Source organism: Pseudophryne corroboree, chromosome 1, assembly GCF_028390025.1.
Source record: "Pseudophryne corroboree isolate aPseCor3 chromosome 1, aPseCor3.hap2, whole genome shotgun sequence".
NCBI classification, from domain to species: Eukaryota; Metazoa; Chordata; class Amphibia; order Anura; family Myobatrachidae; genus Pseudophryne; species Pseudophryne corroboree.
The window spans coordinates 446,024,463-446,096,551 of record NC_086444.1 but is presented as its reverse complement, the minus strand read 5'-3'; the positions used below and the strand labels follow the sequence as shown (position 1 = coordinate 446,096,551).

Sequence of the window (72,089 nt, the reverse complement as noted above, 5' to 3'; positions counted from 1 at the left end):
ACAAACCCTCTACTAGTTAGCAAATCTCGTTCTCAGTGAATTTTTCTTTACAGAGTTTATTGCAGCATCAAACATTTTACAAACACACAGTCCCCACATTTCCCATCACAAAAGAATCACAAGTGCACATGTGGGTGAAGATAGGTTTCGGGAGAGGAAGAACATGGAACACAAGCAGGAAATGACAGAAGGAACGGTGGGAGACATCTAGTATTTCATTTATGAAGAAAAGTGATACTTTTTTCTTCTTATGTGTCAAATCTGTTTATCAGAAGACATTTCTATACTGTAGGATATAAAGGAGAAGGAATGGAACAACTTGCGGTGAAAGGAAAGAGGGGGATGGTGTGAGGGATGTTTTAATAACAAGACAGGGTGGTGTCAGACACGGTGACAGACAGATTGACCACTGTTGGTTTACCAGAGTTTTTGTCAATGGTTCTTGTGGTGAAATGCAATGGGATGGCTTCATGGCCCACGACACAGCCGAAGACGTTTCCCTTGTCCCAGGAGTCGGCATTTATGGTTAACATACTGACTGTGAAATAACTCTGCCCTTCAACATCAGCCTTGGGGTCGCTGTTAATATAACGATCTTTGGAGACTTCTACTTCATTTTCTGTCCAAGCAATATGGATGTCGCTCGGGTAGTGCTTATTGGCAGCACAAACCAGGGTGTACAGCTCTTTCCTGGCAATCTCCTCAGCAGTCGGGGGGAAGAGTGCAACATCAGGTACTGAAACCCTTGTGTCTGTGGGTACAAAATATATATTAAAGTTGGAACAAGTGTTGTTATGCCTGGGGAGACAGTATAGCTCAGTATAGCTCATAGGTCTGCAAACTCTGTCCTCATTACCCCCCACACAGTCCATGTTTTGCAGGTAACCAAGCAGGTGCACAGGTGTATTAATTACTCACTGACACATTTTAAAAGGTCCGCAGGTGAAGTTAATTATTTCACTTGCAATTCTGAGAGGAGACCTGCAAAACGTGCACTGTGTGGGGTAATGAGGACCGAGTTTGCAGACCTATGGTATAGCTGATGCAGAATAACATGCAGGTTTGTTTTGAAGATTTATTTAGCACATGATCTGGAGCTGAGCACATGCAAACACGGGTGATCCAGCTTTGTACACAATTAGAAAAAAATAAATACAATTTCTTTGAACAATACAATGCACTACCACTTAGGAAAATATTTTATTAAAATGCTACTCTCTCTAGCTCCCTATATTTTTCTCAGAGCCCTGGAGGGGATTTGAACAGGAGGACCAATCACAATTTGTAATCACTAGATTGTAGTTTTTGATTGGACCTCCAGCTCATACCCTGTCCTCTTCAGCTCGGGTGCCGCAACATTTTTAGGTTGGGGGGCCAAGATATCATTTCATTTTGGCGTCCAAAAATAACTGAATGTCGCCACAGGAGGGGCCGGTCTGCAGTAACTAGGCACACACTGTAGGGGCTGGAGCTGGGTTCAGGGTGGAGGAGGGCTCTGGAGGCAGGTGGAGAAGGGCTGTGGGGAGGGAGGAGGTGGAGCAGCTGGAAAGGGGATTATCTTCGCCCTGACATTGCACATGACAAGTCTAGATAATGGATCTCTAGATAACCGCCCCCTACTTCCCCCCAATTCCGACACATATGCTCTTCAGCTATTCAGTGATTGTGAGCTTTACTGAATTGCCAGTTCTGTATAACAGTTCTGGCACAGCCTCAAAACAAATGTCTGCAGGTACTAAAATATTCTCATCCTGCACTAGGTGGTAATACAACTTTAACAATGAGAGCTGGTTTGTTCAGCTAGAACAGTGTCGCTCTGTGCAGTTCTGGTACAGTCTCTTACCTTGTCTCCTTGTTATTCTAGTAATGATTGGAGCAGATAGCTGTGTGTGACTGAATACGCAGGTGAACTCTGTGTATTGCATCCAGGCATCAATGGATACAGTGAGTACACTGTGCACACTGTATGTGCCATTTCTTTCCAGCAGAGGGTCTTCAGTTTGAACATCCAGCACATTAGGAGATCCGGGATAGCTCCACTTAAATGTACTGCCACTTGTGTCCTTAAGGTTGGATGCCACACATGTTATACGGGCAGTGTTATGGATATAGAGGTCCTCAATAGAGGGTGGCATCGTGAACACATTGATTCCCAAACAGTTGAAGTTTTCTGTCGGATATAACAATAAAGATTTTCACAAATCGTGTCAGCTTGCGAGATATGTGGCCCAATACAATTTGCAGAGGGATACCAGTGTATACGTGTGTAGGTGGCAGAAAGAGAATTTCATTTATTGAATACAAGAAGAAATTGGCCTGAACATGTTTAGTCTCATTTGGTAAAGTCATTCTTTATTATTGCTGGTACTGCATATGGAGAGTTTGGATACATTCTATGCCACAATAAGTATCAGTACCAGGTGGCTTTTGCCACAATTTGGATCACTGTACCAGAACTCAACATATTGGCCATTCACAAATCAGTTATTTTTGGATTGTGTGAGGACACCAGAGTACCCATATTAAATCAATGCATGCACGCACGCGGAAAATATACAAACTCCACACAGGGCCTTGGTCAGAATGGAACCCATGACCTCAGTGTGAGGGAGTAATACTAGCCATTACACCATCCGGAACTAAGCTTGTGGAACTAAGTGGATGTGTTTTTGGAATGTACAGTGCAATTTATGTACTTTTATTGTGCTGCAGTTCACTGCTCCTGCTCTCTGTTATTTCACATCTCAGATACCCTGTACAGCAATAGAATCTACAGTCTGGAATGCTTGGGCTGGCATTCCTCTTCCCTGGACAGCATAAATAGAAATATTGAACAGCTCCTGTTGATTTGAGATTTCCTGTGTACAGGCCTCCTATGCTTGCTCCACACCAGGTGTTTCTTTACATCAGTTGTGTCATCCTTCTTTGTGTCTTAATAAAGTTGCAATGATTTCTCAAAACAATAGTTGTATTTTGGACAAATATGTTATTTGAAAAATAGGGATATCTTTAAATATAGACATGTTGTGTGCAGCAGTATTAACACTTGTTTTATGATCTGTCTCAGGGCCGAAAAATTAAATAAATTAATTGATTAATAATGGTTATTTTGAAGCAGCTGTATAATTAATAATATCTACAATGTAGAGAAGTCACAATGCATAAAAATGGCAATTACAGTACACATAAGTCATATAAATGTTATTGTGAACGTGCATATGGGATGAGAAAGGCACCATTTCTGTTTCTGAGGCAGACAGCAGAAAGGTGAGACCTGACCAAAGTGTCTGGTTCCATACCTGAGCATTTCCTGATAGTGCCCTCAGCTGATTTGCCTGTTCCTTTGTCTGTCACATTACATTTGACACGAGCACCATTGTTCCACTGAGCCTGACCGATGCTCACTGTGCTTTGCAAGCCAAAAAGCTGATATGGGGATTTTCCCAGTTCAAGTAAGTCTTGTTGGAGATTTTGTTGCTGATCGTTGATATACCACTTCACCATGGCATCTTGGGAGGTTAAATTATATGCCTGGCAAGTCAGTTCTATTTGGCCATTGGTGCTGTCAGGACAGGTGCCTTGCTGGAGGCGTACAGTAGGGAATGTTGAAGGAGTGGTACAGCCTGAGGGATAGATTAGCACATGATATGTTAATTGACAAACACACTATGATAAATAATATTCCCTCATTCTTCATATATGTAAGTGTGTGAGTATACTCTTTCCTAGACTAGTCTACTACCCACAATGACCATGTAGAGCCTCTTAGACAGCAGTAGTAGACCTCTATTGTAATTAATGTCTTCCTTACATCTTATAGAAAATGTAATATCATGCATGTCTTTTGGCCTGCTTTACGTCTACCTCCAACATGCAAATCATACAGGGCCCGATTTAGGGAGTTCATATCTGAGGACAAGGCATTGGATCATCTGCATGAACATTGGCCATCTGCGTGACCCTTAGGTTACTCAGAATTATCCAGAAATTCATGTTGCCAATGAAGACCATTTTCTGCAATGCTGCCAGTCAGTTATGCTGCGGCAATTGGAGCACTTTGAGTGCAGACCCAGCTCTGCATGTGTCTCCTGTGCATGCGCAGATCCCAAACCCAGAGCCGGCCCTAACTAATATGATGCCCTAAGCAAGATTTTGGCTGGTGCCCCCTAGCACCACCGCTAGTTCTGCAGGAGATGCCTGGCATGAGTCAGCAGGCAGCTCTGCTAACATTGGGCGCCTTTTGTTTATGAAAATGCATCATATTATTTGCATTACTATGTGGCTAGGATGCACAAGCAGCTTCTGTTGATTAAAATGATATGCAGCATGCCTATATACTGTGTGCGACTACGGCTGTATCTGCATACGAAATGCTACATTACAGTGATTTCCAGGAATACACTGCAACGTAGCATTTTGTATGCAGATACAGCCGCAGTCGCACACAGAATATAGGCATGCCGCATATCATTTTAATCAGCAGGAGCTGCTGGTGCCCCTAAGCATACCAAATGCCATAGGCATTTGCCTAGTTTGCCTATGCCTAAGGCCGGCTCTGCCCAAACCATTGAAGATGTATGCAAACATTGGGTTTATATACATCTCCAAATCAGGCCTTCAGGTCACAGGGAACTATAACACAATCATGAGTCTGTTTGTAGTATTACACTGACTTTGCGTTTTCCTTTTTTATCTTATACAGTGCTATTGTAGATCATGGCTCTCCTGTGTCCTCTGTTGAGCTCCATAACGAGTTTGTGAAGCTGTGAACATGCTGACTTCTTTGTGTGCAGTGCTGCTTATATATATATATATATATAGTTCGTGTCTTGACATTTCATTGGAACTGCAGTCAGAGATTACAGTTCACAACCAGACAGTAAGATTGTATCTACTCTATCTATGCACTGCACATCCGGAAACTTATTGCGCACCCCTCATATGTAACATTCACTTAACATTATTAACATGGCAAGTAAAAGAAACACTTTCCAGTAAGGGACAGGAAATTCACTGTGTAATAAAGGGAACATAAATTGATTTTTTTTAAAAATCTTAATAGACCCTTAGGAGTGATCATTTTTTGCTAATTGTATTTGACAGAGTTGAGGATTAGGTACATACTGTATATTATTACTAGAGTTTAACTTTTATTTGTTACTCACCTTTGGGAATTTTCTTCTGGATAAAGCTGGAAAAGTGCTTGACGTTGCACTGGAAAGTCTTAGTATTCCAGTCAGTGTTACTGACAGTGACTTGACTGACTAGGCCGTAACTGCCAGTATTTACCAAATCGTCACTTGGAAAATTTTTAACATTTGTTGGTATCTCCCCAGTAGTTGTGTTCCATGCCAGTTCCAGAGGTTTAGGGAAATATTTACGTACAAAGCAGCCAAAAGAAACCATACTGTTATCAGTACGTCCAGATGAGACAATGGGAAAGACTTGTGGGGGAATGTTCGCCTCTGTAAGAGAGAAAAACATAGATTGGTGTCACACAGCAGTACTGAAACATAATGGGTTAATTATCCAATTATTTACAATTATTCTTAAATGTTTAAATGTGAGAAGAAACCAATCAAACAATACAGTACATCTGTATTAATCACATGACTGCAAACTATGAAATGCATACGTGTTACGTTTGCTCTGCCCCATGGATGGTTAATTTCCAGATCTCCTTGTAGAATCACATACATTGGTCAAGCTCTAATTTGTATAAATAGCAGACACTGAGGGTTATTCAGGTCGCATCGCTAATTGAGGCGACTGCAATAACTCCGGCGGCACTGTGCATGTGCAGGTCACATTAACTGTGAACGCCTCTGCCTGACTGACAAGAAGAGGCGTTCAAGGACCATTGCAGGGGCAGCGCGTTGAAAACGGGGGCGTGCCGGCCGCATTTTCAGGGCAGCTGCGTGTAATCACGTACAGCTGCTCCAATTGAAAAAATGATGGCGGGACTCCTGCCATGGCAGCCAGGCTGAGCCGGCAGGAGGCATCCACAGTTTCTGCGATCAAGCTCTAATTGTGGCGCGATTAGAGTGTGGTCGCAGTGGGTGGGTGGTGGGTAGAACGCTGGGCGGCCTTCCCCTGTGATGGCTCGGCACTCAGCATGCAAAAAAAAGGATCGCAGATTCTGCTAAAAAGCAGATTCTACAATCCTTACTGAATAGGATCCACTGTCAGTATTTTGGCTTAGTATAATACTTTAAAAATTGGATTTTTTGGGCTTGTTCAGGAGTCTCAAGCACAAAGTCCTGCATGGTTTTAAGATTTACTTTTTATTTTATTTTTTTAAATCTGTTTATTTTGTGCAACTACAGATAAAACAGCAAGATACAGAGAGTGATCCAAATACCTAGATGACAGGCAGAAATAGTTGTGGTCATATGAAAAAAATGAAAAACCTCCATAAGTAAGGGCAGTGGTGTCAAGAGAGGGAAGGAGAGGGTACAAATTACCTGGGCCCAGGTCTGATAGAGGGGCCCAGTAGGGGCCACTCTGGGAGAGTAGTTAAGTATGGTGCAATAAACAGACTTTTCAAACTTTGGTAGTATCACCTGTAACAGAACTTTATATCACATGTATGCATGGTAGATATTAATATTAATGTCATGAGTTTGGTTGGGAGACAGGAACTTGTGTTCGAGAATCACATTATTTGCTGTTTGGTGAGACATAACCAGCACTTTAAAATGGTATTTTATTGTATGTTTCAGTGTTGTATGCTGGACATACTTGCCTACTTTGATTTTTCCTGTCACCTGGAGAGGAGATGCAGGTGGGTGGTGACGGGGCCGGAGCATGTCCGGATGCAACATTAAGCCCCACCCCCTCACATAAAAATGTATGTGATTGGTTTCTATTTGCATAGGGGTGGGCCCAAAATGATGCGGTTTGATAGAAACATGTGACTAGGCCCCATCCCCTCCACAAGGATCCTGGGATTCCCTACATTAATCTCCCCATTCTACCCACGTCACTAGGAAGTGGGCGGGATGCGGGAGGGTGCCCACTCTTCCGGAGCTGCAGGTGACTACCCCAAAAATCGTGTGTCTTCTGCAGTCTTGCAGAATCCCGGAAAGTAGGCAAGTATGATGCAGGGGGCAAATCCACTTGAACATTCAGTAAAGTCACTATACATAAATAAGATCGCTGTTTACAGTGTATTACAGAGACACAACAGTTTCCTGGACTCACTGGCTGTATTAGTAAAAAAAAACCTCTACCTGTATACAAGACAAATTAATTAGAAGACATCAGATTGTTATTGGAAAAGTGAACAATGGGTCACAAAACTTATTCATAGATGTAATTTGGGACCTGGAAAAAAAAAAGTTCCGAATCCATACTCAAGGGGAGATTTATCAAATTGTGGAGAGAAATAAAGGGGTCTATTTACTAAGCCTTGGAGAGTACTTACCAACCAGCTCCTAACTGTCATTTATTAAGCACGACTTGTAACATGGCAGTTAGCAGCTGATTGGCTGATACTTCATCTCTCTCAAAGGCTTAGTAAACAGACCCCCAAGTATCAACTAATCAGTTTGTCATTTTTCTAGCACAGCCTGTAAAGTGAAGTGACAGTTGGTACTTTATCTCTCTCCACAATGTGATAAACCTCCCCCTAGAGTGAGTTATCCATAGCATGTATGGTCCTCTAATTACACCTTTATTCACGCTTTCTGGTTAATATGGCTCATGGATTATGTTCATCAACCATTTACTCTGGCTGGGATCGTCTACTGTACGTTATGTCTCTTTATGTTGCTTTTTTTAGCACCCCATTTCTCATGCCAACCAGCTTCACTTCCTCTCCAGGCATTTTATTTACAGTGTTCCAATATTAAATACAGTAACGTATCACCTATTTATTCATTACCAAAATAGCATTAACTGTTCCAGAAGAGTTCTATATCCATGATAATACCCTCTCCGCTCATTGCACCTTCATTATATTGATCTACAAAGGTTACTGGAATTTAATAACTTTGCCCATAACTATCACAAAGATCCTTAAATTAATTGCAATTAAGCCTGTTCTATTCTGCATAATAGAACCATCCAATTCTCTTATCAGCCTCAGTTGATCACTGGAAAACTTCTCAGCTCAGCTCTGATTTACACATTAATGGAGCCATATTATTATATTTCAACAACAGCATATAATAGTTAAATAAGTTCACTAGATCTCCCCTATACCGTGCGGTACTGAGCACCATTTAAATGTTACCAAGTTTGCCATGAATTAAACTTTCATGTGTATTGTAGCCAAATTATTTACCATTAGTGAAGTTTATTTGTTCATTAGTCAGTATTAGTGATTATTACTTCAGTAATATAGAAAAGCTAGAAATCACAAAACCTACAGTAAAGCTTTAGATCCAGGGGGGCATTAAGAGAGGAGGGGGCCCATGTGCAGTCTCTGTCCAGCCTCCTCTTCTCTAGCCGGTGGTGAGTAGACTCTGGCGCTGTGCCTACTGCACATGCACTGGTCTCTGGGAAAGTGACACGGTGGCCATTTTCCCCTATTATTTTTCTACTGCGCATGGACAACTCGAAAGGAAAATGCCATTGTGCCATTTTCTCAGTGACTCATGCAGAGGTAAGTACTGAATATCATGGGTGTGGTATGTGCACCACACACTCTGCACCCACTATGGATGCATCGCTGTTAAGATCCCCACGCAGTAAAACTTTTCAGGGGATCAAAATACTGACAGCCGGAATCCTAATCGTAGTTTCAGCAGGTTGCTGGGGGGAAGGGGGGTAGGTTTAGGCATTACTAGGGGGGTTAGGTTGCAGGACGAGAAGGTTAGGGTTAGGTACTGGGGAGGGAGGGTTAGGTTTAGGCACTTAGAAGGGGAGGTTAGGGTTTGGCACTAAGCGGGGAGGGATAGGTTTAGGTAGCAGGGAAGGGAGGGTAAAGGGCCCTACTCACTGGCCGACCCGCCGCCGAGCTACCCGACGGCGGATACGGCCGACGAGCGACCCGGCGGCGGGGGGGCAGTGACGGGGGAGTGAAGTTTCTTCACTTCCCCCGTCACGCGGCTGCATTGAAGTGCAGGCAAATATGGACGAGATCGTCCATATTGGCCTGCATGCACAGCCGACGGGAGACCAGCGATGAACGAGCGCGGGGCCGCGCATCGTTCATCGCAGGAGTCTCCACACTGAAAGATATGAACGAGATCGTTCATATCTTTTAAAAAATCGGCCAGTGTGTAGGGCCCTTTAGGGTTAGGCACCATCTGGAAAGGTTATGGTTAGGCCCCACCGGGGAGGGTTAGGGTTAGGCACCCACAAGTGAGGGTTAGGGTAAGGGTAAGGGGCCTATGGCCTATAATTTAAAAACAAATAAAATTGTCAGAAGATCACTTGAATCTCTCCCAAGTAATGCCAACTTGAGTATGAGCAAGCCAGAGGTCTGCTGTGTCTGATCCCAGAAGTAAAGTGGCCATGTAAGCAACCACATTACTTTTTAGATTATGCAGGGACAGGATCCTTTTAGAGCCTATGTCCCTGCATGAAAATGTGAAAACATACCACTGTAAATAATCTCTTAATGTTGCGATATGTTGAGACATGAAATTAACTGTAACAGGGAAAAAAGATGACCCCCCCCCCAAAAAAAAAGCTGTACAGATTTATATTGCTTACTAAAGCTTTGCAGCTACATAGTTATTAAAATAGGTTACTGGATCAATATACCCCTCTGGATTTTAGTACCAGCGGTTAAAGTGAGCCGGAACTGGGCAGAACTGCGTTCCGTCAGTTCCACTTGGAGACGGAACGCAGTTCCGCCTCCTCCGGCTCACCTCACCCCATGTGTCCCCACCGCCGCACAGGTAGATGACGGGCGCCCGCTGAGATTGTGTTACCAGCGGGCGCCCGTCTCCCTGCACAGCGGCAGCCGGAGGCAGGAGCTGAGTACTGAGCTCCGGCTTCCGGCTCTGTCAGTGCGCGCTATGGGAGAGACATCATGACGTCTCTCCCATAGTGTCGAGGAGCAGACACACAGAAGACTGCAGCGGCCGGATACGGAGCGAGGCTTGGTAAGTATGGTGTGTTGTGTTTGTTTTGTTTTTTTATTTGTGTAGCGGCGCATCTACTGGGAGGCAAACTACAGAGGGGCATCTACTGGGGGCAAACTACTGGAGGCATTACTACTGGGGTAAAACTACTGGGGGACATTACTACTGGGTGCAAACTACTGGGGGGCAAACTACTGGGGGGCAAACTACTGGGGGGCAAGCTACTGGGGGCAAACTACAAGGGGGCTAACTACTGGGGGCATACTACAGGAGGGCATAACTACTGGGGGCATAACTACAGGGGCTAAACTACTAGGGGCATTACTACTTGGAGGCATTACTACTGGGGGCTAAACTACAAGGTGGCATAACTACAGGCAACATTACTACTAGGGGCAATATTACACAGGAGCATTACCATTAAGGGCATTACTACTGGGGGCACTACTAATGAGGGCATTGTAAAGGGGGCACTTCATAAGGGGCATCACTCCTGGGGACATAAGGGGCACTGCTATTGCGGGCATTGGATAAGGGGCACCACTACTATGTGCTCTATATAAGGATCACTACCACTGTGGGCATTGTGTAAGAGGCGCTACTGCTGTGTGCGTTATGTGTATTATGGGGTGCTACTACTGTGGGCTTTATTACTATTGTGTAACACGCCCCTTTTTTGAGACCACGTCCTTTTTTTGCGGCGCGCGTAATACCTTTGTTACATTGGTGCCGTGGGGAGGGTGGTGAGTTCCACCACCTCTCTAGGACCACTTTAAGCACTGCTTAGTACTGTAGCTACATCTCTATTAGAGATCTCTTGATACATATTTATCACTACAATTCACCACACATATAATTATTTCTACAGTTCTGCAGACCTACACTACAGTATATTCTTCTCTAGAGATAGTTATCTACTTAGCCAGTACTATAATTCCATGGCCTACACTAGAACTTAACAGCTACATACTGTATCTTGTCTAAAGCTCTTCAAATCCTTATTATTTGGTAGTGCTGACTGGCCTGGGTACATGAATATTACTACAGATATGTAGATGAATAGCTCTCACTAGGACCAGATGTACTAAGCCTTGAAAAGTGATAAAGTGGAGAGTGATAAACTACCTACCTACCAACCTACCAACCAACCAACCAACTCCTTACTGTTATTTTTTAAATGCAGCCTGTAACATGGCAGTTAGCAGCTGATTGGCTATTACTTTATTACTTTCCACTTTAGCACTTTTCAAGGCTTAGTACAGGCCTGGCCAACCTGTGGCTCTCCACTGTTGTGAAACTATACATCCCAGCATGCCCGGCCACAGTTTTTCTATTGGGGAATGCTGGAATGTGTAGTTTCACAACAGCTGGAGAGCCACAGGTTGGCCAGGCCTGGCTTAGTACATTTGGCCCTAGGTAGAGCTTAGCAACCAGCAGTCATTACCATAGCTCAGGCCTGGCCAACCTGTGGCTCTCCAGATGTTGTGAAACTACACATCCCAGCATGCCCTGTCACAGTTTTAGCCTTCCCTAATAGCAAAACTGTAGCAAAGCATGATGGGACTTGTAGTTTTACAACAGCTGGAGAGCCACAGGTTTGCCAGGCCTGCCATAGCTGTTCAGATTTATACACCTCACTATGTTAACCAGCTAATTAATCATTAGTACAGCTTTCTGGATCCATATCCCTAGACAAGAGCTCACTAGCTACATATTTTTCCAGCTCTCTGGCTCTAGTCCACAGGTTCTCAAACTCGGTCCTCAGGACCCCACACGGTGCATGTTTTGCAGGTCTCCTCACAGAATCACAAGTGAAATACTTAGCTCCACCTGTGGTCCTTTTAAAATGTGTCAGTGAGTAATTAATACACCTGTGCACCTGCTGGGTTACCTGCAAAACATGCACTGTGTGGGGTCCTGAGGACCGAGTTTGAGAACCCCTGCTCTAGTCTATATGCATACATAGATAGAGCTTGTCAGCTACATGATTATGTCTTACAGCTGTCCAAATTCATACCCTTCAATGCAGTCCACCTGCAACTAATCATGAATCAAACTGTTCAGATCCATAACCTGCTCTGAAACCTACCTGAAAGGGATTAGTACAACCCTCCAGGTCATACTTGCCTACCTGACCCTCTCCATGAGGGAGAAAATGCTCTGTTCCTGGACTTTCCTGGTAATGTATGATTGTCATCACCTGTGGTGAGCTAGTTAATTGATAAGGTGTTTCACCACAGGTGATGGCAATCATACATTACCAGGAAAGTCCAGGAACAGAGCATTTTCTCCCTCATGGAGAGGGTCAGGTAGGCAAGTATGCTCAAGGTTCATATTAATCAATAGGGCTCACTAACCTCACCGATGTTACTACAGCTAGTCTCAAACTAGAGACCACCTGCATGTGACAGGTCTTTATATCCTTAACACTCCATAGAGCTAGATGTGTTGATCCATAGTCTTCCCTCCACTTTCCTGGCTATATGATTAGTGCTACAACTCCCTATAACAGTGGTTCTTAAACTCCGTCCTCAGGACCCCACACAGTGCATGTTTTGCACATTTTAAAAGGTCCACAGGTGGAGCTAATTATGTCACTTGTGATTCTGTGAGGAGACCTGCAAACCATGCACTGTGTGGGGTCCTGAGGACCGAGTTTGAGAACCTGTGCCCTATAACATACACCTTATTCACCAGCTACAACTAGTAACTAAGGACCATATTTGTCACAATTCACATAAAAATGTGGATGCTCCAAAGTAACTTTGCCTAAATTCGCAACATGAAAATGAATATTCTCATGTAAATTGAATATGCTCTTGAAGAGCCCGTCCCTGCACAGAGCTGGAAGCAGAGTGCTAGCTTATGGCATATCTATAATGGGTGCAAGGTGTACTGTGCACATAAGCCCCTGCACCGCACACCCTGCACCCATTTCTTGAATACTTTCCCCTTTGGTGACCCACATTGGCAGCAGCATGCTGCAGAAATCACTAGGAAAATGGTGCAGTTGCCATTTTTCTGGCATTTCCTGCATGCACAGTATGTACCCCCATACCTCCCAACATGACCCTCTCCAGGAGGGACAGAATGCTCTGCTCGTGGACTTCCCTCTTAATTTCTGATTGCCAGCACCTGTGCTGAAACACCTTTCTTATCCATTAACCTGTTCAACACAGTTGCCGGCAATCATAAATCAGGAGAAAAGTCCAGAAGCAGAGCATTGTGTCCCTCCTGGAGAGGGTAATGTTGGGAGGCATGTGCCCCTGCACTAGGCTGACCATATTATCCCTTTAACCTGGGACACTCATGAATTACACAGGTTCTGTGGATGCTTAAAACCAGGTGAAATGTAGGCTTGTAGTCAGCCAGCCACAGAACCTGTGTATTTCATGAGTGTCCCAGGTTAAAGGGATAATATGGTCAGCCTACCTGCACTCTGCTTCCTGGTTTGGCTACACCCCAGGTAATGCACCGTCATAGGGAGCAGATGGATCCCTCTCCGGTAAAATCTGCATTACAGTAGCCCATACTTGCCTACCTGACCCTCTCCATGAGGGAGAAAATGCTCTGTTCCTGGACTTTCCTGGTAATGTATGATTGCCATCACCTGTGGTGAAACACCTTTCTTATCAATTAACCTGTGCAACACAGGTGATGGCAATCATACATTACCAGGAAAGTCCAGGAACAGAGCATTTTCTCCCTCATGGAGAGGGTCAGGTAGGCAAGTATGCAGTAGCCCATAAACTACTATAGGCTAAAGCCATCTTCAGATGGCATAAGCTGCTGAGGCCAAGCTTGGCAAAAACCTATGGGCCTTTTGTGGTTGCAAATGAAAGGACAGCGCAAATATCAGAGAGATCCACTGCAGTCCCTCCATCTTAAATCCTGGGGATCCTTACATTTTGCTGTGATCCCCTGAAAATGAGTATTTTGGGGGTATTTCCCATAATTTAAGCCCCTAAAGCATGGGTCTTCAACCTTCGGCCCTCCAGCTGCTGTGGAACTACACATCCCAGCATGCCCTGCCTCAGTTTTAGCATACCGTAACAGCAAAACTGTGGCAGGGCATGCTGGGATGTGTAGTTTCACAGCAGCTGGAGGGCCACAGGTTGAAGACTCATACCCTAAAGCAGGCCTGGCCAACCTGTGGCTCTCCAGCAGTTGTAAAACTACAAGCCCCATCATGCTTTGCCACCGTTTTGCTATTAGGGAATACTAAAAGTGTGGCAGGGCATGCTAGGATGTGTAGTTTCACAACATCTGGAGAGTCACAGGTTGGCCAGGCCTGCCCTAAAGCCTTTCAGAGGAATATCCCTTGCTAACAATAGCCAGCTGCATACCTTTACTGCAGCCCGCCAATATACATATATCTGTATCTTTAGATCAGTACGTAACCAAATCATTATTGCAGATGCTGGCTACATAATCTGTATCTCAGCTCTGCATATCCTTCACCAGATATTGTCCAGCTTTTTATGACTGTACAGTAGCTCTCAAGATGAATTACTAGCGCACGGCTGCTACTGTATAATTATTGCTATAGCTCACCAAATCAGTATCCCTCACTAAAAGCACCAGCTACATAATTAAAACCACAGATCACCAGGGGTGTAGTATGTTATGCCGGCGGTCGGGATCCCAGCACCCAGCATACAGGCACTGGGATCCCGACCACTGGTATGCCGGCAGCTGGGCGAGCGCAAATGAGCCTCTTGCGGGCTCGCTGCACTCGCCACGCTGTGGGCATTATTTGTTCTCCCTTCAGGGGGGTCGTGGACCCCCAAGAGGGAGAATAGTTGTCAGTATGCCGGGTGTCGGGATTCCAGCACCGGTATACTGAGCGCCGGGATCCCAGTAGCTGGCATACTGAATACCACCAATCACCAGATCCATATCGCTCACTACAGTTCACCAAACTATTGCCATAGCTCCCCAGACCCATACCACTTACTAGTGCTAAGCAGCTAAAAAATGATTACTAGTACCGTTCCATATCATTCAGTAGAGCAGGGATGGGGAACCTTTGGCCCTCCAGCTGTTGTTGAACTACACATCCCAGCATGCCCTGCAACAGTTTTAGCATGGCCAAATAGCAACACTGTAGCAAGGCATGCTGGTATGTGTAGTTCAACCACAGCTGTAGGGCCAAAGGTACCCCACCCCTGCAGTAGAGCTTACCATGTGCAGAATCATTATTACTGCTCCCCAGATTCATATCCGTTACCAGACATCACTAGCTAGGTACTCACGGTGACAGTTATCTGTATATGTATTCCTCACAAGCTACATAATCATTGGCATAGCTCCAATCCCATCCATCTCAGAAGAGCTCACAGTTACAATTAACAACTCAAGTCTTTGAAATCAGTATCACTCACTAGTGTTAGCTAGCTACACTGATTTTGCTACAGTGCACCAATTGCATATCACTCACAAGGTTTTGAAAGAAACAAATCCCTACTGCAGCCCACCCTGACATTATGCTCACTGACATTCATACCAGCTACATAATTTGTATCACAGCTCCCCAGGCCCATTTCTTTTACCCTATACCTTACTTAAGCTTATTGCTAGCTACAAAATCATTACTATAGCTTCTTAGATCCATAGATATCACCCTGTAGTTTATCAGTCTAGAGTGATTACTACTGTTCCATAGATGTGTATCCCTTACTAGTGCTTACCAACTATAGGTAATGAGTAAAGTTATTCAGATCCATATCCCTCACTATTAGCAAGCTACCTTTTAATTACTATAGCTTTCCAGATTCATGCTCCCCATTGGCAATCACCTACTACATAATGCTTGCTGGAGCTGACGTGATCCATATCCCATGCAAGAACTCACCATCTATGAAACATCTGTACCCCTGCCAAATGCTAGCTAGCTACATAATTATTACTACAGGTCACCAGACTCCCTAATGCAGAATACCGACGCCGGGACCTGACCGCCGAGAAAGCAGACAGCTGTGCCAGAGCTATTCTCACTTATGGGTGTCCACGACACCTATAGAGTGGGAATAGAACCTGTGGTGAGTGCAGCGAGAATGCAAGGGGCTTTCTAGTGCTCGCCCTGCTGCCGGCATTCTGGCGGCTGGTATCCCAGTGTCGGTATAATGACCTCCGGAATCCCGGCTGCCGGGATTCCATCCTCAACCCATCAATACAGTAGTTTACCAAATCAACGTGTCTAAAAAATGGGTCAGAGCTAAGATAAAACCCTATTAATAAAGATCACCAGATCCATATCTATAGCTTGCTGGCCACATAACTATTACCAGAGCCTAGCAAATCCCTAATCCCAGATCTATATCCCTGCTATTGTTCTCCAGAAAAATATACCTCTTTAGAGCAGTGAAACCCAGCCGTAGATAATTTAATTAGTACCTCAGTCAGTTTGCTTATACCATCTGTGCACAAGCATGGAGATTTTTAAAACTTTTACTGTTAGGACATCTTGAGGACTGAGTTTAAGGACCATTGCTCTTCTTCCCTGATCAATATCCCTCATTAAAACTCAATAGATAAACAATCCCTGTGACAATTACTATATTACTAGATCACTGTAGACTCCTACTAGAATTACTGGCAGGTATTAGCTATATATTGATGACTCTATAGCTTTCTAGATTAATTTCCCATTACCAGTTCCAAATGATGAAGAAGGTCTTCAGATCCACATGCCTAACCATATCCATTGCTGTAGTTCAATAACAAACAAAACAGCTTGTTAGATTCTTTTTAGATTTAGAAAAGATTGCCAACCTAATTTCTATAGCTATTGAGAACCTTACTGCATGCTTGGGCCCATCAACTACAAATTGAAGAGATCCACAATCAATTGCATATTCGCTACACAATAGTTATGAAACCTTTTTAGATACACATCTGCAGGTATAGCTCATCTACTGCACAGTGGGTAATACAGCTTCTTATATAATATGAATGCCAGAGTTGACCTGATCAGATACATGCATACAACTCTTTAGCCCCACATCACTTGCTAGTTGTGACCAGTTAAATGCGTATCAGTCACTAGAGCTCACCAGCAACATCACTATTACTACAGCTCGCAGATGTAGATCCTCACTGGGATTCACCCTCTACATGATGATTGCTAAATCTTTTAAAATCCATGCTGTTCCATTTCATATGCCTCTCTAGTGTTATCCAACCACAAAATCATTTATAGAGCTTTCATAAGCATTAGGGAAATATAGTAGTTTCCGAGTTTACAGAGGTCCGGGATTTCAGCTGAGATTGCCTGTATTTTTAAAGCGGAAATTTGCCTTGTAAATGATTGCCACTTTAAAAAAACGAGCAATCTCGGCTGAAATCTCGGACCTCCACAAACTGAGACCCTATTACATTTTTCTGCATATCTCTCACTGGACCTCATCAGCTAATACTAGGGTTCTCTCAACCAGCTGAGGGCTCACTATACTACTCAGCCTTTCTATCTCATGTTATATGAATTACATCTTTACAGAACCAATTTATAATATCTTACATATGCTATGTCGTAGTTTATGATGAATATAAAACAGTAAGAGACACATGCAAGAATACACTGTATTTGGAGATCACCACAAACAGCATACTGATATATGTTAAAGTCCTTAATACTGTATACTGTACATATATACCTACCTGATGGAGAGTCTGTTTAGATCTTTAATAAGCACCTCTAAGAAACTGATCATGTTCTTAGCCTCCTACCTTGAGCTTGCACCCCAGAACTAAATTTGGAAATCTGCTGAAGAAAAAAGTTTTCTATTAAACTCAGCGAACCAAATATCTAATAATGTAAGCGCTAATGTTCTTACCTGGTTTGCAATTTGCTGATCATCTTTATGGACCACAAACCTCCATTCTTATGTATCACAATTTATGTTTATGCTATACTGAGTAATACAGCCAACTGATATAACCATGATGTCTTTCAGGGAATATTGTCATTGTTAAGGCAGCACATTGTTTCTTCTCATCCAAGGTCCAGCTCTGTTTTGCTGCAAAATGCCTCACACAAACAATTATGAGGTTGAACACCAGTCTGGCAGGCAGTCTATTTTGGGGGATACAGGTGGGAGGAGAGGATACAGGTGGGAGGAGAGGCGATGTTGTGCAGCATTTGCAAGTTATCATTTTGTTAGGCCTGTGGTTTATGTGGTACCCCACATGTCTAGTCTTGATGTCTGAAAGATTTGAGGTATAACAGCTCCAGGCATGTGGTCCCCACCAGAACACCACAAAACACTTCCCTGTTTCTGTCTCATACCAGTCTTTTGTTCTGCTGGTTTGAGTAAGATTTACTGACGTTATGCACTGGGCCTCCTAATTGCCACAAGTATGTTTAATGTCAGGTGTTGTGTGCACTTGAATAGTTCAAGAACATAATTTATTGACAATGCATTATATTATTGAAGCTTGGAATCAATAAGAAAGTACTACACTCAATCTAACTTTATTTTTAGCCTTAGCCATAGGTTAGAACGCTAGCCCTCACATTATCCCAAGCCATAAACAAAAACAAATTATATCCTCTACTTCAACATAAAGTTAACATTAGTTCAAGCAGCTCAAATCCTACTCCATGTCCAAACTGTAAATCTAGCCAAAGCTCTACTCCTATCCATGGTCCGGGAATTCTGATCTCACCGAGCACAATCCTCTTGTAGCCTGATAGGTAATAATGAAAGCATAAAAAGTAAGCATTTTTATTTTATACTATATACTGCTGTGAGAAACCCATAGTGTTCTTCAAAGCAATCAGAGACAATATACAATATATTTCCCCCCTCTAGGACTGACTAATTAGAGTGAAACATGACCATTTGATATTGTTAGTGCCCATTTTCTTTACCTGAATTGCTCCAATTTTGCTAAAATCATTTGGGAGTGACTACCAAAAAGCAATCAGATTCTACCTAGGCAGCCATAACATGTATTTTTAATAGCATTACCACTATAAAAACCAAAAATATTAAAAAAAAATTACATATCACCTGTAATTTCAGTAACAAATTGATCCTGCTAATGTATTTTAAACTGCAGACAATTGGGGGTATCCTGTTAGCAGTGGTACCTTACTGCTGCTAATTGGACCACCGGGGACTATCAGCCCAAATGCCGGCGCCCTTCTACCCCGATACCTGCATTTATGGGGTATTATGCGTCACGCAAAGCATAATCCCGATAAGGAGTCGCCGGAGCCGTGATAACACATAGGATCGGGGACATCCCCAATCCCATGTGTTTTTTTGCGATATCACAGGCCCAATTTCGGACGTTAAAAAGGGCCTCAAATTATTTACCGCAGTAATGACCATCGGTCACTAATCGCAATTTCCGGCCATTTATAATGACCAAAATTGCATCGGGGCTAATTGGATATAACCCAATAAGTCTGTTCATTTATGTACCTACTTTTGAACAGAATTTTTAAGCATTTGTTTCACTTAAATTTCAGGCTACAAATTATTGGTGTTATACAATACTAGCGTTTGCCCGAACCTTTGCTCGTGTGGGTGTCTGTTATTTTTCAGTGGAACTAATCTTACTAAGACAGTAGTGCTATTTAATATTGTGATGTATATTTTATATTGTGCACACTGGGGGTCATTCCGAGTTGTACGCACAACGTACTTTCGCAACGGCCCATGTAATTTTACACAAGGTCTAGCGAATCTTTTCAGTCGCACTGCTGGCCGCAGAGTGATTGACAGGAAGAGGGCGTTTCTGGGTGTCAACTGACCATTTTCAGGGAGTGTTCGAAAAAATGCAGGCATGCCAGGAAAAACGCAGGTGTGGCTGGGCAAACGCAGGGCGTGTTCGTGACGTCAAAACAGGAACTAAATAGTGTGAAGTGATCGCAAGCGCTGAGTAGGTCTGGAGCTGCTCTGAAACTGCACAAGTTTTTTTTTGTAGCCGCTCTGCGATCCTTTCGTTTGCACTTCTGCTAAGCTAAAATACACTCCCAGAGGGCGGCGGCTTAGCGTTTGCACGACTGCTAGAAATTGCTAGCGAGCAAACAACTCGGAATGACCACCATTGATCATAATATTTCTATGTAAACAATCTTTACAGTTTTTCCTTCAGCTATTAACACAAAAAGGTGCCTGGGGCTACTAACTGGTGAGCAAGCCACTTAAAGCTGCCCATGGAAGATACAGCTGGTCCTGATATATACGCATGCAGCCCTGAGCGTTCGCTCCGGCAACTTGTTGATTGTGATAGCGAAGCAGACTCTTACAGGAAACTGCAGGAACTTGAAAAGGGAAAATTGTTAAAGGTTGCAAGTAACATGACCAGCGACTCTATGATATATATTAAACTTGCATTGTGTGTAACCATAGCGTATAGTATTTGTCTTGGTGCACCATCTCATTGGCGTATCTATAATGGGTGCAGTGTGTGCAGTGCACACAAGCCCCCTGGGTCCAGTGGGGGCCAACACCGCACACACTGCACCCATATCATCTATACTTACCTTTCTGGTGTCCATCAGTGTCTGTTTGTCCGCCACGCCATTTTTTCGAAGACCTGCACATGCGCTGTAGACTCTGGCACTGTACCAGATTCTCGAGTGCTTTTAGCGCTAACAGTGGCACTGCCGGCTACGGGAGAGGAGGGGCCCACACACGGGGGCTGCACACGGGTCCCCTCCTCTCTAGTTATGCTGCTGCACCATCAACTTCATTAACATGTAAACTGAAACTTCATGAGTCAATATAACCTGCCTGATTAGTGACTGCTATATACAGCAATAGTGAAAACGTGATCCAAATTCATCCGGTAGTTTTTTGCGTGATGCTGGAATGAATAGAAATAAATTCAGAAAATATTTTTTTTGTCACCATAGTTCCAGAGTTCATAAACAGTCTTTTGAAGTATATTGCTAATAAATAAAATAAAAAAATTCTCTGTACAGACCCAATCCTAAAATTGTATTATATGTACAGATGGAGAAATTGCATGCCACAGAAGAGTATTCATTGTTTCATGTTTGTTAGTTTTGCACAAGTTGGAGCAATGGAGTGACAGGGCTTTTGGCAGTGTGAGGAGTTGTGGGGAGTCCTTGTGCACAGAAGGAAGTGATCTGGAACACAGGACGCAGGTTTCTGATAGCTTGATCACTGTACTGATGTTTTTGACTAATGGTTATACGTACCATTTGCACTATGTTAAGCTTGATAAAATTTGATCTTCAGATCTAAACATTGTAATTTAATAATACAATTATAAATGTTGGAAAACTTTAAATTGAAGTGGCTGAAATTCTTGGAAGCATACCTTTTATAATCATATAGCCGAAGTCTAATTGTTGTACCCCTGGGACAAGTGCATTTCCCCAGCATGGGCAGGTTCGTACTGGCCAAGATTATAGACATTATATGGATAAACTGGATTATGGCTGGCACTCGCGCTGTTGTATTAGATCACTGTATATGGACAAATAGACTGCCCCATTGGAGAGGATAAAGACACCAGTCAGGGCAATTGGAATAATAGTAGCAGCGTGCCCCTGGATGGTTGGAGACACAAACACACTGCCCCCAGCTTGTGCTGAAACCCCCCTTGTTGTCAGAGGCCCAGTAAAGCTAGATACACACTATCAGGGCTGGCAACAGAAATCTTGGGGCCCGGTACAATTAAGTCCCTGCCCCCCCCCCCCCCCCCCAACCATTTTCTACTAAAGTTGAAACCAAGAAAGATTTGGTAAATATATATATGTGTGGTACTGGGATACACAATTAAGCACAATTATTGGTCAGAATTATCTCTGGAATCTTTCTGAAAGAATTCCATGTGATTACAAATACCTAAGTATCACATGTTATTTCCATTAAATACCAGTAGGTATATCCATCCTATCATATACAAACAGGGTTTTGGCTCCAGTTTTTCATCAATATTTATCACTTAAAACTCCATATTTAAGATGTACCCCTGATGAAGTCTCTATACGAGATGAAACGCGTTGGATGTTTTCTTTGGATGTGATCTCCAATTTACAAAATTGGAAGGAAGAATTCTAAAAAGAAATTTTATGCATTCACGTGCAAGTTCAGATCCCCAGTACTTATGTTAGGGGGCTACTGTACTTTGAATTATGTATATATACAGGACACTGTCATCACTTTATACATATTTTATTTAAAAATTTTTGAATTGGAACTCACTGTTCAACTCGTATGATATATCATTGTTGTAATATAGACAAAAGGGTTTTGACAAATTACAATCCCCTGGAGGCACCAATTTCACTACTGCTATACACATTCTCCATTCCGGTTCTGTCTAACAGAGAACACAGTGAAATAGGGCAGCCCATTAGTCCAATACTATCTTCTTTCTAATTAGCGCAATTTGGGAGTTTTGTGGGTGATATACATATATACATATATATATATATATATATATATATACACTGCTCAAAAAAATAAAGGGAACACTAAAATAACACATCCTAGATCTGAATGAATGAAATATACTTATTAAATACTTTGTTCTTTACATAGCTGAATGTGCTGACAACAAAATCACACAAAAATTATCAATGGAAATCAAATTTATTAACCCATGGAGGTCTGGATTTGGAGTCACACTCAAAATTAAAGTGGAAAAACACACTACAGGCTGATCGAACTTTGATGTGATGTCCTTAAAACAAGTCAAAATAAGGCTCAGTAGTGTGTGTGGCCTCCACGTGCCTGTATGACCTCCCTACAACGCCTGGGTATTCTCCTGATGAGGTGGCGGATGGTCTCCTGAGGGATCTCCTCCCAGACCTGGACTAAAGCATCCACCAACTACTGGACAGTCTGTGGTGCAATGTGGCGTTAGTGGATGGAGCAAGACATGATGTCCCAGATGTGCTCAATTGGATTCAGATCTGGGGAACGGGCGGGCCAGTTCATAGCATCAATGCCTCATCTTGCAGGAACTGCTGACACACTCCAGCCACATAAGGTCTAGCATTGTCTTGCATTAGGAGGAACCCAGGGCCAACCGCACCAGCATATGGTCTCACAAGGGGTCTGAGGATCTCATCTCGGTACCTCATGGCAGTCAGGCTACCTCTGGCGAGCACACGGAGGGCAGTGCAGCCCCCCAAAGAAATGCCACCCCACACCATTACTGACCCACTGCCAAACCGGTCATGCTGGAGGATGTTGCAGGCAGCAGAACATTCTCCTTGGCGTCTCCAGACTCTGTCACGTCTGTCACATGTGCTCAGTGAGAACCTGCTTTCATCTGTGAAGAGCACAGGGTGCCAGTGGCGAATTTGTCAATCTTGGTGTTCTCTGGCAAATGCCAAACGTCCTGCACGGTGTTGGGCTGTAAGCACAACCCCCACCTGTGGACGTCGGGCCCTCATACCACCCTCATGGAGTCTGTTTCTGATCGTTTGAGTAGACACATGCACATTTGTGGCTTGCTGGAGGTCATTTTGCAGGGCTCTGACAGTGCTCCTCCTGTTCCTCCTTGCACAAAGGCGGAGGTAGCGGTCCTGCTGCTGGGTTGTTGCCCTCCTACGGCCTCCTCCAAGTCTCCTGATGTACTGGCCTATCTCCTGGTTGCGATTCCATGCTCTGGACAGTACGCTGACAGACACAGCAAACCTTCTTGCCACAGCTCTTATTGATGTGCCATCCTGGATGAGCTGCACTACCTGAGCCACTTGTGTGGGTTGTAGACTCCGTCTCATGCTACCACTAGAGTGAAAGCACCGCCAGCTTTCAAAAGTGACCAAAACATCAGCCAGAAAGCATAGGAGCTGAAAAGTGGTCTGTGGTCACCACCTGCAGAACAACTCCTTTATTGGGGGTGTCTTGCTAATTGCCTATAATTTCCACCTGTTGTCTATTCCATTTGCACAACAGCATGTGAAATTGATTGTCAATCAGTGTTGCTTCCTAAGTGGACAGTTTGATTTCACAGAAGTGTGATTGACTTGGAGTTACATTGTGTTGTTTAAGTGTTCCCTTCAGTGGCGTAACTACTGCCCCCGCAGTCCTCGCGGTGGCTTGGGGGCGAGGGGCTGCGGGGGCGCCACTGACTTTGCACAGATTGACATGCGGACGGGCGTCCGCATGTCAATCTGCGGTCTCCTTCCCTCCGCTGCTGTAAAGAGGGACACAGAGCGCACATCGCGCGCCTCTCCTGTGTCCCTCCCTGGCTCTCCCCCGGCCGGTCTAATAAAGGAAGTGCCGTTCGTGAGCTCTGATTGGCTCACGAACCGGCACTTCCTTTATTAGACCGGCAGGAGAGCCAGGAGGGACACAGGAGAGGCGCGCTATGCGCTCCGTGTCCCTCCAACACAAAGGAGCGGGGGGTGGGGGGTGGGGGGGAGCAGGCACTGTGGGGGAATATCTGGCACTGGGGGCATATACCTGGCACTGTGGGGGAATATCTGGCACTGGGGGCATATACCTGGCACTGTGGGGAAGATCTGGCACTGGGGGCATATACCTGGCACTGTGGGGGAATATCTGGCAGTGGGGGCATATACCTGGCACTGTGGGGAAAGATATGGCACTGGGGGCATATACCTGGCACTGTGGGGAAGATCTGGCACTGGGGGCATATACCTGGCACTGTGGGGAAGATCTGGCACTGGGGGCATATACCTGGCGCTGTGGGGGAATATCTGGCACTGTGGGGAAGATCTGGCACTGGGGGCATATACCTGGCACTGTGGGGGAAGATCTGGCACTGGGGGCATATACCTGGCACTGTGGGGGAATATCTGGCACTGTGGGCATATACCTGGCACTGTGGGGGAATATTTGGCACTGGGGGGAGCAGGCACTGAGGGGGCATATGTGGCACTGTGGGGGAATATCTGGCACTGGGGGCATATACCTGGCACTGTGGGGGAATATCTTGCACTGGGGGCATATACCTGGCACTGTGGGGGAATATCTGGCACTGGGGGGAGCAGGCACTGAGGGGGCATATGTGGCACTGTGGGGTAATATTTGGCACTGGGGGGAACAGGCACTGAGGGGGCATATGTGGCACTGGGGGGGGGGTATATGTGGCACTGGGGGCATGTACCTGGCACTGGGGGGGAATATCTGGCACTGGGGGCATATACCTGGCACTGTGGGGGAATATCTGGCACTGTGGGCATATGTGGCACTGGGAGCATGGCCCTAGCAACAAGCACTACCCCCTAGCAACGAGCATGACACCCAGTGCATGAAACCCCTGGCAACAAGCATGACACCCAGTGCATGAAACCCCTGGCAACGAGCATGACACCCAGTGCATGAAACCCCTGGCAACGAGCATGACACCCTGAGCATGAAAACCCCTGGCACCGTGCATGGAACCAAGAGCATGAAACCCCTGGCAACGAGCAGGTAATTTAAAAGTAATTAGAAGCCTTACTGTAGAACTTAATGTGTAATGGGCATTACGGTGTGTGGCATAATGTATCACGGACATTGCGGTGTGTGTCATAATGTGTCAGGCATTACGGTGTGTTGTATACTATATCACGGGCATTGTGGTATGTGGTATAATGTCTCAGGATCATTGTGGTGTGTGTCATACTGTGTCACAGACATTGTATGTGCTATAATGTATCAGGGGCATTGCAGTGTGTAGCATAATGTATAACGGGCATTGCGATTCCTGTCATAATGTGTCACAGGCATTACGGTGTGTGGCATAATGTGTCGGGGGCATTAAAGTGTGTGCATATTGTGTCATGTGCATTATTGTGTGTGGCATAATGGCTAAGGCCATTGCAGTATGTGGAATAATGTATACTGGGCATTACTATAAGGAGGAAAAATGACAAATAATGTAAGGGGCATGAATCAGGATTATTTTTCTTTCCTGTGGTGGCTAACGTCTGGGCGTGCAGGTTGTAAAACTGGGGTATAAGGTAGTCTTTTCCTGCAATGCCACGCCCCTTTACGCGAAGCCACACCCATTTCAATGAAGCCACACACCCTTTTTTGGCGGCGCGCGCATATTTGTCTCTTTACTAGAGCCAATTATGGGGGTTATGAAGGGGGGGGGGGGGGGGGGTGCCAAAGGATTTTTTGGCTTGGGGGAGAAAAATTTCTAGTTACGCCACTGGTTCCCTTTATTTTTTTGAGCAGTGTGTGTGTGTGTGTCTGTGTGTATATATATATGTATATATATATATATACATACACAAATATATACTGTATACACACACATTAGAATAAAGTAGAATATACATACTTAAATACCATAGAAGTGTACCCTGCCTCAGTGGTGAGAAATGCAGTGCTGCTGATACTGCAGCTGGATTCTTCTGCATGCAGCCAGATTGCGCTGCAAGAACGGTCTCTCCTCCTGCTCTTCGATGGCCGCTGGAGGCAGGGAGTATTAGAGGAGCCGGCAAGAAAATATACACAACCGCACAGTCACAGTCAGCATTGCATCTAATGATGCCAGGATAGTGCCAGCATCCGTTACCATGGTGGCTGGCTGGTCCCCTTCTTAACACCTGGCCGACCCTGTGAGAGAGGAGGAGAGCTCTCCCAACACGATACAGGGAGGATGGGATGCAGGAGCACAGCAGGACATCCTGCCCCGCTTCAAGCCAGCAACCAAGACACAGGAAGAAGAGCATGAGGGCGCCATCTGGTTGCCGGAGGTCCAGCGGCCGGAATCAAAGGAATACAGGCAAGTCTTCATCCAGAACACACAGGCAACAGGGGTCATCAGCATTTGGGGCAACAGCGGCAGCAGGAGAGGGGGAATACCAGCACATGCTGGTGGATTTAATACGCCAAGCCACCGAATCAGACTGTCCGGAGTCAGGGAGGGAAGAGCAGGGGCCCCCCATGCCGCAGCAGAGCTATAAGCCCCCTCCCATAGAGCCACAGCAACTTTTACCGCCCATGCGGGCAAGTAGCAGACCCAGCTCGATACACAGGGAAAGGAGTAGGTGCAGCAGAGGGAGCCGGCCGCGATCACTGGAGACACGGGGGAAATGGGTGTTTATTGCGGAAACCCAGAGGTATAACAGCCCCGCACGGCAACCCAGTTTTACCCCTAGAAGTAGGAGCAATAGAGGACAGTGCGGGGGGGGGGGGGGGGGGGGCACCATGGACAAGGGGTCACTGGGGGGACTACAGGATTACCTCACCCACTCCCCACGGTTCACCTCACCCCCCAGAAGAAGGTACCAAGAACTTTCAACCCCTGCCAGCAGGCACTTGTCAATAGCGAGGGCAGAGGGGTGACAGGAGACACCAGGGGCTGCGACAGGAAAGCAAACTTTGACACTCCAGCTGTTGTTGAACTACACATCCCAGCATGCCCTGCATCAGTTTTAGCAAGGGCAAATAGCAAAACTGTAGCAGGGCATGCTGAGATGTGTAGTTTAACAACAGCTGGAGTGTCAAGGTTAGCCATCACTGCTCTATATTAATGACAATGTCCCATTACTGCGTGGAGGGCAGGAAGACCCGTTACAGGCTCTCCTGACACAAGCCAGAGGAGGAAATCAGCCCAGACTCAGCGTACCCAAGGGCAGCGCGGTCCGCGCCTCATCCAGCGGGGCAGCAGCACAATCGAGCACCATGGTAAGCGCAGCAGAGGCTCCAACAACAGAGGCCGTCGCCCAGGCAAGCACAGCGCACGCTAAGCTCGCTAGACTCACATCTGCCCATGCAGCTCAGGAAGGAAATTGAAAGGGGAGATTTCATTGATATATGCTCCCTTACTGAAGAAGGCTGGAGGGACAAGGAAAGATGCAGTGAAAAAGGGGGGTGGCAGAAACAGGCCTATAAGACAATCGAGCATTGGGTAAGTGGAATGTTGGCGTACTCAGGCTATTACGTGCAAGCGTTTCCGGACATGGCCATGAATATGATGAAGTACGTCAATCTCATCTATTCTATTTACAAGGATCACGGTGGACAAGCATGGCACAGATACGATGAAGAATTCAGGCTTAGGGCGCAGGGTCAGAAGCCAATTAAGTTTGGCTCAAGAGATATCGATCTGTGGTTTAAGGTGCAGGCGAGAAGCGGAGGAGATAGAGGTAGTGCATCGCATAAGCTGACAGGGAGGCCTGGCACGCCCAAGGCTTAAGTGTTATGCCTTTAACGATGCGCAGTGCAACAGAACCGCCTGCAGATTTAAGCATGCCTGCACGCTCTGCAGTGGGAGTCATCCCGCAAAGGAGTGCTATAAGCAGAAGGGAAAGCAGGGAGAGAAGGTATCTGGAGCGCCTGTGCCTAGCAAAGGCAACTAGCCCAGTGAGGCTAAAGGGGATCCAGGAGTGGCTATCCAGGTACCCCAAGCGTTCGGAAGCCAAGTTGTTGCAGGAGGGTTTCCAGTAGGGGTGTAGGATCCCAATAAATAAGGCGGTCCCTACAAGCACCTGCAGCATTCCATCAGTGCGCAGCCAGAAGCAGCATGCGAAAAAATTGTAAAAGAGCTATCCCTAGATAAAATGGCAGGCCCATTCGAGGCTTCCCCCCACTGCCAGGCTTGGTAGACCCTTAGGTCTGGTGCCGAAAAAAGTGCCGGGGAAGTTCAGGCTCATTCAGCACCTATCCTTTCCAGAAGGGGCTTCGGTGAACGACGCCCTGGATGAAGAACAATGTTCCATGCAGTACCAGTTATTTGATCATGCAATGGTCAGGAAGCAGGGAAAGGAGCCTTGTTAGCAAAGCTAGACATTGAATCAGCGTTTAGGCTGCTCCCCCTACACCCAGATAGTTTCCACCTCATGGGTTTTCATTTTGATGGTAAATTTTTTGTGGCCAAATGCCTGCCCATGGGCTGTGCCATATCCTGCGCTTTGTTTGAAACCTTCAGCTCATTCTTGCAATGGTGCCTGGAGGTGCGAGCGGGGCACAGGTCGGTAGCACACTACTTGGATGATTTTCTGCTGGCAGGCCCAGCATGGTCAGACCAGTGCGCGCAGTTGGTTCATGAGCTCGAGGTTATGCTAGACGAATTTGGGGTCCCCATTGCCAGGAAAAAAACTGAAGGCCCTAAAACAATTATTTCTTACCTGGGAATTGAGATTGACACAGACAGAATGCAATGCCAGCTGCTGGCGGAGAAGGTCGGGAAGCTAGGCAGGGAGACCAGTGCTTGCGCCAGTGCAGGAAAAGTGACCCTGGAGAGGATGCAATTGTTGCTAGGTTTGCTCAATTTTGCCTGCCGGGTAATCCCCATGGGTAGGATTTTCAAGAGGCGTTTGGAGAAGGCCACTGCGGGGTGAAGAAAAGGCACCATCTCATACCCATCAATAGGGAGATGAAAGAGGATTTGTTGGTGTGGGATGATTTCTTGCTAAAGTTCAATGGGGTGCGCATCTGGCCCAGTGCCAGGCAGTCAAACCACACATTGGAGCTATTTACAGATGCGGCAGGGGCCACAGGTTTCGGTGCATGTTTACAAGGAGAGTGGTGTGCAGAGACATGGCCAGAAAGTTGGAGGGAAAAAGGCCTCACTAAAAACCTGGCAGCGTTAGAGCTATTTCCTATTGTGGTAGCGGTAGGCATCTGGGGACATAGGCTCGCGAATAGGTCCATCCAGTTTTGGTGCGACAATATGGGCGTGGTGCAATCCGTAAACAACCAATCGGCTTCATCGCCTCCGGTAATTAGGTTGCTGCGTAGCCTAGTGGCGACATGCCTCCAGCACTACCTTGCGTTCAGGGCGAAACACGTGACTGGGGAGCAGAATGTGATTGCAGACGTGCTATCACGCCGGAAATGGGAGTTATTTAGGGCAGCAACGCCGTTTGCGCGAGTAAAAGGCTTAACATGCCCCTCTCATCTTTGGCAGATAGTCGAGCCGATCTAAGCGAGTTGGTGCAAAGGTCCCTGGCACCCAAGACGTGGAGAGCATACAGTGCAGCATGGGTGAGATGGCAGCAGTTCCATGGTAGGGGCATTTCTGTGGGGCAAGATCCACTCCGGCAATTGCTGTCTTTTCTAGGAAAGATGAGGCAGGAGCAGGCGTCCAAAGCCACAGCCAACACCACGCTGGCAGGTATATCTTTCTTTTCCAAGCTACATGGCGAAGGAGATCACACTACGGCATTTGAGGTGCGCACTGCCATGAGAGGATGGGCCATAGCCGAGCCAAGGCGGCCGGACACGCGCAAGCCAGTAACCATAGAAAGGCTTGGGAGAATTAACCACATTTTGCCCGGGGTGTGCAGCAGCAAGTACGAAGTGGTGCTGTTCAGCATTTACCATAGCATATAGCAGAGCATTTAGAGTGGGGGAGCTGGTGGCAGAGTCAAATAGGGCAGCGGGATCTGGGCTGCTATTCAGAAACATAGTGGTAAGCGAGGGCATGGTGTTGTGCAGGATCCACAAGTCAAAGACGGATCAGGGAAGAAAAGGCTGGTGGATCCAGCTGGCCAGGCACCAGGACGCGGCAGTCTGCCCATTCTTGACGGTGCGCAATTTTGCAGAAGTTAGCCCGGCAGGAGGCGAGAATTTCCTCATCCACACGGCTATGACGGCACTGACCAGGTACCAGTTTTCGGCAATCTTTAAGAGATGCATCACAAGATTGGGCTGGGATGCCAAAAAATTTGGTACCCACTCTTTCCGGATTGGCGCAGCAATGTCCGCGGCCTGTCAGGGTCGGTCAGTGGAGGACATAAAAGGGTTAGGAAGGTGGAGGTTCCGACAGTTACAAAGCGTACATCATGCCTGTGGTTACTATGGCAACACAAGAGTAAGTGGTTACAATCTGCTGACACCCACCCCTTCTCCCCCCCCTTGTGTTTTACAGAATTCGGTAGGAAGAAGCGGGTTTGGATCATTGGGCATTCGTATGTACACCGGGCTGCGGAGCAGGCTGCAGGCAGGCCATATGGGCGGCAACTGGGGTTGCAGCAGGAGTCAGGAACTGTATTTTGATTCGACAACAGGGGTATGTCATGGGTACAGGCCAGAAAGGCATTACGTAAGGCCGAACGGGCATCGGGGCGGCCCAACGTGATTGTGTTTCACCTCGGTGGAAACGAACTCGATAAGATCAAGTCGCTAGAGATCATTAAGCTTGCCTGGGAAGACTTTGCTTGGATAAAGGCACAGTGGGGCAGCGTACACATAATATGGTCTAAAATCATCCCAAGATTAACATGTAGGGGAGCCAAGGTGGGCTCAGGAATTGACAGGGCCAGGAAGAAGGTAAATGCAGCCATCAGTACGTTGGTCACAGCCAGTGGCAGAAGCACCGTTCAGCACAATTACTTGGCGGTAAAGTGCAGAGCGATGGTGTACACCTGTCCAGCATAGGCCTGGACATATTCAACAATGCTCTGCAGGATGCCCTGGAAGGTTTGGGGTGGTAGCTGCAGGGTGGGGGCTTCAGGACCCCGGTCAAGGGGACCTCGTGTGGCGGGGAGGGAGCGGTGCACAAGGTAGGAAAGTAGGAGATTGTCAGAATACCTTGCATATTCACCAATAGGTGGCCGCATGCCTGGTTCCAGCAATAATGCGGCATGGGCCATACAGGTTGTGCGCCAGGGGAGGGTGCTGTACGGAGGGTAGCTGGTCCCAATATGGGAGGGGGCATGGTTGCGTACCTACAAGGTTGGGACGGCATGCCCCAGGTGGTACAACGTTGAGAGAGCCTTTACACACCGCTTCCCTTTTTTCCGTTCCCTGCGATTTGGTTTGTTGTGATTAAGTGATTAATAAAGCTGTGACCGATTTAATTTGCCCGAAAATAACGTAGTCTCGTGTCAGTTATTGGTTGGCCAACAGGTAGGGGCGCCATTAAGTCGGTATCTCCATCCTTACACGGGACAGATTCCATACAGTATACCCGCCATACAGAGTGGTGGTAGGGCGGACGGTAGAGGCAGCGTGGCACCTCTAGTGACTGGAGGTGACCGGCGTTGTATGTGAGCAGTGGCATTCCCGGCAGCAAAGTGAACGTGGTGCGGCCTGACTCATGAAAAACAGCTCCAGTCTACCAGCCGTGCCACCAGCCGAGACAGACCCCAGACTCCCGATTGGAACTGTCAGCGTCTGTAGACGGAGCTATAGAGGTGGTCCCGACCGACAACGGGGCACCGCACAGCCAGCAGGGATCCTTCCCTCCAGACCTTCCAACTGCCGGCCCTGCAGAGACATCTGCGTAAAGAAGGCCACGGCTGTAAGTAACTCGTGACAACCCATGCCCTTTAGAGAAAGGCATCAGCAGCAGTAAAGCACCACATAGGGGGCGGATTCCCAATCAGTGACTCAGCCACATGGCCAGAGAGTTATACCCAAATAAGACAAGTTTCTAATTCTAACTGGGAACAGGCCCTCTCCATAGGGATTGACAAAAAAGGAAAGTTAATATACAGTTCCCCTTTTCCGGCACACAAGTACCGTTTGTATATACAGTATTAAGGAGGATTTAAACTGCAGCCAGCTCAGTAACCATTGTGCAAGGGAGAGCTAACAGCATTATAGGACAGCATCATCTCGTATGCACATATAGAAGTTCCATTCTGATTTCTGTTGATCAACTTGCATAATTAAACCCTGCAGGGACGAGACTGTCTTCAATAACCAAGGGCCATTAGTGGATTACAGTAACCTAAATTTTCCAGATTGAATTACCTCAGGGTCCCATACAGCTGGGCAGAACTTCTACTTTTCATGGGGAGTTAACTTAAAGAACCCAGTGTACAGTATAAATGCATATATACACAGTTTGACTGAATCACTTGTCATCCAATGGTGACTACTCAACTTGTGCCCAGGTAATAGGACACTGACTGTTCTAGGAGGAAGGTATATTGTTGTAATATCCATGTTATATTACATAACTCAAGTGCTACTCTGTGTTCTGTCATAATACCGGACAAATTGAAGGATGTTTAAGTGAACGTTATTAGAGATGAGCGTGTTTGGATGTAACGCCAGAATCAACGCCAGTTCGATTTTATCTGGATTTTTCTTATTGGCTATCCAAAACACGTGATATCCGTGAGCCAATAAGATGCCGTTTTGAGAACCGAGTAAATCCGAGTAAAACCGAATAAAACCGAACCCGCTCATCTCTAATATATACAGTATATATATATATATATATATATATACAGTATATATATATATATATATATATATATACAGTACCAGTCAAAAGTTTGGACACACCTTCTCATTTAATGGTTTTTATTTATTTTAATTATTTTCTACATTGTAGATTAATACTGAAGACATCAAAACTATGAAAGAACACATATGGAATTATGTTGTAAACCAAACAGTGTTAAAAAAAAATCAAAATATGTTTTATATTTTATATTCCTCAAAGTAGCCCCCTTTTGCTTTGATGACAGCTTTGCACACTCTTGGCATTCTCTCAATCAGCTTCATGACGTAGTCTCCTGGAATGGTTTTCCAACAGTCTTGAAGGAGTTCCCAGAGGTGCTGAGCACTTGTTGGCTGCTTTTCCTTCACTCTGCAGTCCAACTCATCCCAAACCATCTCAATTTGGTTTAGGTCGGGTGATTGTGGAGGCCAGGTCATTTGACCCAGCACTCCATCACTTTCCTTCTTGGTCAAGTAGCCCTTACATAGCCTGAGGTGATGGTCCCAGTAAGCGCAAACCAGATGGGATGGCATGGCGCTGCAGAATGCTGTGGTAGCCATGCTGGTTAAGTGTGCCTTGAATTTTGAATAAATCATCAACAATGTCACCAGGAAAGCACCCCCACACCATCACGCCTCCTCCTCCATGCTTGACAGTGGGAACCACACATGCAGAAACCATCCGCTCACCTTCTCTGCATCTCACAAAGACACAACGGTTGGAACCAAAAATTTCAAATTTGGACTTATCAGACCAGAGTACAGATTTCGCTGGTCTAATGTTCATTCCTTGTGTTTCTTGGCCCAAACAATTCTCTTCTTCTTGTTGTTCATCCTCAGTAGTGGCTTCTTCGCAGAAATTCGACCATGAAGACCTGATTCATGCAGTCTCCTCTGAACAGTTGATGTTGAGATTTTTCTGCTACTTGAACTCTTTGAAGAATTTATGTGGGCTCTAATCTGAGGTGCTGTTAAGTAGTGTTTTCTGAGGCTGGTAACTCTAATGAACTTATCCTCTGCAGCAGAGGTTACTCTTGGTCTTCCTTTCCTGGGGCGGTCCTCATGAGAGCCAGTTTCATCATAGCATTTGATGGTTTTTGCAAGTGCACTTGAGGATACTTTCAAAGTTCTTTTAATTTTCCATATCGACTGACCTTCATATCTTAAAGTAATGCTGGATTGTCATTTCTCTTTGCTGTGTTGAGTGGTTTGTGCCATAATATGGATTACAACAGTAGTCAAATAGTGGTGTCCACTGTGTACTAACCCTACCTCTGCACAATACAACGGATGGTCTCAAACACATTAAGAAGGCAAGTAATGCCACAGATTGACTCTTGACAAGGCACACCAGTTAATTCAAAACCATTCCAGGAGACTACCTCATGAAGCTGATTGAGAGTATGCCAAGAGTGTGCAGAGCTGTCATCAAAGCAAAAGGTGGCTACTTTGAGGAATCTAAAATATAAAGCATATTTTGATTTGTTTAACACTTTTTGTTTACAACATAATTCCATATGTGTTCTTTCATAGTTTTGATGTCTTCAGTGTTAATTTACAATGTAGAAAATAATTAAAATAAATAAAAACCATTGAATGAGAAGGTGTGTCCAACATTTTGACTGGTGTTGTATATATATATATATATATATATATATGTATATATATATATATTTATATATACAACTCGAACAGCCGGCACTCCACGGGATACTTCAATAACTTGCCAGGGTGCGCTCCAGAGGCTTGCCAACCTCATGTGTGTCCTGATGACGGGGGGTAGTACCCCGAAACGTTGAAGAATAAAGCACCTTGTTTTTTCACTGAGATGGTAGTCCAGGAGTGACTCTGTTGTTGGGAGAGTATATTTATATATATATATATATATATATATAAAATCATACGATAAGCGTGGCACTCACAGGGCTTGTCTCCTCAAATAACGTTAGGCGCAGGACGCCTCAGCAGGTTTCCTGCGCCTGACGTTATTTGAGGAGACAAGCCCTGTGAGTGCCACGCTTATCGTATGATTATATTCCACTACTGCAAGGCATGGGAGGCATCGAGGCACCTCTTTTATTGCTTGAGACCGTGTGCCGGCACTTCATCCATATATATATATATATATATATATATATATATACTGTATAAATAAATATATATATAAACTCGTTCCAAGCGGCAGCACTCCGTATCAAGTAAGGACACAACTTCAAACTGGAATCTAAATTGCAGTATAAAAATAAAGCAGCCAGTATTTACCCTGCACAGAAACAATATAACCCACCCAAATCTAACTCTCTCTGCACATGTTACATCTTCCCCATCCTGCGGTGAACATGGTTTTGCCCATTAGCTAACAAATTTGCTGCTGCAATCAGATCTGAATTAGGCCCATAGTAGCAAAGCCTCATTTCTCTTCATAGCCTACATGGTCTTATTATTACCAACTAACCAACCTCTTGCCATTTGAACTTTGTCACAGAGATCTGTTTACAATATATAGGAAATATGTTCTTATGTTATATATTTTGCTTAACTATCCTCTACACCTGTATAAAATTAGTTTGTTTTCGTTATGAAAGGGATATTAACACATGGGCCTTTTCCTAACAAGGCTGACACATAATTTCTTATCTCCAAGTGGTTTTGTGTAGAGTAGAACACTGAGCCGTAACTAGACTTATTGTTGCCCTGTGCCAAAGAGAGAATTGGCGTCCCCGTCCCATGCCATACCCAGGATTCAATAACCTGTTGAATTCTAATCAGACACCCTACTCATTGAGCTATTTGATCCTGCATAAAAACTATGAACACTATATGAATCTAATGGTACTTTGTAAAAAAATAATCAGAATTACAATTGAGCAGATCTATGTAGTGTGCAGCCACGCATCCAATCTCTTGCAGCCACACACTACATAGATTTGCTCAGTCGCAATACTGATCACCCCTCCACAAAGTACAAGTTAAGCTTCATCTAGTTTGAATTCTCTAGCTTAGAATTATCTACCTTTCTATGTAAGGGCAGATAGCTCAATTAATAGATAGAAATTCTGACTGCAATGCCACAGGTAGTGGGTTCGAATCCCGGGTATGTCAGCATTTTGAAATGTAATAAAGGACATTGTCACTTAATAACAAAGAAATCTCAAGTTGTGTTCATGAATGTTGTATAGGTATTAGCGACTGAAGGTTTCAGGGTAGGAGATAGGGGCGGTCAGGAGATGCTGGGCTTCAAAAGGGGGAAGCTGCAAGTGAAAGTAATTAAAACAGATAATTGACAAGTGCTGCAAACAGCACCCGCTACCCTGCAGTGCTATGTGCGGTGCCCCCTCCGCACACACCTAGTTACGGCCCTGATGGAGCATCTTATATGGCCACATTGACCACAGTCTTCTAACGACGCAATTTCTTTGTTTGATACTAAAGCCGGGTACACGACAATTTCAGCCTAAAAAATTATCAATAATCGATAACCACATAAATGTGGTTATCGTTTATTTTTAGGCTTATATCGTCCAGTGTATATGGGGCAATATTGATGAATGATTAACGATGCGCGCTATATCATTGAACGCATTATCGTTCAATAACGTAGTCATTCATGGCTGGCATTTCAGCATTGCCCAGTGTGTACCTGGCTTAACACAAGCTATCAATTTGTTTATGCCCTTTTTACTCCACCTCCTATCTGCTTACCCATTTTATCAAGCACTCTAAGTAGTATGCCTGTCTTAATCTGTGCATGGGTACTAGGAAATAAACAAGCCAAAACTGGATAAACACTTTATTGAGCAACTTTTTGAATTACAAGTCACACATAGCCATGAAGTAACATTAAAAATACATCAAACCAAAAATTTTTTGTTTGAAAATGAAAGTTTAGTGTTTGAGATCTCTGCCACAGACAGTGCTACAGACAGGAACGGACTGGGCCTCTGTTTTGGCCCAGGCACTTGTGAACATGCGTGCGCACATGTCACTGGAGGGGGCGTGCACGTATGTCACGATGTATGGGGGTGTGCCGTAAGTCATGGGGGCGTGGACTCACGGCACGCCCCCATTTCCATGGCGACTCTTGCCGGGGGTGGGGGGGCACGCCGTGAGTCCGGGGTGTGTGGACTCGCGGACCGCCTCCATTTCCATGGAGACCGGGGGTGGGCGGCTAAACCAGAGAGTCGGAGGCTTCACTGCGCGTGGCCTTCCCAGCTCTCTGTGTGACTGCACCGGCCCACCTGGCCATTGGCCCTTCTGGCATTTGCCATAAGTGCCAGATGGGCAGTCCGGCCCTGGCTAAAGCTGTGGAGAGAACACACTGTGATAAACTCAGTTAGCTCTGCCAAGACTATAAAGTGTGTATGTGAACCTTGGCACTGGAGTGAAGTTGGCGTGCTTATAAATCACGCCTTCGCCATTTTCAAATAAACATCCCGTATCTATATGTTTCCATTACATGTAACATTATCTGCACTGTTATTACTGTTATACAATTACTGCTCTAAGTTACATATGATGCTGTTTCAAGTTCCTCTAACACCGTTAGCTGCAATAGGACATGGATATTGGCTCTAGATATTACAAGTGGCCTTTGATAAGCAAATCTCTTGATGATGTCAGAATTATGACAATGACAGATGAGAATGGGGCATAGATTCCAAATTCGTCATGTAACTAACCAGCCTCTAGTTGGATTAGTCTTGAGTGAACGACTTGACCTGTGGAGGGCAAATAAGTGTTTACATAGCATGTACAGTAGTACGTGAGCATCTCATTATCTCTTAGAATGCATTAACTGTACCTTACATTGTGTTGGTAGCTGCATTACACAGGTTATTTTCTAGTAGTCTTTTCCATGATCTATCGTGTATGCTATACACTAGTCATAAACCATTTTAATTTATATTTAGGTATGCATATCATGAATTCACACATGCAAAGAGCATTAAAATACAACAAATAGATTCTTATAGTGTAGACCAGACTATACCAATGTAAAATCTTAATGTAGTGGTTTTCGTTATAATTCAGAATGTTATTTTTCTTATGCTAAAATGTCTGAACAAAACGGGATTGTATAGAAAACATGTAAAACACATTTGATGCATCTTTAATAAAATATATGGCTTATCTACGAATGCTTTTCTGAAAGCTCCAGAACTGCATTCCAAACTGGAGCCAATGATCTAAATGCTGTCAAAATTATGGACATCAATGAATGAAGACCTCAGTGGGACAATCATAAACGTTGGAAGTTCTCCTCATTTCTACAAAAGCACTCATGTGAATGAGACAGAAGCTTTACATTTGTTAACACCTGATATCTAGGGTGTGGTACAGAAGTTAGACATTATAAACAGGACAGTAGAGAGCCTGGCCTGGCCCAGGTACTTTTCAGGGTGTGTGGCCTAATTACAGGAGGCGTGGCTATGCACCCTCAGAAGAAATGCTGAAAAAAATATATTTTAAGTGCCTCACATGTGCTGTGCCAGACCTGGGCCTGGGTAATTAGTACCCCCCCCCCCTCGTCATCACTGATTATAAAGTTAGACATTCAATAAGTCTACACCATAGGGCCGACAGTCAAAAGATCGATAGGGTTAAAAGGTCGACAGTCAAAAATAATAGGATGAAAAGGTCAACACAAAAATTATTTTTTGTGCTATTTTGTGTTTTTAAACATTTTTTAGACAAATTTGTTGAAATATGTCCCCTTGCTTGCTCGCTTCGCTCGCCACACTTCAGGCCCGGTGGTTGCTAAAGGTAATAATTTGTGACATGGATAGTAAATGAGGCAACAGTTGTAAAAGCATGAAAACGCTTTAAAACACGCGTCGACCTTTTGACCCTGTTGACCTTTTGACCATGTCAACCTTTTGACTGTCGACCATATGGTGTCGACCTATTGACTGTTGTCCTGTTAACTGTCTATCAACCACCTCCCTGATATCTATCGGATTAGCATTATAGATTATGTATGTGTTTCTTTCTGACCATAAAATATGCTGTATGTTTATTCAAACAATAACATTCTGTGTTACTGAAACAGGGTTATTATCTATAGGTGGGTACATACTATGCAATGTTCTCTGTGAGCGATATCACACAGTGACATCATGCCACGGCCCGGCTGTACATTCAGCTTTGGATGATGAGTCCACATTGAGCTGCATGTATGGCCAACACCGAGGGTCGTTAACGACCCACGGGGCCGCACATCAGCCGTCGTCAGCTGCATATCCAATGGGCGATATAATAAACTATATCGCTCAGGAGGGGGAAAATAAGCTATATCGTTTACTATATTGCTAAGTGTGTATGCACCTTAAAAACCATTGTATTCCAGTTGCTTTGCACACCTATTAAGGAAACACTGGGCATTTATACAGTATGGGCATGGCTGTCTATGCACAGGATCTTGTATTGCAGACAATTCTGTCTTTTACACCTTTTCTATACAATTACCTGTGTTTTTTTTACACACACATTACTACCCAATATGACAAGACCTATGAGATTGTCTTACCTTTACTAGGGTGATAGTGGCACTGTAAACCAAACTCAGCAAGAACAAAGCGATGAAGGTGACAGCGGTGGTCCAGAGACTATCGTCATTATTATTATCATCTTCCTCATCATTACTGCTATAAATGACGTGTATAAATGGCTCTAATTGAAGAATAAGTCACACAATACTTAACAGTCAATATCATCTTCACCAGCCCTACTTCTCAGTCTTGTAAAAGTGAACATGGAATAATAATAATAATAATAATAATAATTTGAAAGTATGGAGGGAAATGTCACAATAGTCTTTAGCTTCAAATTCTTCAATAAATAATTGTTTATTTATTGTCCTATGGTAATATGTAGATGGATGAGGTTGAGGTCCAGAGTTGGGCGTTTTAGTGTTAGCAGCACAGTTCATTCTTTTTCATTTTTATTGTTCCCCATTGTTGCTGCTTCCTAAACTGCTGACCCAAATCTATTGTCCCATGTTTACGTTCCTTGTAAATGTACCTACTTTAAAGTCTAAAGCTGGGTACACATGGAAAGATTTGCACTAAGATATATGCCAGATCTGGCTGGCTGGAATGAAAATCTAGTAATGGATGATAGCAAATGACAATTGGCCATTGCTCCCATCCATTACCAGATTTTAATTCCAACCAGGCAGATCTGACAGATATCTTCGTGCAAATTCTTCCATATGTACGCAGCTTAAGGGGCCTATTCATGATCAAGCCCAATGAACTTCCTGTTATTTTTCCTCCTTGCTGCAAGCTGTGGAGGTGGATTCCAAAGTACTGGGGCAATTCACAATTGTCCAATTGTAGGACTACTCCAAAAAACAGCTGTACATCGAGCCCTAACCATGCCACTTTTGCCACAACTAAGTAGCAGTGAAAGTGTATGAACTAAGGTTCACACATGTCCACAGAGAGGGCCTGATGAGGTGGAGAAATTCAAATAGATCCCTCTTTGCATTCCATAACTGTCTCAGGGAACTAATGTTATCTTAGTGTCAATTCCCGCAATCAAACTCAAGAAACTTGGAAGTTTTCATAGCTTGAGGAATATCCGGTGGCAACATATCTGCAGCAGTCCCTATATTTCCGACAGCAGCCACAGCCCCCATAGGTTTCTGTGGGGGCAGCAAAGCTGTCACATTTACCAAGCTCCATAATGTGAAGCATTCCAGAGTTTGGCCCTGAAAATAGCATTAACCGCTGTAGCCCAGTAGCGTCACAAGCCGCGTGCGGGGGTGCGGGCCGCACATCACATCATTCCTAACACAGCACGTTTCAGAGCCCCTGTCCTTGCATGTGTTTATTAATACATTCAGATGGTATATATTTTATTATTGCCATGAATAGCAGCTATAAGAATTTACAATTATCACGTTGAATATCTGATAATTGATAAATATGCCCCTTAGTGCTGTGTTGACTTCAGCTGACTGAGTTCCCTCCATACAGTTTGCATTTGCATTTTAGGATGACAGAAGAACTATTGACTCTCACTTTGGAATAACGGAGTATGGGAGTAATTCAGACCTGATCGCTAGTGTGCATTTTTTGCATCCCTGCGAGTAGGTAGTCATTGCCTACAGGTGGAGGGTATTTGCTGTGTGCAGGTGTGCGATCGCATTTGTAGCAGAGCTGCACAAATATGAGTTAGTGCAGTCTCTGCTCAGCCCAGGACTTACTCTGCTGCGATGATCGAGGCCAGAGCTGACGTCAGAAACTCTCCAAACGCCTGGTCCCTCCTGAGTATTCCTGGACACTCCTACAAAACAGTCAGTTGCCACCCACAATCGGCCTCTTCCTGTCAGTCGCCTTGCGTTCGCCCATGCAATCGCTTTTTTCGCACCATCCCGTCACTATGCACCGATGCCCGATGCAGTCATCCAACGCGCCAGCGCATTGTGGTGCATAAGCATGCGCCGTACAAACCTGATCGCCCGCTGTGCGAAAGCGCACAGCATTGATCAGGTCTGAATTACCCCCTATATGTTAGTAGTGCAGACTGACTTACTTTCTGTCTCTCCTCTTTATAGATCAGTACACATACAAAAGAATGGCTCACAATACTATACATTGATATTTATCAAGCAGTAGACAAGAGAGGCAGAGGCAAATAGTAGAACAACATAGTTTAATGCATGAATATAAGTTGATTAACAGTTACAGATATTAGAAATAACAGCTCCAGTGTAGATGTTGGAGCATAAGCATCTCAGCGTAAGCATTCACATATTGTCGCTCAGGCAAAAGCAACAGTTTCCACGTGCAATTCAGGGGTGCAAATATGCATTTTATAATATTTGTTATAAAGTATGTTATTAGGTCATCTCCCACGGCCACACTAAAGCGTGCACTATGAGGCTGTGGTATCTTGGTAGTGGTCAGTGTATGACTTTTCTCTGAGTGCTATTCAATAGTGGAGATTAGTGTAACAAAAGTCAGTACCAAATATGTGGCAGAACTGTGTATGTTTGTATAGCAGTATTATTATAAAGCAAATTGAGGTAATGTTATAAGAAATCTAATAACAGGCGAGGGACATGTTTCTCATTGGACAGGATAAAATCACATCCAAGCGTTAATGAAACTGCTACATTTTACGTTCTTGTTTCTGCAGTTAGCTGTGTTAGTATAATGTCGCCAACTACTGTACTGCACACTGACATAATGTGTCGGCTTTTTCATGACCATCTACATAAACATCAGGCAAATATGAATAGCAAGAAATCTGTAAGCAGGCAATGAGCTGAAGCACATTGATCACTAATTACCATTTGTGCAAGTGCTGAGACTTATTTTGCCTTCAGTTTGATTTGTTTGGCATATATAAGTGCTGTCTTTATCCCAATCTTCTTTTTTGATGGACAGGATACTGATATTTACATCATTTGTGTTTGGTTCAAAATCTGTAATTATTCCAAGTAATGAACCATTCTTCCAGGTAAGTTTGGTGTTTTTCTTGTGGGGTTTGATCATACAGACAAGGCTCACATAGCTGTGAGTTTCCGCTTCATTAAGATCTAATTTATGAGGACAAAATAAATAGACCCTTGATTCTTTTGTTGTCTCAGGGATATTTTCTTGTTTTGTTACTCCTTTCACTGTAAAATGCAAAGACAAATAATGTTACTTCCATGGTTTAGAGGTCACACGTTGTACATACCCTGGAGCGAATCAGAATGTGATATCATGATCCTACCTTTTATTTCTATGCTGATTGGGGAACTGGATGATTGAAATTCCACTGTACAGGTAACATTTTTTGCATCGGCCCGAGGTATGGTCACAAGGCTACTGCTTTGGAAATTCTTATTGCCACTTGTTATGGCCTGGGAACCCCTTTTGAATTGTATTTGTTTAGGAACGACCCCACTAGCCAAGCATCCAACAGTGATACTTTCAGAAGTCAAATCGACAGCGCACGGTAGCAACGGGTAAACTCTGGGCTCCTCTGTTGGAAAGTTGTACAAAAAGCATTATTAGTGTTATCATTCATATTTTATACTTTGGAGCACAATTAATCTCTCAGATAGGCACTTTAATGGAGATATAGTAGTACATACAAAATATAAAATGTATATTGTATGGTAGGCACTAATAGGGTGTTACAGATCCAAAACGTTCTAGTAAATTCTGTCCTCTAATTGGAATGAATATGCAAATATATTCAGGCACACTGGATATTACTCATACACCTGTATGCCTACTCCTATAACTGTTTCTGTGTATGCCTACTCCTGTAACAGCTTCTGTATATGCCTACTCCAATAACTGCTTCTGTGTATGCCTACTCCAATAACAGCTTCTGTGTATGCCTACTCCAATAACTGCTTCTGTGTATGCCTACAAATATAACCGTTTCTGTGTATGTCTACTCCTGTAACAGCTTCTTTGTATGCCTACTCCTGTAGCAGCTTCAGTGTATTCCTACTCCTGTAGCAGCTTCTGTGTATGCCTATTCCTTTAACAGCTTCTGTGTATGTCTACTCCTGTAACAGCTTCTGTGTATGCCTACTCCTGCAATAGCTCTGTGTATGGCTATGCTTATTCCTATAATAGCTTCTGTGTATGACTACTCCTGTAACAGCTTCTGTGTATGCCTTCTCCTGTAATAGCTCTGTGTGTGTTTATTCCTATAACAGCTTCTGTGTATGCCTACTCCTGTAATAGCTCTGTGTATGCCTACTCCTACAATCGCATTTGCATACCTCCCAACATGACCCTCTCCAGTAGGGACAAACTGCTCTGCTTCTGGACCTTTCTTTTAATTTATGATTGCTGGCACCTGTGTTGAACAGGTTACTGGTGTCAAAGTCAGAAAAATGTCTCTATGCACGTTGCCATATTTGCACCGCACACTGGTCCGCGCTGCGCATGCGTACGCTCTCCCGTGAAGGCGCATACCCGCAATAGCGTGCACTCGCAGGCGCGGTATGCGTATTTACGGTAGAGTTTATGTAGTCGTAGCATGCGACTCATTCGTTACATATTTTCACAATTAATGTAGTTTGTAGATCATGATCTCTTTGATAGATTCTGAAAGTTTGGTTAATATAGAATGTCCCTGAGCTGAGGAGTCCCTCTTTGCATCGTACGAAGGGTCTAACAGGAATCATACAGCAGTGTTTGGTACCCATCGGAAGAGTATTTAATTAGCAATATTCCGGTGTTGGTTTGGAGCGTATTAATCGCTCGTGCGAATAGTTATGGACATAAGAAGTTTATGTCCATTTCTATTATTTACACATATTCAGGTATGCGGCGGGAAACCCAGTTTCCCACCCACCTGAGCTGTTGGAAATCGTCACAGCCCACCTGTATGAATCACCCTATGACCTTTTGTTATGATGCAGGGCCGAATTCCTTCGGCCAATGGACAATGGGATTGTAGGACCAGGAGATTGCATTGTGTGTGGGGCATAAATAGGCAGGCCGACCACATCCAGCTCTCACTCTTCAACGGTTCTCATTGCTGAAAATCGGGTGCTGGATGTCCAGGCGCATGCGATCGTTTCCCCTTGTGCGGTAAGTTTTCTCTCCGTAATCATTGTCTTTCTGTGAGCCAATTTCTCTCATCTCTCTCTCATCTCTCTCTCTCTCTCTCTCTCTCTCTCTCTCTCCCTGTTCTGTTCCCTCATATCTCCCCTAGACTAGGCTAGTATTGTATTGTATTAGATAGTATTGTATTGTATTGCATTTAGGTCAGTGTAGTATTGTCTTTTTGTATTTATTGTTTAGTTCTGTGGTTAGGAAGTCTCTGTTATATTGTAGTGTATCATTTGTACTGTTATCCCCTTTTACAAATATATTAGATATAATACAGTTAATAGGCTTCGGACCCTAAACCAGTATCTGTGTATTTTCTATAGTGTTAAGTGTTCACTTGAGCGTCGGTGACGCTCAAGCAGCTTTGTAGTTAGTCAGGTTACACAAGGTTGCACTTACACCCTGTACTCACATTAAGGTAGTCTGTGTATATCATTGTTGAAAGGTTTAATATCGAAGTATAGTGCTGTGAGCGTCTGCATCGCTGGTAACCTCCTCGTGGTCTCGAGCGTACGCTACGCTACAGCGAATCATTACGTTAGTCATAAACAATAACGTGTCCTGTGATCACTGGGCCGTGAGCGAACGTGACGCTTGAGCGTCTCGCTTACTGCTGAGCGATCGTTACGCAAATAGCGTACCATTACGGTACTTCTTAAGCAAACAGCGTACAGTGTTCTTAGACTTCATAAAGGGTTGTTTATACGACAAAGGAATTTAGCATTGTCACTGGATAAGAAAGGTGTTTCAGCACAGGTGATGGCAATCATAAATTAAAAGAAAAGTCCAAGAGCAGAGCATTCTGTCCCTCCTGGAGAGGGTCATGTTGGGAGGTATGCATTTGTGTATGCCTATTGCAGTGATCTCCAACCCGTAGCTCGTGAGCTACCGGTAGCTCGCCGTAGTATTTTCGGTAGCTCACGGAGCGCACAGGCTTGGGCAGCCACTGGCACTCCTCCTCCCTTCATTTTTAATATGGTGCTGGTTCTATGATATAATTGTGCAAATGGTGCAAATGGTCACATCAACGTTTCGGGGACCTAGTCCCCTTCTTCAGGATAACAGTGGTGCAAAACAAGAGTGTTTAAATAAGGTTAGAAACACTTACCCCCTGACCCCATTCAGTCACATGCTGCAGCGTTTCTCTCTGGCCGCCTGCTCAGGACTTCCGCCCGGCTCACTGGCGCCTTGACGGGACCGGAAGTGACCTCGAGCGGTTACCATGGTTACGCGGCTCGCTCCTGTGACGTCACTTCCGGTCCCGTCGAGGCACCAGTGAGCCGGGCGGAAGTCCTGAGCGGGCGGCCAGAGAGAAACGCTGCAGCATGTGACTGAATGGGGTCAGGGGGTAAGTGTTTCTAACCTTATTTAAACACTCTTGTTTTGCACCACTGTTATCCTGAAGAAGGGGACTAGGTCCCCGAAACGTTAATGTGACCATTTGCACCATTTGCACAATTATATCATAGAAGTGAAAGCCTCTGAGTGCCGCCTCGTTTCTTCCATTGTGTACCACCAGTCCCCGGTTGGGGAGGGCACCAGAGCAGCATCAGTCCAGCATTGGACTTCGTGGAGTGCCGGAGCAGTTGCATTCTCTCTATATATATATGTGTATATATATATATATATATATATATATATATATACCAAACGTTTTTCTTTGCTGATACAAATGTTATGTCTCTGTTTCACCCCCTTACCCTCACCCTCCCTGTAACTCCCCCTAAGTTCTCTTACCCTCACCCTCCCCGAAACTCCCCGTCAGCACCCTTGCCCTCACCCTCCCTGTATCTCCCCCTCAGCACCCTTACCCTCACCCTCCCTGTACCTCCCCCTTAAGGTGCATACACACTGAGCTATTTCCCCCCTGCCCAGCGATGTCAGCGGGGGTGAGCGGCTTCCATAGCAGGACTCTATGGAAAACCGTTCAGCAAGTGAACGGCTGCCGCCAGCGATGAAGCGAGGGCACGCATTAGCGCTCATTGCTGGGGCATACACACTAGGCGGCTTTGAGCTGAAAGCAGCTCAACACACCAAAAGTGAGCTGCTTTCAGCTCAAAATCGCCCTCCCTTTGTCTCCCCTTCAGCACCCCTGTCCTCATCCCCACCCTACCTGTATCTCCCCATCAGCATCCCTGCCCTTATATATATATATATATATATGTTTATTTATTATCAGTTATCTATATAGCGCACACATATTCCAGAGAATATTTGCCCATTCACATCAGTCCCTGCCCCAGTGGAGCTTACAATCTATATTCCCTACCACATGTACATGCGCACACATTCACGCTAGGGTTAGTTTTTGTTGCGAGCCAATTAGCCTACCAGTATATTTTTGGATTGTGGGAGGAAACCGGAGTACCCGGAGGAAACTCACGCAAATACGGGGAGTATATATAAACTCAGTTAGGGCCATGGTGGGAATCAAACCCATGACCTCAGTGCTGTGAGGCAGTAATGCTAACCATTACACCATGCGTACTGCCCAAATTTATATGTATATATATTTATGTGTGTGTGTATATACAGATGGAGCCCTCTTCACCTTTGCCTTTAATAGGATTAACTGAGCCAGGGCAGTCGGACTTAGGCCCTCATTCCAACCCGGTCGCACGCAGGCCTTTTTTTGCACTGCTGCGACCAGGTAATCGCCGCCTACAGGGGAGGGGGTTAGGGCTGTGCAGGGGAGCGATCGCTTGTGCAGAGAGATGCACAAACAAAAAGTTTCTGCAGTCTCTGCACAGCTCAGGACTTACTCAGCCGCTGCAAAGAATCTTCTTGGAGCTGACGTCAGGATCCCTCCCTGCAAACGGCCGGACACGCCTGCGTTTTCTTCGTCACTCCCAGAAAACGGTGAGTTGACACCCCCGGCCGGCCTCTTCCTGTCAACCTTCTTGCGTTCACCGCTGCGAACGCTTTCTTCATTCTTCTTGTCGCAGCCTGCACGCATGCACTGTTGTGACCCGATCGCATGCCTGTAAAAAACTGCAGCGTGCGATCGGGTTGGAATGACCCCCTTGATCCCCTGCTGTAATGACGTAGGGGGTGATTCAGACTTGATCGTAGCTGTGCTAAATTTAGCTATGATCTGGAACACAGACATGCGGGGGGACGCTCAGCACAGGGCTAGCCCGGCTGGCATGTCAGACTCTGCCCGTCGCAGAAGTGCAAAAGCATCGCACAGCGGCGATGCTTTTGCCCTTCAGGAGTAGCTCCCAGCCAGTGCAGCTTTTGCGTGCTGGCCAGGAGCTACTCGTCGCTGCCCGGCTCGCATCGGCTGCGCGTGATGTCACGCAGCCATTGTGGCCTGCCCTCCGCATGGTCCGGCCACAAAATGGCGGCCATATGCCGCCATGCCGCCCCCTCCCGCCCAGCGACCACCTCTGCCTGTCAATCAGGCAGAGGTGATCGCTAGGCAACGTCAGCCGTTGACTGTCAGCCATGCGCCGGCGCACTGCGGCGACGGCACTTGCGCAATTCTGACCTGATCGCTGCACTGCAATGAACTGCAGCGAGTGATCAGGTCAGAATGACCCCCTTAATCCCCTGCTGTATTGTTCTCTTTGTATTGTGTTGCAGCTGAGAACAATAAATGAAAGGCTTATGCTAATAAACCATGGTTTTAATTTTATACCTTAGGGCCCCCTGTCTTAAGTACCCCGGGACAAGGCTGTTGAGAGCCATGCCAGGCCCCGATAAAAGCCTAGGGGCGTGGCTTATTAAGTGGACGTGACTATGCCCTTTAGTATACAAATAAGTGAATAATAAAATAATTGTAGGGCTGCCAAGCATGCTTCACAAGGAGAGATGCCATTTTAACATAGGAGGGCGCCTTTTTAACATAGGGGTGCAGGGGGGAGGGATCCCGCTTTCTACCTTACTTGATCTGGAAGTGGGTCTCTCCTCCTCGACCAATTCCTTCTTCCCAGTGATATTTGAGAAGATGACGCTGGCCACTAGACAGCAAAGACTTTCCATGCCTTCTATGTGCGGCGCGATCTTCCCGAAGATATCACCAGGTGTATGGCACCGCCGTCTGCTGGCCAGAGTACTTATATCCTTGGGGGGGGGGGGGGGGGGGGTTAGCGGACCTACCTGCTCCCCCTGCATCTCGGCACCACTGCCCCAGGCCCCCCAGAGTCTTAATCCGGCTCTGCTTCTGAGACTTTCTTCCCTTACTGTGGCTTCCACAAGTGTGATAACCCATGGCCTCAGCATGGAACCTGGAGCAAATGGGTTTGTAATTGAATAGCTCCTGGCATTAAAGCCTAAAGCTACAAAACCACAGTAAGCACCGTGCCTAATTGTATCCGGCCCTAGATGTACTCAGCTCTGTGTAGTGAGTTACTTTATGTACCGCAGGTGCAAGTACTGTAGCTGTTTTGCTACTGTTACAGTAGTCTATATGTTAAAGGTACAGTAAGCTCAGGTTACCTATTGGTAATTCAGATACACCTGTCTTTGTACTCTCTAAGGCAGGGCTAGGCAACCTGTGACACTGCAGCTGCTGTGGAACTACAGATTCCAACATGCCCTAACAGCAAAACTGTGATAGGGAATGCTGAGTTGTGTAGTTCCACAGCAGCTAGAGTGCCACGGGTTGCTTACCTCTGCTCTAGGGTATCAAAATCTATGTTTCGGAGTTACATGGTTCTCTGTTTTCTACCACGGCACCCAGCTCTGTGTGGTACAGATATACGTATGTCTGCACTGCATGTACATCCTGCTTTATGTTGTACAGGTACACTGATACCCCTTTTCCACTACTGATGCGGGTCGCAGCCGGGAGCCTGACAATGGCTGCAACCCGCATCAGAGCCCCCTTTCCCACTGCACTCAACCAACTCGGCATATTGCCGGGTTGGTGACACTGCTAGTGACGCGGCAGGGGCGGCGCTGGGAGATTACAAGATCTCCCAGCGCCACCCTTCCATACAGTGTAAACGTGAGCGTGTCGCATCGACACGGCTTCCGTTTACACTACAACTTACACGGATCATTCCCGTGTCCTACCCAGGTAGCTACCCGGGTAGGATTCCCGGGTCACTTGATCCAGGTTTTTGCAGAGGGACTCTTTTCCACTAGCAAAAAACACGGGTAAATGCGCGCCCCTGTGCCTTTTCCCGTGTTTTTTGAGCTACTGGAAAAGGGGTAGTAGCTCTATACTACACTATACAGTATGTGCACCCAGCTCTGTAATGTACAAGTACAGCAAAGTCTACACTACGGTGTATCTGCATGTAGCTCTATACTGTACAGGTATACCTAGGTCTGCAGGATATGTGCACCTAGCTCTATGTTATACCAGAACTCTTAGGTCTGCTCTGTATGTGCACCCAGCTACACCTAAGTCTGCGCTATGTGGCTGATTCTGAGTCGAATAGATCTCTGTTCACAGATGCAACATGGAGTTTTTGCAAACAGTGCGTGCACAGATGAGAATTTACACTTATTTGCATATGTTCATCTTATTCTAAGTCTTACAGAACCTGGCCAGATCTCTTGTTCCATGAAATTATGGAGCGGCAACTGGGCAGTGTCAGTGCGAGCGCACGGAAACAGCCTGTCTTATGGGAGTGGGCGTGTATCAAAAGCTCTGTGTGTACGGAGAAGGGAAGCCTGTTTCTGACGGATCTCTTGCACCTAGCAACTCCCTATACTAATGATACCGCTTGCGGCAGCCTCTAAAAGTTCCCCAGCACAGGACAAGAGTACCAAGACATGTTTGTATTAATGTCTTACTACGACTCTTCAATAAACTATTTATTTTGAAGAAGTGGTACTGACTATTCAGTTGGGGGAACATGCGCCAAAAAGGACATTGTTTACATTTTGATTCTGTTAGGTAATATCTATGCAAGCAAATAGCACCAATTGTTTGGACCTAATTTCCCAGTCGCTTAGGGTGCCAGTTCTCATACTTTCACACCCGACTCTGGAAGAAATGTAAGAAGCACTGAAAAGAGTGGAGAAGTATGCCAATGGAGAACTAGTTCATGGCAACCAATTCAGCTGCTACCTATAATTTTATAGAATGCACTTGATAAATGTTACTTCATAGCTGATTGGTAGCCATGGGCAACTTCTCCATGACCTCACTTCTACACTATTTTCACTGCTTCATGCACCCACCTTAATGTAGCACAAACACAATTAGCTGTGTGCTTTATGGGGGGGTAATTCAGACCTGATCGCTGCTGTGCGATCAGGTCTGAACTGCACATGCATGTGCACCACAATGCGCAGGCGCGACAGACTGTAGCAACGGGGATCGCGGTCAGCGACGGGATTGTGCAAAAATTCCGAATGCATGGGCGATCACAAGGTGATTGACAGGAAGAGGCCGTTTGTGGGTGGCAACTGACCGTTTTGCAGGAGTGTCCGGAAAAACGCAGGAGGGACCAGACGTTTGCAGGGAGGGTTTCTGACGTCAGCTCCGGACCCGATCATTGCAGCAGCAGAGTAAGTCCTGGGCTGAGCAGAAACTGCAGCCGGGGAGCGGGGTGCGGGTAGGAGGCGGTGCCTGCTGCCGCGCCCCTAGGCCACAGCGCCCCGGGCGCAGGCACTGCTTGCCCGCACCAAGAACCGATCCTGCCTGTAGGCAGCAACTACCTAATCGCAGGGATGCAAAAAATGCACCCTAGCAAACAGGTCTGAATTACCCCCTATGTGTGCTCTGTTATGTGTGCTACAGATACAGCTATCTCTATATGTTATACAGATACAAACCACAGTGTTCGTCGAAGACATTGCAATTTAGAAATGGAACACTTAAACACATGACTGATTATGGAAAACATGCATTCCATACATGGAGCTCACTCACTGTTACTTCTGGATTAAAAGATTTCAACAGTATTAATCAGCAATAAATTGGAGCATAATTTCTATATATATTATAAAAAATGTATAGAACAAATATCGCAAAATGAAAGCACTAATAGCCATTTTATTTCTTTTAAATAATAATTCCAAATCAATTATAAGGAAAGAAGATATTAATTGACGTTTGGTAAACACTCCTCTCCAGCCAACATACTATACAGTAAATGGCTTTAGAATGTTGCATAGAAATATGTCAGCAAATGCCTATTGAGAATTCTAAGTGCCTGAACCACTGAGAAACCCGTTTTTTATTAAGTTATTGAGGTTGCCCATATTATATCTATCCTATCATTCACAAATGCCATGCATAGACATGACTGCAGGCAGCACAAATATTGGGGGGTGCTCAAGCACCCACACAGCTATCTAAATTCTTGAACATGGTTCTCACTTTAATAAATCATTGGAAGTGTGTTCTCCAAGCATCATTGCAGCATAGTGCACTAAGCATATAAATGAGCGTTCATACAAAACGTCATTGTAGTTTACAAAATGTTAACACTAGAAGTAATGTTGAAATCAAAGCAAACTCTGGTCAGAAACTGATAATGGTCCATTTCTAAATAATATTTTCAGTGTCTAGGCACATTTAATAGATTGTCAGACGTTACATGCTTTATAATGCCAGCCATGTGTCATGTACAGTATATAAGGCCTAAAGCCAGTTATAGTATAGGATAATTCACCAAACTCTTCCTATTTTCTTTTCTTTTGAGCAAACAATGACACAGACTAGGTATCAGAATTCATAGAATAGTAATTTACAAGTAATGAAGGACACAAAGGTGGGAATGTAATAGGGTGTGAGAGTCAGAAAGTGAGAGATTTTGCGAGAGTTCTCCTGGTTTTTTTTAAAGTGGCAATCATTTACTTAGCAAAACCAGGTTGATTTTGCCCTGTAAATGATTGCTACTTTAAAAAAACAGGAGAACTTTCACAAAATTTTTCACTTTCTGATTCTCACACCCTATTACATTCCCCATAGAGTATTTGGTCCAAAAAGAGGTTGATGGAAAACATACTTGCCCACATTTAAATATATATTCAAGGGACACTCTGCCATTTGGTGGAGTAGATCATTAGCAGTGCATCCTAGGTGGTCCTTAGTGAACTACACACCCATCATGGCATGTTTGATGAATGTAGATACTACAAATCACAGAGAAAGAGCAAAAACCCTGAGAATAGCATTTTATATACACAAATAGATGGACGTTACTGAATGTTTGGTTGTTAATGAAAAACAGAGACATTTACAGAGACAAACCTGTTACTAGAAATGAACCTTCTGTTTAGCTTTAAAATAAGACTTTGTACTTTCAAGAGATTTACTGGGAAGTGGCAAAATACTCACAAAGTAAAGAAAATAGTCCTGTTCAACAGCCACCAGTACTGTGTCTGTCAAGTGTCAATCTGTAACTGGTCCTGCAAGAATGAGTCAAAAACATAAACAGGATACAAACAGCACTACACTGCATTTCCTGTTTTGTTTATTTTTTGCACAAGATGCAGCTTGTGAGATCTCAGAATCAACTGCTTGTTGTCAGGGCCGGCTCTACCATTAGGCAGCTGCCTAGGGCGCATGGATCTGGAGGGGGTGCCACTGAGTCTGCCTATCACCAAATTATGGATGCTTCTGAAAGAAGCATCCTTATTGTACTTCAGGCAAGTGGTGGCGATGGAATTTATAAGTTACACTTTCATCTGAAGGGCTGGGAAGTGGGCATTGGTGGTGGTTGGGAGCAGTAGGCTGAAGTTTTCCCTAGGGTGCCCAGAAACCTTGCATCAGCGCTGATTGTTGTAGTTTATACACTGTTTGTCCCATTGGTTCTGATAACACATTTCTGCTGCCTGAAGAAATACTTAACATAAATTGTGAGAGCATATATGTGTATGAAAGCTGAACCTGTTCTGATTATAGTGAGAATGCCTAGTCCATGACTTCTCCGTGAGATTGTGTCCTTACAGCAGTGGTCTATCTCAGAGGTTTGATTGGTAGACATGTTTGGGCTGGGTAGGGGTGCTGTAGTAAATTTGCTGAAGGAAGGAAAAAGGAGGCTGCTGCTGAATCTAACTAGCTCTTAACAGTATGGCTAGATTTTTGTTTTTCATTTTTGTTTTCTCTTTTGGAAAAAAACTCAAAGCTCTTGCTATCAGTCTAATACATTGGCCACTTGTTTCCAAACTATTGGCTGTTTTAGCAAAACCCTACTGCTAGTAAAAATTCAGTAGTTTGCAGGAATCTATGACCTGCAAAATTTCTTGTTCTAATTTAAGGAATAGGATTGCCACCTAGTAACAGCTTCTGCCAAACCCACTCTATACCTTGCTAGGTCTGTTGGTTTCCCGAACCGGGGGCTACACTAATCCTGAATTTGATTCCATCTCCTTTGCAGGGTCTCCAAAAGGGCAGAAGAGACAACAGGCACAGCCACCTAAAGAAAACAAAGGACTCCAGTACTTCCAGTTTCATCGCAGCTCCATTTGTCTGAGGTGACCAGTTAGACCTAGTTCTGAGACTTCCCTCATTATTACAGACTTGCGTCCTTCCCTCCCAGTTCTTAACAGTTCTTGTGAAGTTAGAACTGTAAACACCTTCATGGTGAATCTCACTGCTCTCTGTCATTATTCATCATAAAATAGACTTTGGGTGTTTTCTCTTTATTGTTCTATCTTGGGATTGCCATCGAAAAGCTTCCGTAAAAACTGAATTAGGGGGCAGTATCCTGCGCGGGCGTGTACGTGACCTGTGTGCGCACACACCTCCGTGTGTGCCGGACCCACCCCTAGATTTATGGTAAAGATAAGTGAAAGTTCCTCTGCCTTTCCTATGCCGTTGGGAGGCTTGACCACCTAACCCACCAGCTGATGCTACGTGGCCAGCCTCCTGACAAACAAGGGTGTTTTCTGCTGGTGATGGGTTTTTTTTATGTTCCTCCATATAACAGTTACCACTGACTATAGCACTACTATTATTGATGGTAACTTTCCATCTGAATCATTCTACATGATGAAGCCTATTTAACAAGTAATGGGCCTGATTCAGAGTTATCAGCAAAGCCAAAAAGCACACAACTGGGCAAAAGCCATGCTGCACTGCAGGTAGGGCTGATAAAAAGTGCAGAAAGAGTTAGATTTGGGTGGGGTGTGTTCCAACTGAAATCTAGGGGGTAATTCCAAGTTGATCGCAGCAGGAATTCTGTTATCAATTGGGCAAAACCATGTGCACTGCAGGGGAGGCAGATATAACATGTGCAGAAAGAGTTAGAGTTGGGTGTGGTGTGTTCAATCTGCAATCTAATTTGCAGTGTAAAAATAAAGCAGCCAGTATTTACCCTGCACAGAAATAATAACCCACCCAAATCTAACTCTCTCTGCACATGTTATATCTGCCTCCCCTGCAGTGCACATGGTTTTGCCCAACTGCTAAAAAATTTCCTGCTGCGATCAACTTGGAATTACCCCCCTAAATTGCAGTGTAAAAATAAAGCAGTAGTTGTGGGATACATGCAAAAGCAGCCAGTATTTACCCTGCCCAGAAAAAAATATAACCCACCCAAATCTAAATCTAAATCTCTCTGTACATGTTACATCAGTCCCACCTGCAGTGCAACATGGTTTTGCCCAGTTGTGTGCCTTTTGGACCTGAATCAGGTTTGGTAGCTTCACTATGGGGTATATTCAATTGGTGTCAAATCTCTATTTGTCGAGAAAAATGGGGCTTTTTCGGCCAAAAAAACATGTTGAATCGGATTCGACAGTTCAATATGGCATTTATCATCAAAAAAACGGTTGGATCAGTTTCGACTTTTGACTATTCGACTGTCGAATGTCTGTAATGTTGAAAAGCCGGCATTTCGACAAAAGTATATTCAATTGAAGAATGTCGAATCGGTATCATTGCTTTTCGACATTACTTTTGACAATTTCATTGCGCCAAGTTTTTCTGGCGTTAGCAACCAAGAAATTTTAAATACTTAAATTTTTTTGTGTTTTTTTTTATTTCTAATAGCATATATATTTATATTTGAAGTAATTATCTACTTGATTTTTGTATTTATGACCCACATTATTATATTTTGATTTTTTCCCAGAATATTTTTTCCTGTACTCTGCTGAGAGAAAAAATTTACCCATGATTCCACAGTTTTACCCAGGTTACACTTCTCCAAAGCCACTCCTCCAAAGCCACTCCTGTGTTTGAGACTTCAGGGAGAAGAGCAGCCATTACAGTCAGCTCTCTCTCATTTTTTTAGGGCAATCTGCGTTTTTAACATACATATCATATTTTTTTTACACTGACTACAATAAGGAAGCCTTTTTCTGGCCAGATTGTGATGTTCATGCTGGTGGCAAGTGTGGAGGATGAACAGGCTCTGGAACATCAGGATCGTGGTCAACAAATGTCTGCATTGGTTGAGTCAGTGTGTACATAATTTCCACATCCATACCAGTATCGCACTAGGCGTGTACTGGAGGATCTCTCTGAGTTTGAGGTGATACACAATTATTGCTTATCGGCTCATGAAATATATTCGCTGTACGATCTGTTGGAGCCAGACCTGGAGCCACGGGCACGAACCAATCACGCAGTCAGTGGTTTCCAGAAAATGCTTTTTTGGCGTCAGGCACATTCCAGCCTACTTTGTCTCAAACGTGCGGTTTTTCACAACTGACACTGTCGCCCTGTATAACCCAGGTCATTAAGGCGTTCTGCAAATTAACGTCCCAGTTCATCAGACTTCCAGATACGGACAGCGGATGGCGTGAGCTCAAATTAGGCTTTTACAATTAATTTAAATTTCCCAAAGTTCTGGACGCGATTGACTGTACTCATGTGCAAATCAGGCGGCCACAGAATTCGGAATTACATGAATATTCCGGCAATCTGTGATGCCAATATGAAATTTACCAACCTTTTTCCAGGGATTTCCTGGGTCATCTCATGACTCCTTCATCCTAAGCCAGTCATCGCTGTTTCAGGATTTTGAGACAGGAAAAATGCCGGATGGCTGGCTGCTAGGTAATTTTTTTTAAATTATATATTTTTTTTTAAATATTACCCATCATTTTTATTTTTCCCATAGGCAATGCGGGTTATCCCAACAAACCTTGGCTCTTGACCCCATTGTCTAATCCTGTCGGTGAAGCCCAAGAACGGTACCAAGAGACACATTACATCGCAGGGAGTAATTGAGCGTGCCTTCGGTTTACTTAAAAGCTGGTTTCAAAGTTTAGACTCTTCCAGTGGTGCTTTTTTATACTCACCAGCGAAGGTTTGTGACATAGTAAATGCATGTTGTATTCTACACAACATATGTGTCGCAAACCGTTTGCCGGTGACTATTTGTCGCAGGGCTTTCCGCAATGGGAACCATTCTTCTGCTTCACCTGTGGGTATGGACGAAGGAGATGAAGCTAGAAGAAATTTGATCCACACTTATTTTTCCTCAGCCTGTGAGTATACTTATAATATTTGTATTTTCATGTAAAATCAGTGTCATATTTTTTATTAAATGAATGTTTTTTTTAATTTTTATTCCAGAGTTGTCCTGTTGATGTCCCAATTGATGTCCCGTTGATGTCCCTGTTGATGTCCCTGTTGATGTCCTGTTGATGTCCGGTTGACAGTTTTATCCACAAGTTGCATCCCGTTGATGGGTTGTCGTTCATTTGCCAGTTTACCCCCCTCTACCATGGACGGCCTACTTGTGATGTGGACCTGCCCCACCTCCCTGTTACAAAGAGACACTTCAGGTGAGATGTATTGGCCAAAACTCCCTCTTGTCGGTGTAACCTGTGTGTTTGTGCAATGTTGCTGGTACCTGTTGTTCTTTTCCAGGAGGGATGACACGCTTTCAAATTCCTTGAACTTAATCCTTTTTCTCTTCCACAGATCTTATGGAGTAGCCCTCCCAAAGTTTAAAGTACCCTCTCCGGATGTAAAGTGATGCTAAAGTACCCCCTCTACCATGGACGGTCTACGTGTGATGTGGACCTGCCCCACCTCCCTGTTACAAAAAGACCCTTCAGGTGAGATGTATTGGCCAAAACTCCCTCTTGTTGGTGTAACCTGTGTGTTTGTGCAATGTTGCTGGTACCTGTTGTTCTTTTCCAGGAGGGATTACACGCTTTCAAATACCTTAAACTTAATCCTTTTTCTCTTCCACAAATCTTACGGAGTAGCCCTCCTAAAGTTTAAAGTACCCTCTCCGGATGTAAAGTGACACTACAGTACCCCCCTCTACCATGGACGGCCTACCTCAAGACCTTCAATCTCACCGCATCCCTTAAATTCCCTATTGTAAATTACATTTACTATGGGGGTAATTCCAAGTTGATCGCAGCAGGATTTTTGATAGCAATTGGGCAAAACCATGTGCACTGCAGGGGAGGCAGATATAACATGTGCAGAAAGATTTAGATTTGGGTGGGTTATTTTATTTCTGTGCAGGGTAAATACTGGCTGCTTTATTTTTACACTGCAAATTAGATTGCAGATTGAACACACCCCACCCAAATCTAACTCTCTCTGCACATGTTATATCTGATTCCCCTGCAGTGCACATGGTTTTGCCCAATTGCTAACAAAAATCCTGCTGCGATCAACTTGGAATTACCCCCTATATTTTAAAGAATAAACACAAAACTTCTAAATTGAAAATTTTATTGAAGAAAATTAAACAGTTGTATTTTGTATTGTTCCGAAAAAATAAATTGTAATAAAACAAAAAAGAACTGTTTGTTCTTCATACATTCCTTGTTCTTGTGTAGATATCTGGAAAAAAAAAATAGAAAATCAGACTTAAGTAAAGGGCACTGTAATGATGTCACATTCACATTCCTTTTCCAAGAACATTTGTGGAACCACACAGTCCAGCAATGGGTTTTGCTGGACTGTGTGGTTTTCCAAGGGCAGGTGGGCCGAAGTGGAAGAGTCGTGGTGTCAGTATTCTGCACTTTGCCACGCCGGCACCTGTGGAACCTTGCAGCCCAGCCAAAACCCATTTCTGGACTGTATGGTTCTCCAAGTGCAGGCGGGCCAAAGTGGAAGAGTCATGGTGTCAGTAGTCTGCACTTTGCCATGCCTGCACTTGTGGAATCACAGTCCAGCAATGGGTTTTGCTGGACTGTGTGGTTCTCCAAGGGCAGGGGGGCCAAAGTGGAAGATTCCTGGGGGTATATTTACTAAGGTTCGTATTTGAAGTGATTTGAAGGGAGATTAAACTCGAATTACATCGTTCCTGTTTTTTTGCAACTTTTTGAATAAAGTACATATAATTTACTAAGCTGCCGAGTTGGCTTCTTTTGTATTTTCCGATGTCGATGTGATTCGTATTTTTTGCTCTCATTTTACGGTCGTGTTTTATGTTTGCGGCCGTAGTATTTCGATTTTGATTACGGATTCGTATTTGTCCTTCGCGGCAGTGTTTTAATTTACTTCACAAACGCGTTTTTTCCGGCTTCCATTTTTGACACTCAAACGTGATTGGTTATGTTTGTGTTGGAGGAGTGTCTGCTGATTAGTATAAAACCACCCCAAACCGGCCGGACCTTGTGGTTTTAGCTAGAGGAGAGGTGAGAGGACGTGGTGTTAGTTTGTGGAGAGTTGGATTGCATTTTTGGAGAGAGAAATTGATTGGTGAGTGCTGTATTGTGTGTGTGTGTGTGTGTGTGTGTGTGTGTGTGTGTGTGTGTGTGTGTGTGTGTGTGTGTGTGTGAAAAATCTTGTGATTATTGTTGTATAGTTTTTCAAAGTTTGTCTAATTTTTGGTGTTTGTAAATTTTATTTAAAGTCACCTGTTATTGTTTTTGTGTGTGTGTGTGTGTGTGTGTGTGTGTGTGTGTGTTTGTTGTGTGGTGGTAGAGGAGGAGTGTGTTGTGTGTTTTTTTTCTGTGTGTTAATTGTTGTTAGTGTATAGTATGTCCCAGTCAGAGGTGAGTGAGAGGGAGGAGGTGAGTGAGAGGGAGGAGGTGAGTGAGGTGGAGGAGGTGAGTGAGAGGTAGGAGGTTAGTGAGGCGGAGAAGAAGGGTGAGGTTGCTGCTGCGGTCTCCAGTGAGAGTGAGAGTGATGGTGATGCAGCTCCGCAGCCACGCACCACTATGAAGACAGGCAGAAATGTAAAATTTAGTCATGCAGAAAATGTGACATTGGTGAAGAGTTAATGTGGCATCATCGGCACCTGTTTGGCCCTCAGGCCTCCAAGGTGTCATCTCGCAGAAAGGCTGTGTTGTGGGGTCAAGTAGTTTCAGCAGTGAACTGCGAGGGTGTGGTGAGGTGGACTGAGGACACTTGTCAAAAGTGATTTTATGACATAAAGCGCCGTGTAAAGGCAAAGATGGCCAAGGAGGCCAAGTCAGCCAGTTAAACTTGGGGTGGCCGTCCTTTCATTGCCACATATGCTGAGTGGGAGGAGCCCATGCAGCGCATAATTCCACACAAAGTTGTTGGTGCCACTTATGTGCGAGATTCAGGATCGCCCCAGGCAGGATGGTGAGTATTGTTTTGTTTGTTCTTATTAGTTTAATTGTTAAAAAAAATGTGTTCTAATGTGTCCAAAACTGTTTTTAGTGTTTGGCATATTTGATGGTTTGATGATGGGTTGTTGTAATGTATTTGTGTGTGAGGGAAATGTATAATTTATTACATATGATATTTTTGTGCGTAATGGTGTAATATTTTTTATTTTTTTTGGTCAGCATGATTTTGCTTCTGTAAAAAATTTATAAATGTGTGGCACATGGGGATCAGACCATACTGTAATTATGGGAATTTGTATGTTCCCAGTTTTATAGTTTTAGGATTAAACCGATTAATATTGGCTAATATCTGATACAAATTGTTTAAGTAGTGATGTGTGTTAAACGTTGTGTTCCTAGTTGTAACCATTATCTTTATGCATTTATGTTGAATGTGCTTATCATGGATTGGTATTTCAGTGCCATGATGGTATTTTAGCAGGAGCTTATTTTTGTCAGTTCTACTGTACAGATGTAGCCACCTTTATCTTGATTGGCTGAGGCGTTTGTCCCGATCGAGCATACGCAGCGTACCGGGGCGTAGGGAGGCACGCCTAGTCACAGAGAGGCGTACCTAATCGCATGGAGGCAGCCAGAGCGTTTGGCGTTACCTTTACGTGTAATACCTGCGATCATCCACCAGATGTTGCTTTTTACAATCACCACTGCGCATGCGTGTGGTCTCCCGTAAACTACAATACTGAAATATATAATAAGGACTACTTTACTAAGGTGTCTCATTACGCTGCATACAGTAAATACTCATTACGCTGCATTATTTTATACAGTATATATGGTACAGACGCAAATAGAACAGCATGCAGTATATGATCCATCTATAGTACTTTATGAATATGTGAGCGTCCAAGTCCCGCAGACAAAACAACATAAAACCAGTAGTGTACACGGTCGCAAATGGACGTGTTATAAGTTCACTATTGCCTCTTGAGATTAGGAATATTGTACAGTATGTTAGCGTCCTAATCCCGTAGCCATTACGGCATAATCAAATCCAATGGATTTATTAATCTGTCTGCGGCGAAGTGGTGAAGTGTTCCGCTTCCTATACTCAGAGTCCCGAGTTCGATTCCTAAAGTACGAATGCATGTTAGTTTTTTCCAGACACTTTATTATTATTTTTATTCACATAAACCAGGGCAAAGCTGCAGGAGCGGTTCTACTGTTAAGGTTCTATACACCGTACAGTACACATACAATTCTGTAGCAGGGCAGACTCAATAGAAACGGCTACCACCTATGACTCCTTGCCCCACGGAGGCCCTAGGCTACGGAGCAAGTAACAGTCCAGATTTTGCAGGCTATGGGGCAATGCTGAAGGAGCATCACAATCCCCTAGCTAAAATACACAGGGGCGATAGGAATAATCGAGGTCTATGCACATTACGGTACACCGGACTCAATCGCATAGCACACTGGCAAAATGGCCACCGCCCCTGAATCCCCACCACATGGCAGGCAGCGCTCGGATATGGAGTGAGAGATGGCATAAGTTTTGCAGGCTACGGGGCAATGCTGAAGGAGCGTCACAATCTCCTAGCCAAAATTCACAGGGGCGATAAAGATAAGCGAGGTCTATGCACATTACATTACACCGGGCTCGATCGCATAGCAAACTGACAAAACACAAGTTTTACATAAAGCAGGTCAAAGCTGCAGGAGAGTTTCTACTGTCAATGTTCTATGCACCATACGGTACACATACAGTTCTATAGCAGGGCAGACTCAATTGAAATGGCTACCGCCTGTGACTCCTAGCTCAATGGAGGCACTCGGCTATGGAGCAAGTAACAGCACAGAATTTGCAGGCTACGGGGCAATGCTGAAGGAGCGTCAGAATCCCCTAGCTAAAATACACAGGGGCGATAGGGATAAGCGAGTTCTATGCACATAATGATACACCGGACCCCATCGCATTGCAAAGTGACAAAATGTCCGAGGCACATGAACCCCTGCCTTGTGGCAGCACTCAGCTATGGAGCGAGCAATGGCATAGGTTTTGCAGGCCACTGGGTAATGCTGAAGGAGCGTCAGAATCCCCTAGCTAAAATACATAGGGGTGATAGGGATAAGCGAGGTCTATGCACATAACAATACACCGCAAAGTTCCCCATAGTTTTGATTATGCCTTTTCTTTGAACAGTGTTTTCCACTGCCTTGCCCTACCCCCATCCCACTTTCCCTTCCCCCCTGGGAGCCTGCAAAGTACATGCAGTAGACAGGGAGGGAGTTCCAATCAGGTTACAAGACACGTGCAACAGTATACTGCTGTATGTAGGAAAATCCCCCACCCACTCTAATTTATGTGAAACCTGTGTGCACCCTTCCATTGAATGTATAACAAAGAAAAAAAATAATAAAGTGAATGTCACGGGAACATATATATAAAAAAAAAAAGGTTGCCACTTTGGGACTCAAACCTGGGACTCTCAGCGTGGGAGGTGGGAGCCTTCATCACTAGGTTGGTATGGAAGGGGAGACAATTAGCTACCGGAGGGTACCAACCCCAAGTTTCTGTGACCCCCACAAGGCTCATGGCAAGCGTTGGAATCCATGGTGGGTCTGAATTAATGGGACCATTATAGTCTATGGGAAAATGGGTCCACTTTGCGTACTGATATCTCTGGTTCTGGGTATCCCAGAGACTCAGGACTGGTACCAAACTAAAGAGGAGACTCTTGGCTTTCGGGGAAGACCACTAGTTTATGTGACACTGGAAAGGGAAATGGGAAGCAACCGTGTATCGGGTCCCCTCCAGTTGTCCGCCTAGCTTGCACAGGATGCAGGGTTTCTGGCTAGATAGGAAATACTGTACAGAAAGGGTAAGCATGGTATTTGACAACCAGGAACATAGGGAGGAGTTTTTATCTCTCTCCATTATACTTAGAAAAATTACACTTGCCACTGTATGTTACAAGCTGTTCGTGCTAATTAGTACACTAGTAGAACATACTGTACAGAGATACTAAGTACAGTGATTTGGCATCCACGAACTTAGGGAGGAGCTTTAATCTCTCTCCATTGTAATCTTTCTAAGTATAATGGAGAGAGATAAAAGCTCCTCCCTAAGTTCCTGGGTGCCAAATTACCGTCCTTAGTATCTCTGTACTCTATGTTCTACTAGTGTACTAATTAGCACGAACAGCTTGTAACGTACAGTGGCAAGTTTAATCTTTCTATGTATAATGGAGAGATAAAAGCTCCTCCCTAAGCTCCTAGATGGCAAATCACCGTCCTTAGTATCTCTGTACAGTATGTTCTACTAGTGTACTAATTAGCACGAACAGCTTTTAACTGGATGCCAAATCACCGTCCTTAGTATCTCTGTACAGTATGTTCTATTAGGGTACTAATTAGCACGAACAGCTTGCAACGTACAGTGGCAAGTTTAATCTTTCTATGTATAATGGAGAGAGATAAAAGCTCCTCAGTAAGTTCCTGGATGCCAAATCACCGTACTCAGTATCTCTGTACAGTTTGTTCTATAAGGGTACTAATTAGCTGTTCGTGCTAATTAGTACCCTAATAGAAAATACTATACAGAGATACTAAGGACAGTGATTTGGCAGCCAGGAACTTAGGGAGGAGCTTTTATCTCTCCATATTATACATAGAAAGATTAAACTTGCCACTGTACGTTACAATCTGCTCGTGCTAATTAGTACATTAGTAGAACATACTGTACAGAGATACTACGGACAGTGATTTGGCATCCAGGAACTTAGGGAGGAGCTTTTATCTCTCTCCATTATACTTAGAAAGATTACAATGGAGAGAGATAAAAGCTCCTCCCTAAGTTCCTGGATGCCAAATCACTGTCCGTAGTAGCTCTGTACAGTATGTTCTACTAGTATACTAATTAGCACGAACAGCTTGTAACATACAGTGGCAGGTTTAATCTTTATATGTATAATGGAGAGAGATAAAAGCTCCTCAGTAAGTTCCTGGATGCCAAATCACCATACTTAGTATCTCTGTACAGTATGTTCTATTAGGGTACTAATTAGCTGTTCGTGCTAATTAGTACCCTAATAGAAAATACTATACAGAGATACTAAGGACGGTGATTTGGCAACCAGGAACTTAGGGAGGAGCTTTTATCTCTCTACATTATACATAAAAAGATTAAACTTGCCACTGTACGTTACAAGCTGCTCATGCTAATTAGTATACTAGTAGAACATACTGTACAGAGATACAACGAACAGTGATTTGGCATCCAGGAACTTAGGGAGGAGCTTTTATCACTCCCGATTATACTTAGAAAGATTACAATGGAGAGCGATAAAAGCTCCTCCCTAAGTTCCTGGTTGCCAAAACATTGTCTGTAGTATCTCTGTACAGTATGTTCTACTAGTGTACTAATTAGCACAAACAGCTTGTAACATACAGTGGCAAGTTTAATCTTTCTATGTATAATGGAGAGAGATAAAAGCTCCTCAGTAAGTTCTTGGATGCCAAATCACCATACTTAGTATCTCTGTACAGTATGTTCTATTAGGGTACAAATTAGCTGTTCGTGCTAATTAGTATACATAGAAAGATCAAACCTGCCACTGTACGTTACAAGCTGCTCGAGCTAATTAGTACACTAGTAGAACATACTGTACAGAGATACTACGGACAGTGATTTGGCATCCAGGAACTTAGGGAGGAGCTTTTATCTCTCTCTATTATACTTAGAAAGATTACATTGGAGAGAGATAAAAGCTCCTCGCTAAGTCCCTGGATGCCAAATCACTGTACTTAGTATCTCTGTACAGTATGTTCTACTAGTGTACTAATTAGCACGAACAGCTTGTAATGTACAGTGGCAAGTTTAATCTTTCTATGTATAACATAGAGAGATAAAAGCTCCTCCTTAAGTTGATGGTTGCCAAATATCTGTCCTTAGTATCTCTGTATAGTATTTTCTATTAGGGTACTAATTAGCACGAACAGCTAATTAGAACCCTTATAGAACAAACTGTACAGAGATACTAAGTACGGCGATTTGGCATCCAGGAACTTACTGAGGAGCTTTTATCTCTCTCCATTATACATAGACAGATCAAACTTGCCACTGTATGTTACAAGCTGCTCGTGCTAATTAGTACACTAGTAAAACATACTGTACAGAGATAATATGGACAGTGATTTGAAATCTAGGAACTTAGGGAGGAGCTTTTATCTCTCTCCATTATACTTAGAAAGATTACAATGGAGAGAGATAAAAGCTCCTCCCTAAGTTCCTGGATGCCAAATCACTGTCCGTAGTATCTCTGTACAGTATGTTCTATTAGTTTACTAATTAGCACGAACAGCTTGTAACGTACAGTGGCAAGTTTAATCTTTCTAAGTATAATGGAGAGAGATAAAAGCTCCTCAGTAAGTTCCTGGATGCCAAATCACCGTACTTAGTATCTCTGTACAGTATGTTCTATTAGGGTACTAATTAGCTGTTCGTGCTAATTAGTACCCTAATAGAGAATACTATACAGAGATACTAAGGATGGTGATTTGGCAACCAGAAACTTAGGGAGGAGCTTTTATCTCTCTATATTATACATAGAAAGATTAAACTTGCCACTCTATGTTACAAGCTGTTTGTGCTAATTAGTACATTAGTAGAACATACTGTACAGAGATACTAAGTACAGTGATTTGGCATCCAGGAAGTTAGGGAGGAGCTTTTATCTCTCTCAAATGTAATCTTTCTAAGTATAATAGAGAGAGATAAAAGCTCCTCCCTAAGTTCCTAGATGCCAAATCACTGTCCGCATTATCTCTGTACAGTATGTTTTACTAGTGTACTAATTAGCAAGAGCAGCTTGTAACATACAGTGGCAAGTTTAATCTTTCTATGTATAATATGGAGAGATAAAAGCTCCTCCCTAAGTTCCTGGTTGTCAAATCACCATCCTTATTATCTCTGTATAGTATTTTCTATTAGGGTACTAATTAGCACGAACAGCTAATTAGTACCCCCAATAGAACATACTGTACAGAGATACTAAGTATGGTGATTTGGCATCCAGGAACTTACTGAGGTGCTTTTTATCTCTCTCCATTATACATAGAAAGATTAAACTTGCCGCTGTACATTACAAGCTGTTCGTGCTAATTAGTACCCTAATAGAACATACTGTACAGAGATACTAAGTACAGTGATTTGGCATCCAGTTAAAAGCTGTTCGTGCTAATTAGTACACTAGTAGAACATACTGTACAGCGATACTAAGGATGGTGATTTGGCATCTAGGAACTTAGGGAGGAGCTTTTATCTCTCTCCATTATACATAGAAAGATTAAACTTGCCACTGTACGTTACAAGCTGACCGTGCTAATTAGTACACTAGAAGAACATACTGGGGACTCTGACTTATACAGTACTTGCATTTCAAAAGCATGGTATTTTCCACCGCCTCCTGCTAGCCCATCGCCCTTCCCCCCTGGGAGCCTGCACAGGTCATGCAGTAGACAGGGAGGAAGTTATTCACATAAACCAGGGCAAAGCTGCAGGAGCGGTTGTACTGTTAAGGTTCTATGCACCATACGGTACACATACAATTCTGTAGCAGGGCAGACTCAATTGAAATGGCTACCGCCTGTGACACCTTGCCCCATGGAGACCCTCGGCTATGGAGCAAGTAACAGCACAGATTTTGTAGGTCACGGGGCAATGCTGAAGGAGCGTCAGAATGCCCTAGCTAAAATACACAGGGTCGATAGGGATAAGCGAGGTCTATGCACTTAACGATACCCCAGACCCCATTGCATCACAAAGTGACAAAATGTCCAAGGCACATGAACATCCACCTTGTGTCAGCACTCAGCTATGGAGCGAGTGATGACATAGGTTTTGCAGGCTTCGGGGCAGTGCTGAAGGAGCGTCGGAATCCCCTAGCTAAAATACACAGGGGTGATAAGGTTAAGTGAGGTCTATGCACATAATGCTACAAGGAGGGGGATCATGTGCCTCGGACATTTTGTCACTTTGTGATGCGATGGGGTCTGGTGTATCGTTATGTGCATAGACCTCGCTTATCCCTATCGACCCTGTGTATTTTAGCTAGGGGATTCTGACGCTCCTTCAGCATCGGCCTGTTTTCTGAACACGGTATTTTCCACTGCCTCGCCCTACCCCCATTCCACTTTCCCCTTCCCCCCTGGGAGCCTGCACAGTTCATGCAGTAGACAGATAGGGAGTTCCGATCAGGTCACAAGACAAGATTTATGTGAAACCTGTGTGCACCCTTCCATTGAATGTATAACAAAGAAAAAAAATTATAATAAAGTGAATTTCATGGGAACTCGGAAGCTCATACTGTACATGTATTTCAAAAGCACGGTGTTTATGCATTGTACATACTTCCTTTTACACAATTAGTTGCGTCTCCATACACAATCTTGCGTCTGCATACACAAGTGTTTTAACATGTTCGTTTGTGTCTGTATAAACGATTTTATATTGAGAACTCTCACCGTCTGACCATTGGTCACCATCTATTAACATTACAGTCGTCACTGACCATTTGCCAGAGCTGTAGATCAATCCGCCGCTATACGATCGAAAGTACTGGATTAGTGGAGCATTTGCCACCCAGTGGTGGAGATGTGTAATGCATGCTGAGTATCTAGAATCGCCTCAACGCGCCTGCCTGTGATTAAACTCAGCAAGCTAAGCTATCGCCTTAGCGTGACTAAACGTCCGTCTAGGTGGAGAGTCGGTCAAGATAAAGGTGGCTACATCTGTATGTATAAGTTGTAAGCATATGTGGTATTTGAATATAGAATTTGTTATGTAGTGTCTTACTGCACATTCCTTGTTTGTGGCAGACATCTATGTTGTAAGCATAGGTTTGTTATTGAAAAGTAAGCAGGTGTGGCCATGTGGTTGTAGGTTTTGATGTATATTATATCTGTCCTTGTTGCCGACAATATATGCCGGGCTTTTTTTATGATCAATTGCCAAAACACAGGTAGGGTTTTGCATTTCCTAATGGCTACGTGGCTAATGTAGATTATCATGTTGTAAGTATTCTTTTAAAAATTAATACCATAATGCTAATCTTTTTCCAGTGTCACAAAGAATAGCAGACCGTAGTAGCAGGACAAATGTTGCACAGGAGGATGCTGCTGCTACAGGTAAAGTATCCTTTTTGTGATTTTTTCTAAAAAATCTATTTAGGAAAATACACTAATGTACAGTATTACGGTTTTCCATAGGCCCATCCAGGCCACACCATAGGCCGCAAATGCGCACAGGACAACCAAAATCCAGCCACTAACACGTGGTGTTGAAAAGACCACGCCCAGATCTCCCGAGGCCCACATCTGCATCTCCCCCACACAGACGCATCTCTACTGTGTCCTCAAGGCCACCATCAGATTTACTAGCACCTTCCCCAACACGGGAAGCAGCATCCCCTCATCTGACTGGGGAGTCCTTAAAAAAACACATTTTACCACTTACAAACACAGTGGACTTCAGACAATTATCACAACTAAACACACATACTCAGTAATGCAATGTCAGTATAATTATTATAGCACATAAAACAAACATTAATGTAAAGGGCAGAACACCTCCTCAATAAAGCAACCAAACTATGGGGGTAATTCCAAGTTGATCGCAGCAGGATTTTTTTTAGCAGTTGGGCAAAACCATGTGCACTGCAGGGGAGGCAGGTATAACATGTGCAGATAGAGTTAGATTTGAGTGGGTTATTTTATTTCTGTGCAGGGTAAATACTGGCTGCTTTATTTTTATACTGCAAATTAGATTGCAGATTGAACACCCCACACCCAAATCTAACTCTCTCTGCACATGTTATATCTGCCTCCCCTGCAGTGCACATGGTTTTGCCCAACTGCTAAAAAAAATCCTGCTGCGATCAACTTGGAATTACCCCCTATATGTGTGTGCACTTGAGGGATACAGTCATATAATGCTTACTAAAGTACACACCATAATCTGCTGGGCAAGCTTCAGCACATGAGAATCCTTGATTATTGGGGGTTAATCTTATTATTAATATTATCCTTGATTTATATGGCGGCACAAGGCATACGCAGCACCATTACACAGTACATAATAAAATCTGAAAACAAGAAAAACACAGTTATACTACAGGACAAAATAGGACAGGTATACAAAAGCCGGTGTTAGGTGCCATCAAAGGGAGTATGGAGTTTAAGATAGTGTAAATAATAAAATCAAAGTAACATGAGGAAAGAAGTCCCTGCTCCTGTGACCTTACAATAAAAAAACTAAATACCATAACTCTGTTGGTCTACTATTCCCTTCATATTGTGTTTTCTGCCTCGTCTTACTTCAACAGGGTTTGTACATGATTGATTTGTTTCCTATTCCTGATTGTCTAATGATTTCTAAGGGGGAAAAAAACACGATCCTAAACAAAAATAGGGCCTTCCGTTACGAAAAACTTTGTTGTGCCTTATGTTACAAACATATGTGTGTTAATATTTATCAAGCAGCTTAATAAATGCAATGCTATATGATACAAGTATAAAATACATGTTGCATATTACTACAATGTTGTATCATTATACCACACACAGATGATGACAGCATGCCCACAGACCAGCAGACACTACAAACTGATGCCACGTTTGTTCTGGATCTCCGCCCATTACAGACAACGCCACCTAGCATGGTACCTGTGGCCCCGCCTCCACAACAAACAAGTCCACAACCAATAATGAGCCCAAGTACACCACTGGCTCAAACTGAAGAGCAGACATTTTGGTCCAGTTGGGCAAACCACCAGAGGCTCAATTCAGAGTCTCTCCAAAGACAAAATCAGCTGCTGGCAAGTCTGCCACATTACATGTCACGCATAAGTCGAAATCTCAGCAGAGAACATTTGGAAACCAATCATGTTGCGACTTGTCTGGAGCAAATGCGGGCAGAAAACAGCACCATGATGACCACTTTACAGCAAATTCTGGATGAACAAATGAGGCAACACCAAAACTACCTGCATCTCCTTGAAAGGAACAATAGCCTGACTGAAAGCCTTGGTAGAATTATAGACAATAACACGGCCTCCAATAATCAATTAAATGCTACACTCAATAACCTAAGCCACAACATAACTGTTTTACACTCCCAACAAGTGAGCACTAGCTCAGGAACTACAACCCCAATAAATACCCCAGTGACCTCCCCAATAAGGAGGTCAAGCAGATCAAGAGCTAATGTACGTGGCCCCGCCTCTGAAGCCTCCAAGGCTACACGTAAAAAATAAAGGCATCCTCTGCAGAAGGCAGATGTGTAAGTGGGGTTAACACTGTCTAAGTTTGCAATGTACACACTGAGTTCACACTTTAATAAACATATTTTTGGTTTTAACACAAAATTGTTGTGAAGGGCCCTCATTCCGAGTTGATCGCTCGGTAAAAATCTTCGCATCGCAGCGATTTTCCGCTTAATGCGCATGCGCAATGTTCGCACTGCGACTGCGCCAAGTAAATTTGCTATGTACTTAGGAATTTTACTCACGGCTTTTTCATCGGTCTGGCGATCGTAATGTGATTGACAGGAAATGGGTGTTACTGGGCGGAAACAGGCCGTTTTATGGGCGTGTGGGAAAAAACGCTACCGTTTCCGGAAAAAACGCAGGAGTGGCCGGAGAAACGGGGGAGTGTCTGGGCGAACGCTGGGTGTGTTTGTGACGTCAAACCAGGAACGACAAGCACTGAACTGATCGCAGATGGCGAGTAAGTCTGGAGCTACTCTGAAACTGCTACGAGGTGTGTAATCGCAATATTGCGAATACATCGTTCGCAATTTTAAGATGCTAAGATTCACTCCCAGTAGGCGGCGGCTTAGCGTGAGCAACTCTGCTAAAATCGCCTTGCGAGCGACCAACTCGGAATGAGGGCCAATAATCATTATTTCTACCATTTCTGAGGGTGAGATGTTAATCGTGTACTTATTGACCATTTAAAGCATCACAATTTTTTGTGTAATTTTTGGTGATGGTGCAACACATGTAAACACGCTTTTCAAAAGCAGGTCTATTTTTTCCACTTATATTTTTACGATTCGAGCTTTAACACGAACGTAATGGGCCTTTAACGGTGAAAAATACAAATAGGAATTATTGGTAAATTACCGTGTTCTATGAAATAACAGCCGAGTTTGACTGATGGTGTAATCATTCGTATTTGTTCTCTCACTTATGAAATAGAATACGAATCCACTCATCACTGCCGAGATTTGAGTTTAGTAAATTCCTGAGATGACACTTTGAAAAAAAACACCAAATCGGTCAAAATCGGGAGCTTAGTAAATATACCCCGTGGTGTCAGTAGTCTGCACTTTGCCACGTCTGCACTTGTGGAACCACACAGTCCAGCAATGGGTTTTGCTGAACTGTGTGGTTCTCCATGGGCAGGCGGGCCAAAGTCGAAGAGTCGTGGTGTCAGTATTCTGCACTTTGCCACGCCTGCACCTGTGGAACCACGCAGCCCAGCCAAAACCCATTGCTGGACTGTGTGGTTCTCGAAGTGCAGGCGGGCCAAAGTGGAAGAGTCGTGGTGTCAGTATTCTGCACTTTGCCATGCCTGCACCTGTGGAACCACGCAGCCCAGTCAAAACCCATTGCTGGACTGTGTGGTTCTCCAAGGGCAGACGGGACAAGGTTTGTGTAAGTGTGTGTATAGTGAAACATGGCATTACTCACCTTTGTAAGCACAACACAAACAACGTTGTCCACGACTCTTTGTCAACCATCCCTATGAAGAATTTTAAAAAATACTCGTGAATGCTCAAGCTACACAAAAGTCAGTGCTCAAGTTACACAACTTTTAAACTAAGGTGTATTTATTCAAAAATAAATGTGGTATCAGATTGCTCTTTGGCCCATCATATATGTGACCACAAGGAGCTTTCATCAGTTACCACACTCAGGGCCGGCGCTTCCACTAGGCAGCTTTAGGCAGCTGCCTATGAGCGCAGG

At 44.2% G+C, this 72,089-nt stretch overlaps 1 long non-coding RNA gene across 1 annotated transcript; it reads right to left on the bottom strand.

Moving 5' to 3' along the window:
• Positions 1-41,761: 41,761 nt before the first annotated feature.
• LOC134899366 (uncharacterized) lies at positions 41,762-53,003 on the bottom strand. The gene is made up of 3 exons (XR_010173094.1): positions 52,937-53,003; positions 42,845-43,096; positions 41,762-42,746 (listed from the first exon to the last, which is right to left on the bottom strand). It is a non-coding gene; the product is annotated as an uncharacterized LOC134899366 (long non-coding RNA).
• Between the last annotated feature and the right edge of the window lie 19,086 nt (positions 53,004-72,089).